The sequence below is a fragment of the Nicotiana tomentosiformis genome, chromosome 1, assembly GCF_000390325.3.
Source record: "Nicotiana tomentosiformis chromosome 1, ASM39032v3, whole genome shotgun sequence".
NCBI lineage: Eukaryota > Viridiplantae > Streptophyta > Magnoliopsida > Solanales > Solanaceae > Nicotiana > Nicotiana tomentosiformis.
In genome coordinates this window covers 130,720,109-130,792,197 of record NC_090812.1, presented here as the reverse complement: position 1 = coordinate 130,792,197, position 72,089 = coordinate 130,720,109, and the positions used below count along the sequence as shown (strand labels likewise).

The following is a 72,089-nucleotide window of genomic DNA, read 5'->3' as shown; positions in this document are numbered from 1 at the left end:
GGAGATGGGGTAGCATTGTAGTAGGAGTTATAGTAGGAGCTAAGGATGGTGGCTCAAGGATAGAAGTTGCGGCACTGGTAGAAGGCTCAACTGAGGTGGATGGAATATTAGACGAACCAGGAGCTACCACTACTGGCTCATCAGACTAGCCAGCAGTAGTAGAAGACTGAATGCTCTTCTTTGGGTTCCTCGGATCTTGTAGCTTGTACCACTCAAACGCCCCTGTCGGCTTGACCTTCATATCGAATGGCCTGGATTCCACCTTGGCATCTATGAGATACTTAGTAATAGTGTTGGGATAGGAAAACATAAATTCAATCCAAACTCGAGTCTTGAGTGAGGAAGGAATGATGAAATATTTGTGCTTTTGCTCCTCCAACTCTTCCTTAGCCTCCTTAGGTCGATTATGTGTCCAAAAGTTCAGAAAATAACGTTTTCCATATATATATATATATATATATATATATATATATATATATATATATATATATATATACCAAGTAGGGTCAGGCCTAGACGAAAGCACCTTTTCCTATGCGAAAGAGGACAATTACTCTATAAAGTTTGTATAGGCGTGCCGCATAGGGCGACGCGCCACACGGGGCATTAGTGGGGAAATCCAGAGAGTTGATTCTAACAGACAGCAGGAAAATGGGTAGTCGCGTCGCCCCACGTACTGCGGCAGTGGACTTTTCTCAAAGGACGGACTTTTCTTGATTTTTTGATATCCAGACGTGGTTCTCAAACCTCGAACGCGATCCCGGCTTTATCTGTCACGCCCCGAACCTAGGAGCGAGACAAGCACCCGGTGCCTCACCTAACCTGGCGTACCAAATTGCGACTAAGGGACTCTAAACACATAATGTCATACTTTGGCCATGGGGCCACCTTGCAAGACAATTTGCGAAGCAAAATATAAAACTGAATGAAAACTAGCACTAACTAAACATCAATATAAAGCTAGGCTGAAAAGGCCGTCATAGCTACTACAGCTGACAAACCACCAAATTATACATACCAGGCCTACAAACCCAACATACTACACTAACCAACAGGATATGTCTACAAGCCTCTACTGATAGATGTACTATGATCGGAACAGGGCCCCGACCTACCCATAACATATATACAGATATACATAAGATGTACACAACACTCTAGACCTGGCAACTCCGAAAGGCGTGGAGCTTACCGATCAGGCTGAACTCGGGAAACACCTACTGAGGAGATCTACTCGTCTGTCTATCTGAACCTGCATGCATGAAATGCAGCGTCCCCGGAAAAGGGACGTCAGTACGAAATAATGTACCGAGTATGTAAGGCAATAACATAACTGAAAATCGAAACTGAACTGATAATATAATAACTGGGAGTCAAAGATGATCTGGAGATATACTTACCTGCTGATACTGACTCAACTCCTTCAATGTAGTAAGTAAAATAATTGTACGGCCTTATAAGGCTCGGTATATATAACTGTTGTGCCATAGTAGGCTCGCTCATAGGCACTCGGCCATACTAGGCTATGTATCTCGACCATGCTGGGCTCGCTCATAGGCGCTCGGCCACAGTAGGCTCGGTATATAACTTTCCATCTGATCAGAGGTTGCCCAATAGGGGCCTGCCCATCGATTATAGCTCGATGGTAATGAAAATACTGTAATACTGTATATATAGGCTTGTTGCTCTCTTGACTGGAAGAAGACAATACTAAATTGAATATAGAATCTCGATAAGGAATAATATTGTAACTTATGAGACTAGAATAGTGTGAATAAATTCATGAATATGAACTTCTTTTTTTGTCTCATTACTAACACATGTAGCTACGAGATCATGCCAAAATGAAGGAAGGCTTAGCCTTAACATACCTTATCACAATCTTTCCAATAACCAAGTTGAACTCACCTCTTTGCACCTTAATCTACAAGAACGATAATAATACTATCGTTAAGTTACGAAAGGTACAACTATCGCACAACGAACGACAAACTTATTTTGTATTAAAACGGGCAGCATCTCCCCTATAATACTTACTTCTTCCAAATTCAAGATAACACCAACAATACAAGAACAGAACAATAACAACATATATATATCATTTTCCAGCCCTATATACACCATCAAATACTACAAAATAGCCCAACACACCCCAATTTCTTCGTACACAAAACGACCACCGTAGTAGTGTCAAACGACCCGAAAATGTTATGACGAACGACCAGCCAACCACCCTACATTTATATGGTGTTTATAAACCCCCTTCCTCCTCCAAAACTCCACAAAATAGTAGTAAAACATGCAGCCCAACAGCAACACAAAACAATCCACAAAATAGTCCGCTACAAGTGAATAACTCGAACTCACGGCTTCCGATCACCGTCCCGTGAGTTCTTACAAGTATAGAACGACTTACCATGAATTTACAGAAGAAAAATTTGATGAAAGAGAGAAGTAAACTCACCTTATTTGTTGGATAACTCAGCTCTTATCTTGGTTCTTCAAACTCTAGGTTTTACCTCCAATTGGAACTTGAAAGAGAGAGAAAATCAATTAGGGTTTGTGGGAAATTTTTGGGAGGATTCTTTGCAGAGCTTATGTCTGGTTATTATGCTCTATTTTAAGTCTAATATATGAAGAAAATAGGCCCTTAAAAGGCCTCTTTGGACGACCCGAAATGGCCCATTTTTGGGCTTTCATTTAAGCAAGTAGGTGACACACCTACTTGTCACCTAGCAGCTTGCGCAGTATCGCACAAATGCCCATATCTTTCTACTCCAATGTCGTATTGACAAACGGTTTAATGCGTTGGAAAATAGACTCATAGATCTTTAATTTGATGGGTGGAACACCCCACAACTCTAAGTATATTGGGAGAAAATCGCAGTTACATTTGACCCAAAATTTCTGTAAAACTTATGAGTGTAACTTGTGATGACTTTCATCGACTTTTGTTCCACAACTCGCTTGACATTAAAACATAACACACGGATGTCATACGACTAATATAAATCATAACATAATCTCCTTATCATGTTAATCACCCTAGTCTCACCCCAAAGGTACATGTTATAACATTCCCAACTTGTCGACTTTCGACGAAACATTATTTTATTTAATTGCTTTAGCTTCTGAACTGTCCAACCCTCTTTGTACTTGTTGTTCATGATCTTCAATATTTGTAACCTCAGAGATAACATGATTAACTTACTTTATATACTTTTAAATATTATCTCATTTTTGGTCCTACATTAGTTTGCTTACGACGCATTTTTACGTACAAAAATATAGGGTGTAACATCACTCCCCCCTTGGGAACATTCGTCCTCGAATGTTTACTCTTAGAGACTTTGGAAAATTTTGCCAAAGTATCCTTCGTACACTAGGTTAAAACCAACCTGCACGTAGCCAGAAACATACTATGCATGCCACATATGGCCAATCTTTATAAATAGCAGCAATTTGCCTCACCGACCGTAAATCATAAATATTGAAAGTGAAAAATAAAAGCTTACCTGATGACCTGCTAGCCTACATAGAGCTATGTTGTAGCGTCCCATCTCGAACCATATCTTTAGTTTGAAATAGGTGGGGGTATTTAGACTTCATTTCTTCCTCCGATTCCCACGTCATCTCTTCTACATTCTTGCTCCTCCATAAAACCTTTACGGAAGCTACCTCTTTATTTCGTAGATTGTGGATTTGTCGGTCTAGGATGGCAACTGGAATTTCCTCGTATGACAAGTCCTCTATAATCTGTACATCATCCGTGGGCACCACTCGGGTAGGATCGCCAATGCACTTCCATAGCATAGATACGTGAAAAACCGGATGGACAGACTCCAATTCTGAGGGCAACTCTAACTCATAAGCTGCTTGGCCCACTCTCCGAATGATCCTATAAGGCCCAATATACCGTGGGCTAAGCTTGCCTTTCTTGCCAAACCTCATCACGCCCTTCATAGGTGATACCTTTAAGAATACCCAGTCATTAATCCTGAACTCTAAGTCTCATCGCCGCACGTCAGAATATGACTTCTGACGACTCTGAGCTGTCAACAGTCGCTCCCGGATAAGCTTTACTTTCTCTATGACCTGTTGAACTAGGTCTGGCCCATATAACCCAGATTCCTCAACATCAAACCACCCTATAGGAGATCTGCACTTACGCCCATACAAAGCCTCATACGGAGCCATCTGAATACTGGAGTGGTAACTGTTATTATATGCAAACTCGACAAGAGGTAGATGTTCATCCCAACTTCTTTTAAAATCCAACACACATACTCGTAACATATCCTCGAGCGTCTGAATTGTGCGCTCGGCTTGTCCATTAGTCTGTGGATGAAAAGCTGTGCTGAGATTCACCTGAGTCCCTAGACCTCTCTGAAATGACCTCCAAAAATGTGCTGTAAACTGAGCCCCACGGTCAGATATAATAGAAACTGGTACTCCGTGTAGCCGCACTATCTCCTTAATATATAACTTGGCATAATCTTCTGCTGTATATGTAGATCTGACCGGTAGGAAGTGAGCTGATTTCGTGAGCCTATCGACTATCACCCATATGGAATCGAACTTACGATTAGAACGAGGTAAACCCGTGATAAAGTCCATGTTTATCGCCTCCCATTTCCATGTCGGGATCTCTATAGTCTGCATTAGCCCTCCAGGCTTCTGGTGCTCTATCTTCACTTGCTGGCAACTAGTACATTGGGCGACAAACTCAGCAATGTTCTTCTTCATATCATTCCACCAGTACACATCCTTAATGTCATGATACATCTTCGTCGACCCAGGATGGATGGAATACCATGAATAATGTGCCTCTGACATAATCCTGTCTCGTAGCCCTGCTACATCTGGAACACACAAACGACCCCTATATCTGAGAACCCCATCTCCCTTTAGCTCTAACAGTGGCTTCTTCTGCTGCGGAACTCGCTCTCTCAGCTCGACCAACTCTGGGTCCTCGTACTGCCTTTCCTTGACTTCCGCTATGAGGGATGATTTTGTAGTGTTTTGGAGTACAACTCCACCATCCTCAGAATCTACTAACCGAACCCCCAACGAAGACAATTGATGAATCTCTCTAGCTAATTGTCTTTTCTCGGGATCTACATGTGCTAAGCTACCCATAGATCGACGACTTAATGCATCTGCTACAACATTAGCTTTCCCTGGATGGTAGAGAATGTTAACATCGTAATCTTTCAATAACTCAAGCCATCGCCTCTGTCGCAAATTCAACTCTTTCTGCTTGAAGATATATTGTAGGCTTTTATGATCAGTAAATACATCAACATGAACACCATATAAATAATGCCGCCATATCTTAAGTGCATGGACAACCGCAGCTAACTCGAGGTCGTGGGTCGGATAATTCCTCTCGTGCTTCCTCAACTGCCTTGAAGCATACGCAATTACCTTCCCATGTTGCATCAGGACACATCCTAACCCGACACCTGATGCATCACAATACACGGCATAACCCTCTAGACCCTCTGGAAGTGTTAGAACTGGAGCTGAGGTCAACCTGTTCTTAAGCTCTTGGAAACTCCGCTCACAAGCCTCTGTCCATTGAAACTTAGTTTCTTTCTGTGTCAACTTCGTCAATGGTGCCGAAAGGGAAGAAAAACCCTCTACGAACCTCTGATAGTATCCTGCTAAGCCTAGAAAGCTACGAACCTCTGTCGGAGTGGTAGGTCTAGGCCAATATTTCACGGCCTCAATCTTCTGAGTGTCCACCTTTATCCCTTCATCTGATACAATATGCCCCAAGAATGCTACAGACTTCAACCAGAACTCACATTTAGAAAACTTAGCATACAACTTACGATCACGGAGGGTTTGGAGTACCGCTCGCAGGTGGTCCGCATGCTCATCCTCTGAACGGGAATAAACCAGAATATCATCAATAAATACTATCACGAACAGATCTAAAAATGGCCGGAATAGGCTATTCATCAAGTCCATAAATACAGCGGGTGCATTAGTCAACCCGAAGGACATGACAAGGAACTCGAAGTGGCCATATCGGGTCCTGAAGGCTGTCTTCGGAATATCTTTTTCCCGAACTCTGACCTGGTGGTACCCCGACCTCAAATCTATCTTTGAAAAGCATCTAGCCCCCTGCAACTGATCAAACAAGTCATCGATCCTTGGAAGTGGATACTTATTCTTAATAGTTACCTTGTTCAGCTGCCTATAATCGATACACATCCTCAGCGAGCCGTCTTTCTTCCGCACAAATAGTACTGGTGCACCCCAAGGTGAGGTACTGGGCCTGATGTAACCTTTCTCCAGCAAATCTTTTAACTGCTCCTTCAACTCCTTCAATTCGCCAGGTGCCATTCTATACGGAGGGACGGATATTGGTTGAGTTCCTGGAAGCAAATCGATGCTAAAATCAATCTCTCGCTCTGGAGGAATACCTGGAAGCTCATCTGGAAACACATCTGCATACTCTTTGACTACGGGAATAGACTGAAGTGTAGGTATCTCAGCATCTGCATCTCTAACTCGCACAATATGATAAATGCACCCTTTTGCGATCATTTTCCTCGCCTTCAGATAGGAAATAAACCTACCTCTGGGTGTTGGTGTATTACCTACCCATTCAAGGACTGGCTCACCCGGAAAATGAAATCTGGCTGCCTTTGCTCGGCAATCAACTGTGGCATAGCAAGCTGCCAACCAGTCCATGCCCATGATAGCATCAAAATCCATCATCTCTAGCTCAACTAGGTCAGCTGAGGTCTGACGACTACAAATTGTCACCGTACAACCTCGGTAAACCCGTCTAGCAATAATCGATTCTCCGACCGGTGTAGATACCGCAAAAGGATCACTTAGTATTTCAGGCACTATACCAAAATTCCTCGCGACAAATGGGGTAATATACGATAAAGTAGATCCTGGGTCTATCAAAGCATAAGCATCGTGAGAGCAAATGGTTAATATACCTGTCATAACGTCTGGTGAAGACTCCTGGTCCTGTCGACCCGCTAAAGCATAGATACGGTTCTGATTACCACTTGAACTGGAACCTCTACCTCTGCCCCGACCTCTACCAGCCGAAGACTGAGACTCGCGCCCTGAAGGATGCACTGACATAGATGATCCTGTTGCTGAACTCGCTGGTTGTGCCATTCCCCCCGAATATCTATTTGGGCAATCTCGCATCATATGCCCTAGACGCCCACATGTATAACAAGCATCAGAACTTGCTCGGCATTGGCCCAAGTGTCCTCTACCACAGATGTCACACCGTGGAGGAAATGACCATGTCTGCGCAGATCCTCGCTGTCGCTGCAAACCCGACGCCCGTGAGCTCTCACCTGGTCCTGACTTAGTATAACGGTCATACCTGTAACCCTGTAACTGAGGTAGCAGAGGCCTAGGTGGCCGTCCGAAGTACTGGGTCCTATAACTACCCCGATATTGCTCCTGAGACCTGGGAAATCTCATCCTCTTACGTTGCCCTTGCTCAGCCCTCTCTGTACCCTGCTGCCGACGCCTACCCCTTTCTATATTCTGGGCGAATGCCTGAATCCGGGAGATATCCATACTATCCTGCAATGCAGCGGTGGCACATGCCTCGGTTAACTCTGGGGCTAACCCTGCTATAAACCTGTGAATCCTGTCCCGCATAGTAGCAACTATGGATGGTGCATATCTGGCCAATGAGTCAAAACGGAGACTATACTCTCGAACACTCATATTACCCTGCTTGAGGGCTAGAAACTGATCGACTCGAGCCTGTCGGATCTCCCGTGGTAAGTACTGGTCAAGGAAGGCATCTGAAAAATTCTCCCAAATAGCTGGAGGTGCATCACGTCCCCTGGACCTCTCCCATCCCTCATACCAAAGGATGGCTATATCTCGGAGTCGAAAAGCTACTAGCTCAACTGCCTCTTTCTCCGTGGCATGCATAACACGAAAGATCCTGTGAAGCTGATCTATGAAATCCTGTGGGTCCTCCCTCTGATCTGTCCCCGTGAACTCTGGGGGACTCAAAGCAATAAACTCTCGGACCCTTGAACTCCCAGACCCCTCAGAAGTTCCTGCACTAGCTGATGCCCTAGCCTGTTGCTGGGTAGCTACCAACTGTGTCAACAAATGCACCGCACTCCTTAAGTCCCGATCTGATGGAAGTGGAGGGGGAACTGGATGTGCGGTTTCCCTAGGAATCTCCGTAGTTGGTGGAGGAGCCGGTAATGGCTGAGTAGGGGTCTCACCTTGAGCCTCAGACTGGGCCCCATCTACTGGGGGTACCCTGCTGGTCCCCTCACCTACTGCTGTATCTCTCCTCTGGCTAGCCGTAGTCTTCCTAGTCACCGTCATCTGTGCATGCAAACACCAACACATAAGTTTAATTCAAATTTCCTATAACTCAGTTCTATAGCACGATTTAGATTTCAAAGAAGGGTAACCAACTCCTAAATGCCCTGTAGTGCCCTGCTTATATAATGTGGTGCACAACACATCTATAAACAAGACTCTACTAGACACGGCTTGTAGACTCCCTAGGATAGAACTGCTCTGATACCAAGTTTGTCACGCCCCGAACCTAGGAGCGAGACAAGCACCCGGTGCCTCACCTAACCTGGCATACCAAATTGCGACTAAGGGACTCTGAACACATAATGTCATACTTTGGCCATGGGGCCACCTTGCAAGACAATTTGCGAAGCAAAATATAAAACTGAATGGAAACTAGCGCTAACTAAACATCAATATAAAGCTAGGCTAAAAAGGCCGTCATAGCTACTACAGCTGACAAACCACCAAATTATACATACCAGGCCTACAAACCCAACATACTGCACTAACCAACAGGATATGTCTACAAGCCTCTACTGATAGATGTACTATGATCGGAACAGGGCCCCGACCTACCCATAACATATATACAGATATACATAAGATGTACACAACACTCTAGACCTGGCAACTCCGAAAGGCGTGGAGCTTACCGATCAGGCTGAACTCGGGAAACACCTACTGAGGAGATCTACTCGTCTGTCTATCTGAACCTGCATGCATGAAATGCAGCGTCCCCGGAAAAGGGACGTCAGTATGAAATAATGTACCGAGTATGTAAGGCAATAACATAACTGAAAATCGAAACTGAACTGATAATATAATAACTGGAAGTAACTGGGAGTCAAAGATGATCTGGAGATATACTTACCTGCTGATACTGACTCAACTCCTTCAATGTAGTAAGTAAAATAATTGTACGGCCTTATAAGGCTCGGTATATATAACTGTTGTGCCATAGTAGGCTCGCTCATAGGCGCTCGGCCATACTAGGCTATGTATCTCGACCATGCTGGGCTCGCTCATAGGCGCTCGGCCACAGTAGGCTCGGTATATAACTTTCCATCTGATCAGAGGTTGCCCAATAGGGGCCTGCCCATCGATTATAGCTCGATGGTAATGAAAATACTGTAATACTGTATATATAGGCTTGTTGCTCTCTTGACTGGAAGAAGACAATACTAAATTGAATATAGAATCTCGATAAGGAATAATATTGTAACTTATGAGACTAGAATAGTGTGAATAAATTCATGAATATGAACTTCTTTTTTTGTCTCATTACTAACACATGTAGCTACGAGATCATGCCAAAATGAAGGAAGGCTTAGCCTTAACATACCTTATCACAATCTTTCCAATAACCAAGTTGAACTCACCTCTTTGCACCTTAATCTACAAGAACGATAATAATACTATCGTTAAGTTACGAAAGGTACAACTATCGCACAACGAACGACAAACTTATTTTGTATTAAAACGGGCAGCATCTCCCCTATAATCCTTACTTCCTCCAAATTCAAGATAACACCAACAATACAAGAACAGAACAATAACAACATATATACATCATTTTCCAGCCCTATATACACCATCAAATACTACAAAATAGCCCAACACACCCCAATCTCTTCGTACACAAAACGACCACCGTAGTAGTGTCAAACGACCCGAAAATGTTATGACGAACGACCAGCCAACCACCCTACATTTATATGGTGTTTATAAACCCCCTTCCTCCTCCAAAACTCCACAAAATAGTAGTAAAACACGCAGCCCAACAGCAACACAAAACAGTCCACAAAACAGTCCGCTACAAGTGAATAACTCGAACTCACGGCTTCCGATCACCGTCCCGTGAGTTCTTACAAGTATAGAATGACTTACCATGAATTTACAGAAGAAAAATTGGATGAAAGAGAGAAGTAAACTCACCTTATTTGTTGGATAACTCAGCTCTTATCTTGGTTCTTCAAACTCTAGGTTTTACCTCCAATTGGAACTTGAAAGAGAGAGAAAATCAATTAGGGTTTGTGGGAAATTTTTGGGAGGATTCTTTGCAGAGCTTATGTCTGGTTATTATGCTCTATTTTAAGTCTAATATATGAAGAAAATAGGCCCTTAAAAGGCCTCTTTGGACGACCCGAAATGGCCCATTTTTGGGCTTTCATTTAAGCAAGTAGGTGACACACCTACTTGTCACCTAGCAGCTTGCGCAGTATCGCACAAATGCCCATATCTTTCTACTCCAATGTCGTATTGACAAACGATTTAATGCGTTGGAAAATAGACTCATAGATCTTTAATTTGATGGGTGGAACACCCCACAACTCTAAGTATATTGGGAGAAAATCGCAGTTACATTTGACCTAAAATTTCAGTAAAACTTATGAGTGTAACTTGTGATGACTTTCATCGACTTTTGTTCCACAACTCGCTTGACATTAAAACATAACACACGGATGTCATACGACTAATATAAATCATAACATAATCTCCTTATCATGTTAATCACCCTAGTCTCACCCCAAAGGTACATGTTATAACATTCCCAACTTGTCGACTTTCGACGAAACATTGTTTTATTTAATTGCTTTAGCTTCTGAACTGTCCAACCCTCTTTGTACTTGTTGTTCATGATCTTCAATATTTGTAACCTCAGAGATAACATGATTAACTTACTTTATATACTTTTAAATATTATCTCATTTTTGGTCCTACATTAGTTTGCTTACGACGCATTTTTACGTACGAAAATATAGGGTGTAACATTATCCCTTGGGCTTTTACTCAGACTTCAAAGATCCAAATCATTATAATTCATTCCATAACATCTATATAGCTCGGAATCACTCCTACAAGGCATAAACACACAATTAGTGCAAAACACTAGCGATTAAAGCTCAAAGTACAGTAAATTAGAGTGCAAAAAGCGACTAAAACACGTAATTATAGCCTACCATCGGCCAACATCAGGGCACCCACATTGATCCGGTACCCGGCCATAAAAGAGGCAACCAATATAGCTCGAGGAATGGGTAGGTTGTTCTCATTCAAACACGGATCAAGTCGGCTGCACACGAAGGTCTGCCATCTTTTCGCCTCAAATCTCAGAGTGTTTCGGAGGATTGGCACCCCGGGAGCAATCCAAGGGGGAGTAGGTCCTGGTGCAAGAATCGCTGCAAGCCACGGCCTAACCTCTTCTTTCACTGCCAACTTCTCCAGATACTCCTTTGGCTCCACATCATCAAATCCCAAGCACGCATTTAGAGTATGCTGATCAAATTTCACCTTCAAGTTGTGCACTGTGGTGATATTTGTCCCTTTGAGAATATGCGTTATGTTGACATAGAATTCTTGGATAAGATGCTCCTTTACATCCACCAATTTTCCCGTAAATAGCATCCACCCCTTTCTTTTGGTAAACCGCTCTAGAACTGAGGGGTTGTATTTGTCTAAGTCTTTAAGGAGGAACTCCCGCTCATGAGTCAAGGACCTCTCAGTCCACCACATTCGAAAATCAGAAAATGCTCGCCGACTCAGAAATCTATCTTCCTAGATAACCTACTTCTTTGATCTAGCCAAGCTTCCCTGTGCACCTGCTACCCCTCTCCCATCATCTAGGACATTATCAGAATCAGAGCTCGTAGCTCCTTGAAGATTCTCCTCTCCCTTTGGTTGATTCACCTCGACCTCGTGATCGTTCCATTGTTTGTATATGCACAGAGAGAATTGCCAGTTGAAATCTATGCTTTAAAATAGTTAAGACTCGTATAAGTATGTGACGACAACATAGAAGCAGTAAGGTTTCAGTTGGTTAAGCATGCATTAGAAAAGGGGGAAGTGCAGTCCGCACAATGGAAGTGCTGACCGCACAATTCCAAGTGCGGCTGCACTTAAGCACGGATGTGCTAGGGGCTCAGTTGCTTCTTCTCAGATTGACAGTGTAGAGGCCATCTGCAGTCCGCACAATTTAAAGTGCGGTCCGCGATTGAGATGTTTAGAGAGAAAGTCTCTGACTATCAGTGCAGACCAATTCTGCGACCTCACAACACAATCTGCGGTCCGCACAATTTAAAGTGCGGCCGCACAAACAACATCCATCAAGTCGCCATAATTAATAGATAGGGGATCACATAATTCCAAGTGTGGCCCGCACAATTAAGAACACAAATGGGGCAGGTCTATTTAACCTAGGTCACGCAAAATGTTCATTCAATTCTACTTGGCAACATGGTATAGACATGAAATCAGTTAACCCAACCCAGTCTAGCATGCTTTATCAATTTCCCAGTGCAAAACTACCCCACATCGATTCATTTAAGGAATGTAATAACAGATGGTCTAAAAAAAGAAGTTAAAAAGGGGAAAAAATAAATTCAAAAATAAAAAATAAATTAACATGAAGTGAAGCGTACCGAATAGTGTAGATGTGCAAAGATCCAAGTGAGTGCAAATGGTGGTGTGTGATTGAAAGTTAAAATTCCTCATGCAAGTTCTCAGACTAACAGTGAAAGTGAAGAGAGTGAAAAGTGTAAAATGATGGCTCGTGTTCTATTTATACTCGGAGACTGTGGTGGGATAGAGAGACGAGTGCGGATGCACAATTTCAAAGTGCGGGCCGTACTATGCTACCTGGCCTTCAGTGGTCAATGCAATTGTGCGGTCTACACAATTTCAAGGGTGGCCGCACTTTTGACAATGTAGAACAACCTCATCTCAGATGATGTGCTTTCACGACCGCAAATTTTTTTGAAAGTCCGCACTTCTGCTTGCACTGATGGAAAAAAGGTTCAGAGGACCTTTCACTTAACACCTACGATGGGCTCCTACAAGTGCAGTCCGCCAATGAATCTGCGACCACACAAGAGCTTCTGCGGCAGCATTCCTTTTCTATGGCTGCACAAAGAAAAAGTACGGTCCGCATTTCCTACTTTGATGACACAATCGTGTCTACCATTTCTCATCTAACACTTATCCTTGCAGCACACCAAATCAAGTTAAAACAACAAACAACATCTAACTAAAAGAAAAAAAGGAAAAGTAAAGGACTTGGGTTACTTCCCAAGAAGCGCCTTATTTAACGTCGTGGCACAATGCAATGTCATAGCATCTTCAATTAAAAAAAATCACCGCCACCACGTGGCTTTCCCTAACTTTTCCCAAGTAGTGCTTCACCCGATGACCATTGACTCGGAATATTTCATTGTTCTTATTCTTCAAGTCCAATGCACCAAAAGGTTTCACACCAACAATTTCAAACGGTCCACTCCACTTTGACTTAAGCTTCCTGGGGAACATCCTCAGCCTCGACTTGAACAATAACACTAGATCATCGGCCTTGAACTCCTTGTTCCAAATGTACTTGTCATGAAGATATTTCATATTTTCTTTGTGCAAGTACGAACTCTCATATGCATGGTACCAGAACTTATCCAATTCATTCAAGTGTGTAACCCGCAAGTTAGCGGCTATATCCCATGTTCCACCGGAAGATGACAAGATTTCTCAAACACTAACCGGTATAGGGACTTTTCGGTAGGTGTTTTGTAAGCCGTCTGATATGCCCATAGTACATCATCAAGCTTCCTGGACCAATCCATCCTATTTACATTCACCATTTTGGATAAAATACTCATTATCTCCCAGTTGGAGACTTCCACTTGACCACTAGCTTATGGATGATAGGGAGTCATGACCTTGTGAGTAACACCATACTTGATAAGTAAAGTATTGAAAGCCTTGTTACAAAAATATGACCCCCCCTCCCCCCTATGATTGCATGTGGAGTACCAAATCTTGTAAAATATTCTTCTTCAAGAAAGCCACTACACTTCTAACTTCATTGTTAGGTAAGGCAACGGCCTCAACCCATTTATACCCATAATTCACCACGACCAAAGTGTAGGTGTTTCCACAATAACTCACAAATGGGCACAGAAAGTCAATACTCCAAACATCAAAAATATCAATATCCAAGATGGCTGTAAGAGGCATCTCATATTTTTTTGAAATTCCACCGGCCCGTTGACATTCATCACATCTTTTCACCAAGTCATTTGCATCTTCGTAGAGAGTAGGCCAACAGAAACCACAACTTAGAACTTTATCCGTCGTTCTTGATCCACCATGATGACCACCGTATGGCGAAGAATTACAAGCCCTAAGAAGATCACCTTGCTCTTCTTTCGGTACACACCTCCTAATCACCCCATCCGTGCAAATTCGAAAAAGGTATCATTCATCCCAATAGTTGTCTTGACAATCCCTTTTGAGCTTCTTCCTTTGGTTTGAAGAGGACTCATCCGGAATGATACAGCTCACAAAAAAATTTGCCAAGTCCGCAAACCACGGTACCTCTTTCGTTCAAAATGCCAAACATTGCTCATCAGGGAAAGAGTCATTGATTTCAAGGTCATCATGTAACCTCCCCTCCTCATCCAAACGAAAAAAGTGGCCCGCCACTTGATTTTCACTTCCCTTCTTATCTTTGATGTCAATGTCAAACTCTTGCAACAAAAGCACCCATCTCATCAACCGAGCTTTAGATTCCTTTTGCTCATAAGATAGTGAAGCGCCACATGATCCGTGTGGACAATAACTTTAGCACCCATCAAGTACGGACATACTTCTCAATAGCAAACACTTGCATCACACATGAGTTCAAACAACAAATTCCAATTTGGAGGTAATGATATAAGTAGTTGTCAACTTGAGCTTCAATTGTTCAAAATCTCTCATACAATCATCATTTAAATAGAACTTGGCATCCTTATCAAGGAGCATATACAATGGGTTCACCACTTTAGAGAAATCCTCAATAAAGCGCCGGTAGAAACCTGCATGGCCCAAGAAACTCCTCACACCCTTCGCTGAGGTGGGGGTGCAGCTTAGAAATAACTTCAATCTTAGCTTTATCAACTTCAATACCATTCTTTAAAATCTTATGGCCAAGGACAATGCCTTCCTCAACCATGAAATGACATTTCTCCCAATTGAGTACCAAATTTGTTTTCTCACATCTAGCCATCACTTTGTCCAAATTTGCAAAACAATCATCAAAAGAATCTCCAGCCACCGAAAAGTCATCCATGAAGACCTCAAGGTATTCTTCCACCATGTTCGTGAAAATATCCATTATACATCGTTAAAAAGTCGTCGATGCATTGCACAAACCAAAAGGTATTTGTTTGGAAGCAAAAGTACATAAGGAAATGTAAAATTGGTTTTCTCTTGATATTCCGAAGTAATAAGAATTTGGTTGTAGCCTGAGTACCCATCAATAAAATAATAAAAAGCACAGCCGACCAATCTATAGAGAATTTGATCCATGAAAGGAAGAGAAAAGTGATTCTTCCTTGTGACTTTGTTGAGCTTACGATAATCCATACAAACTCTCCAACTGGTGACCGTTCTTGTAGAAATCAACTTATTCTTCTCATTGGTAACCACTGTCATTCCCCCCTTATTTGGGACACATTGAACCGGAGAAGTCTATACACTATCGGAAATAGGGTAAACAACCCCGGCATCCAACCACTTCATCATCTCCTTTTTGACCACTTCTTGCACAACTTCATTAAGTCTTCTTTGATGTTCAATTGACGGTTTAGTATCATCATCCAACTTTATCTTATGTATGCAAAATGCGGAGTTTATACCCCGAATATCCGCCATAGTTCACCCAATAGCTTTCTTCCTCTTTTGCAACACTGCCAATGTGGAATCAACTTGTACGTTAGTCAAACAAGAGAAAAGAATAACCGGTTAAGTAGAACAAGGGACAAGAAACTCATACCAAAGGTGCGATGGCAATGGATTCAACTCCAAAGTAGGTGGATCTTCAATAGAAGGCTTTATAGGAGGAGTCTTCCTATACTCAAGATCCAAATATAATTTTCGGGGTGCATAGTTATACGACCCCATTCCTTGCAAAGAATTCACACATTCCATGAAATCATCCATCTTTTCATCACCCAAGTTGAGCAAAATGGTTTCCAACATATCACCAACATTGATTGTAGCACTTGTGTCATCAATAATAACATTGATCACCAAGTCCAGAAAAGAACACGTTTCATTACTATTTGGTTGCCGCATAGACTTGCACATATGAAATACCACTTGTTCATCACCAACCCCAAAAGTGAGTTCTACAGCTTCCACATCACAAAGGGCCTTACCCCTAGCAAGGAAAGGCCTCCCAAGAATAATAGGCACTTCATAATCAACCTCACAATCTAGAATAACAAAGTCCACCGGAAGAATGAACTTATAACCTCGGCCCAATACATCCTTAATCACTCCCAATGGCCTCTTCATGGTACGATCGACCATTTACAATCTCATAGATGCGGGTCTTGGTTTCTTAATCCCCAAAGTTTTGAATACCGGGTAGGGTATCAAATTGATACTCGCCCTAAGATCACAAAGAGCTTTAGTAAAATCGGCACTCCCAATAGTACAAGGAATCGTAAAAGCGCAGGGATCGTCCAACTTAGGAGCCATGGAATGAATAATTTCACTTATTTGATGAGTGACTTTGATAGTTTAAAAATTCATTGACATCTTTCATAAACTTGGCACAAACGGGCATTTGCTCCAAAGCTTCTACTAATGGCACACTAATAGAGAGACCTTTCATCATTTGAATGAACTTTTTGAATTGATTCACACCATTTTTCTTGGCAAGTCTTTGAGGATAAGTAGGTGAAGGCTTTGGAAAGGGTTCCTTAGCCTTTTTCGCTATCGGTTTCGGTATATCAATAATGTGCTCCTTGGAAGGGTTCACCTCTTCTTGGGTCTCCTCCACACTATCATCAATATTAATCTGAACCTCATCACATGCTTGAACATTGTTTCTTGGGATTTCCTCCTCTTGAATCACTTGGTCGTCATCCACAAGTTGCCTTTTATTTAAGGTGGGTGTATTCCCGCCTCTTTCACTTCTTGTGATAACCGTCATGGCATGCCCTGTGTTGTTACTACCCTTTGGGTTTACTACTGTGTCACTTGGTAGTGCACCATTAGGATGCGTATTAAGAGCTTGATAAATTTGCCCCATTTTAACTTCAAGATTACGGATTGATGTGGTATGTGAGGCAAGTTGGGCATCTGAATCCGCATTCTTCTCTATCATTTTCTTTAACATGTTCTCAATACGGTCCATTTTATTGTTTAAAGAACTTGAGCCAGGGGAAGGATAAGGAGGTAGGTTGCTAGGTTGTTGGTACATTGGGGGCCTTTGGAAACCCAATCCTCAATTTCCATGATTGTTATTGTTTCTCCAATTTCTTTAATTTGCCTCCCCAATTTCCTTGGTTGTTGTTGTTGTTGTGTGAATTCCCTTGATTGTTACAACCCCAATTGCCTTGGTTATTTTGAAAACACCATTGATTTTGATTGGAGCCTTGGAAATTGCTCTTTTATCCTTGGTAATTGTTCACAAATTGTACCTCTTCTTCTTGCTCTTGATAGGAATCATCTTGATCAAACCTACTATCATCTTATGCATAATTCTCCACTAGGGATTGAAATTATGGACCCTTGGTCCTCTTCTTGTTATCCAAAATATTTAATCCCTCCATAACATGAACTTGCTTAGGAGCTTGTACTTGAAGAAGTTGGGCCTTAGCAAGTTGAGTCATGGTTGTTGTCAATTCGGCAATAGCTTGCCCATTGTTTTGTAACTCTTTATAAAGATGGATCATGTTGGGATCACCTTGGGGAACATTAGCTCGGGATTGCCAGGCCGAAGAAGTTTCCGCCATCTCATCAAGAATCCGACATGCCTCCGCATAAGGTGTTGTCATAAAGTTGCCTCTGGCCAATTGATTGACTATACATTGGTTCATAGTATTAATACCACGGTAGAAAATTTGTTGGATATGTTATCGTCATATCATTGTTCGGGAACTCCTTACCATTGTCTGATATCACTCCCAAATTTCATGCAAAGGTTCGTTGGGCTCTTGCTTGAAAGCCAATATTTCATCCTGAAGAGTAGCCATGTGCCCGAGAGAGAAAAACTTTGAAATAAACTTCGCCGCCAAATCATCCCAAGTATGGATAGAATGATTAGGCAAATGTTCCAATTAATCAAAAGCCTTATCCCTTAGTGAGAAGGGAAAAAGCCTTAGCCTATAAGCATCTTACGAAAACCCTGAGGCTTCAAGGGTTCATCTGCGGTCACACTTCCATTTTGCGGACCATATGATCATTTGCGGTCACAGATTTAATTCTGCGGACCGCACTTCTGCTTTGCATTTCTCCTTTTAGCCTTGTTGAGCTGGAATACTCTGTTTTGAGTTAGATTTCTTTGTTGAGCTCCAATCCTCCAACATGCCTGCAATTCACACAATTTTATTAGATTTGGAAACAAAAATCACTATTTTCGGACTGAAACTAAAGCAAGAAAGTACTAATAAGTGGTTAAAATCCACACTTCTGAGTCACATGCTCAATAACACAATCTGCTCGGCGTGGTCAAGGCTACCAGTCTAGATAATATCACACAAAAAGCATATATACAAGAATACATGTACATGATCAATGCATATCAAGTTTCATACTCCTGGATTGGTATAAATGACATGCTAAAGTGTACACATGTGCAAAGTGTGCTATCATAGCTCGAATAGGCAATTCCATCACGGAAATAGAAATTATCAAGTTCAATCATGAGATTAACCTCTATGTTACCTCAAATATAGATCAAATAACTCACAATAGGGTTACAATATGAGAAACAACACATCATAAAGCTTAGAAATCAATTCAAGGCATATCATAGCCTAAGTACTACCCCGAGCATGGATAAATTCCCTGTGCACGCATATGGGCTCAACCCCCTACATATGTGCCATCCATAGCACGTAGCTATCATAAATAACTCAGGCAACTAGTGCAACAACCAAGTGTAGGTAAGATACCTACCTCAAGCAAGCCAAATCACTCCTCTAACAAGCCCTTCCCGCATAAATCAACCCCCGGACGGCTCGAATCTAGCCAAAATAACTTAATATGATCAATAAAAGTCATAGGAACCGATTCCAATTGATAAAGCTAAGATCCTTAAACAAAATCAAAAAGTCAACCCCGGGCTTGCACCTCGGAACCTGACCAAACTCACAAATTCCAAACACCCATTCCGATACGAGTCCAAGTATATGTATTTCATCCAATTCCAACCACAAATCGACCCTCAAATCGTCAAATCTCACTCTCCAATAACATGTACAAAATCCCCCAAATCCCACCTTAAATTCTCTTAAATTAGGTGTAATAATCAATGGGTAATCAATATCTAACTCCAAAAGTGAGAAAAGATCACTAACCTCTTAAATTGTGATGAAAATCTCCAAAAATCTCTCTAGACCTCCACAACTCAAAATATGTTAAAATGACTAAAACCCTCGAAAAATAGAGTACTTATGGTCTGCCCAGGCATCCCCTTCGCGATTGTGAAGCACAATCAACACTGCACCAGAAAATGGCCTATGCGAACGCGACATCATGATCGCGAATGCGATGCACTCCAACTATAAGCCTTCGCAAACACGGCCACACCCTCGCGATTGCATATGCTAAAAGCCTGGCGCCCAGCTGGACTCCCATTCTACGCGAACGCGAAACACACATGCGATCGCGATGACTTTTGCCTTTCAAAGCTTTGCGAACACGAGCTCCCTTTTGCGAAAGCGATGAACAATCACCCTGCCAACAACATACCTTCCACAATCGCGATAGCCTTTTCATGATCGTGAAGAAGGAAACAAGAAACACAGAATCAACAATCCCAAACATGATGAAAGTGGTCCGAAACCCATCCGAAACACAGCCGAGGCCCTCATGACACCGTCCAATCATACCAACCAATCCAAAAATATAACACCAACCTACTAGAGGACTCAATTCACACAAAATAACATCAAAAATATGAATCACACCCCAATTCAAGCCTAGGGAAACTAATGAACTTTCCAAATTCAAAACTTACGCCGAACAAGCCTAAACAATTCAGAATGACCTCAATTTTTGCATACAAGTCTCAAATGACACAACAGACTTATTCCAACTCCCGAAACTAAAATTCGAACCTGATATCAATAAAGTCAACTCCCGGTCAAACCTATCAACCTTTCAAGCCTTCAACTTTCCAACTTTCTCCAAAAGCACCAAATCAACTTGTGGAACTCCAAATCCAAATCTGGACATACGCCCAAGTACCAAATCATCATACGAAGCTATTGGAATCATCCAAACTATATTCCGGATTCGTCTACATAAAAGTCAAACTCTGATCAACTCTTTCAACTTAAACTTCCAACCTTGGGACTAAGTGTCCCAATTCACTCCGAAACTTTTTCGAAACCAAACCAACCACCCCCGCAAGTCACGAGACCTTAAATACACATAAGTAAAGCTTCAAACATGGGAAATAAGGAAAAAATACTCAAAACGACCAGCCAGATCATTACAAAAAATCAATATTATGTTGAACATCTCTATTAAGTGAAACGTTAAGCTCACATATAGGATGCTCCAACGGATCATCATCAAACTTTGGAGGTAAATCTTCAACTTGTAGATCCAATGCATGATCCTACTCCTTGTGCTCTTCTATAGTAATACCAATGTTTAAAGACTTTTCTCCATTGATTGGACCAATTATTTGTAATTTTCTCAAGAAAGAATCATCATTGGGCTTCAGATTTTTAGCAATTTCTTCTGGATTCAATGGTACTAAAATAATCTTACGTCCATCCTTTGTAAAAGAATAGATATTAAGGTATCTATCATGTTTAGTACACCTATCATATACCCATGGTCTTCTAAGTAATAAGTGACAAGCATCCATCTTCACTACATCACACCAAATCTGATCTATACAGATCTTACCAATAGAAAAAGATACTAGGCATTGGCGAGTTACCTCTAAACCATCATCATCTTGAACTTCGATGCTGCAAGGATATGGATGAAGTTTGGTTGACAAGCCGAGTTTAGTAACCATCTCTTCAGAGACGATATTCATATAACTCCCAAGATCAATGATCAACGAAAAAACTTTTCTATGTGAGGTACATCTAGTGTGGAAAAAAGATTCATATTGTCTCGTTTCTTCATCATCTTGAACAAAGAATCTTCTTCTTGGTTGAATCTTGGTCATGATATATTCATCAACCTAGGACCTGTAGATTTAGCTTTGATACCAAATTGATGTGATTTTTCAAGTTAACAAAGAGCCAACCGACCAGGATCAAGATCTTGAAACGAAAACGTAGTTTATGGGACGATTTCAAAAAATAGTGTATCTCAAGTTTTAGATTCGGAATATGATGATTCAAAAATAAGGTGAAAGATGACGATCTGAACTATAAGAAAGACTAGTTATTCATTCAAAACAAGTAAATATTGGTGTTGCATCGGTTCAATAAAAGTTCTGATTCTATGATATCAAAAGAACAGATTTAGATCAATAAACGTATTCTTGAATGATCAAGAGCTAAAAAGTTACCCAAGTCACCACTTGGAATCAATTAACGTGGTAAAAAAAATTCACACGCAATTGAAAATAAGATAAAGACTATCACCACCTTACTTGGAACCACAAATAAGGATAAAGAAGACAATAGAGAAAAACCTCCAGAAATGTGAATTCTATTCCATAAGGCATGAGAACTCTTTATATAGGCCTAGAGTCTCTTCTTTGATGACTACAATTCTTATTCTAATAAGGAAATAAAATAGCTAAAGACAAGAAAAGTAAAATCTATATTTTACAAGAAAAAGAAACTAAAATCCTACTAAAAGGAAAATCCTTATTCTAAAAGAAAGACAATAAAGAAAGTCTAAATATACCAATAAAAGGAAACAATAAATCCTTTTTTGTAAAGAACAATAAATTCTATTTTAAGAAGGAAAGAATCTTGGCTTCTTGAGATCAATCTTGAAATTCTTGGACTTCTTGCGCTTCTTGAAAATAAGTCCATGTGTTTGGACTTGCGCTCTCAAATATGATCTTGGCCAAAATTAATAAAATTTAACATATATTCTTTCTTTTTATCATGCGTTATCTATTATTAGACATTCAAGGAAGAGTGTTATAAATTACAAGTTAATGTAGATGTCCATTAGTCCCATTAGTCGTCTTTATGATGTAAATAACCCTCCACTATTCCTCATTATTATAGTTGCAACTTCCATTCCTCCATAACCCTTCCCATGATCTTCCCCCATGGTCTCAACAGTTAATGCTATATTTTAAGATAACTTTTTTGTAAGCCTCCATGTAATAGTATAAATAGAGGCATGAGATATGATATGCGATACACTTGGAAACACTTAAAGAAATAACAAAGTTCTATCCTCTCTACAATTCTCGTCTTGATCTTTCAATTTTAATAGTAGTTTTTTAATATAATATTATTTTTCAAAAGTTTTATCCACTGTTAACCATAAAAGAAAATAAAAGAAAAAGAAATTAATAAAAGTGGAAAGAATTTTTAAAAGGTAGTGAGGTCAAATTTTCATCTTCAAGGACAGAAACAAATTGAAAGTTTCCGGTGTTAGTTTTCAAGATCTTTTTTCAGATGAATAAATAAGCTTTAATGGGTGACAAGTATACGCACAGTACACATAATAAATATAGTAAATACTAATATTACTAGGTATTTTCCAATTCATTTTCTTGAAAAAATATACTTACTCCCTCCCAATTTATGTGAACCTATTTAATTGGGTACGAAATTTAAAAAAAAATAAAATTTTTTAAAATTTATGGTCTTAAACCAGACAAAAATGGGCCCAAGTATTTGTGTGGTTATAAAAATATTCATTAGGGGTAGAATTTAAAATTTAAACTAAATTATTTTCAAATTTAGAAATGAGCCATTTTTTTTGTCCAAAATATGCTCACGTCACTGGAACGGAGATAATACCTATTAAGTTAAATTAAATAGTTATATTTTTGAGCAACAAATATCGTAAAGAAGCACCAACACGACCAGTCTGTTTACAATTGCCAAAAAACAATAAAAATAATAATAAAAAATAATACCGTTCTAATAAAACCTTTCCCTTGCCTTATTAGCTTAACAGGGAAGCATTTATAGTTTGCCGAGGCGTATACCGCCTTTAAATTCTTCTTCCTCTGTTTCAAACGGAGGAGGAAGAGGAAAGACAAAGGGTCGTCTTGGAACTCGATCCACCATAGATGGGGTTCCTCGCATACACTGCGCTACTTCTTCCCTTACTCTCTTTGTTTCTTTCAACTCCTCCCGTTGCTGCTCTCCAAGGTTACTCAATTTCCACCTGTTATTATTACTTTCTCCTTTATACATATTCTTTTGTAGCGTGTATTTTGATTTGGGCGTCCCATTTTGCTCCTCGTATTCTCATTAATGGAGGATCAATTTGACAAATTCATATACACATCGACTACTAACATTAGTCTTTAACCTTTAAGGTTTCATTGGTGAGAAGCAAAACTACACGTAATCTCTGCTTAAAATGTAAGAACCTTCTGTCTTTTAGCAAGTTTTTAGGGCATTATGAAAAGAATAACCCTTACTCGTTTTATATCAATTTGACCTGAGTATGTCAAGAAGATTTCATGTGATATAGTTGGAAACTTATTTCCCAATTTGTATTCTTTTGTATCTTTCACTTTTTCTTTTTTGGAGTTTGAATCGTGTACAAGTATCTCTTAAGAATAGACATTTGGTTTTGGACATTCACGTGATTAACAGAAGACTGTTGCCGCATTTCATAAAAATATGTAATGACTGTAGAAGTTACTATAAATGGTATATTTTTAATGGCGGATGGTGCTTAATTTCGACCAAGGAATTATGCTAAAAATCACACCAAAAAAAAAAAAATACCCTATGTCCATGAGTGAATTTTAGATTGAAGGCCTGAGTAATCAGTACTCTAGATATAGACTCTTGTCGAAGTGTCACATTATTCATGATGTTAGTGAATAAGATAAGTCATATGTCCAATCCATATTGCTGAGTTGTCAAAGCCAATGATCCCAAGTGCATGTCAATGCGCCTTTGGTGAACTTCATTTGCTATAGCACCTAAAAGGAGGAGCATGGACCTTATTGAAAGGTTGACAGCCTTGAGAAGATATTAGCACCATTTTCTTAAAAATATTTGTTTCCTTTTAAATTGAAGATACACGTAACGAGTATTAAAGATTTTGCACATAAAATTGGTCATTCCTCGATAACACTGTTAATTATATACTTATGGCTGCAGGATTTAGTAAGGTTTTCTTACTTATTAAAAAATTTGGATGGATTTCTACTTCTGTGAGATTGATTTTCTTAGTAATGACACAACCAGAAGAGGAGTAGAGGAGACAAGGTTAGGCTTTTGGGTAGTGCAGTGCATTTGTTTCAAATTACATAGTTGACGAGGGCAGAGGCGGATCTAGGATTTCTAGTACATGGGTGCACTACAAAAAAAAAGGAGAAAAAAATGTATCAAGTGGGAATTGATTCCTATACCTCTTGCTAAATAATTCAACCTTCAACCAAGTGCACCATTCAACCTTTTTGGAACACGGGTGCCAACAGTTAATATTATACCAATTTTAGAAAATATGTTAGTAAAATATTTAGTTTTACGAAGAGACCATGGGTTCACGTGCCCCATAACTATACCTACAAATCCGGCCCTGGACGAGGGGTGCTAACCCGGCCACCCAACCTAGTAGGTCAAGGGTAGGCCACTAAGTAAATACCTACAGATCATGCTAGGATCAAGTGCGCTTTCAAAATAATTCCTTTTGCTTCTGAAAGTTGAAATAATACTCCGCAGTCCGCAAGAAATTTATTTTGTGAGAAGTTGCCTGCATACCCCATGAAAGTTCTAAACTTTAGCCTATTTCTGAAAATAAGGAGTGAGATATTGGGTTGAAAGGCTTTTAGGATGGATGCATGTAAAATGCACGGTTGTGTTCAACTTTAGCTTGTCTTTATGCATTAGGATTATGAAGGATCAACACCAAGTACTCGTGCCCATTTGACACAGCTATGCCAGGACAAATAAAGATTCCATGGAATATATATTGGAGCATAATTCCGTAAAAGATGGAGGAGAATCCTGGACTGTTTGGTGAGCTTAGTGAATGAGCAAAGATATTTTAAAGAATCAACTATCAATATAAATTGAGAAAAAGGGAAGATAGAAGTCAAGTAATTAATCATGGATCCTTGGGCCATCGTACCATTTAAATATGGTGAATTATCATGAACTACTCAACCTTTTCGATTCCAATAATCTGAAAAGCATTATGGTGACATCTATAAAGTATATGATTTGTCCTGCTCCGTAAAAGGTTAGATAAGCCAACTAAAAATATTATAGAGATACCCATGAATGCATCTTTATCTGGGACAATAAAGCACTAGAAGGTAGTTTTCCAAGGTTTAAAAATACTCGATGTTCTGACCACAATAAAAGGCTGCAAACTTGATAAATTTTAATTAAATAGCTTCTTCTTGGGACTAATATCCTTGATAGCGCAAATGAATCAGATGCCGACTCACAAAAGTGGAGAGATTACTATTTTGATGTTAGCACTCTATCTTTTATTTCTCAACTTAGCATTTTGATATGACAGGTATCAATTTGGAAAATCAGATACTGGATGTGACTCCAATTAATTCCATGAGAGACCCTTTGTCAAAAGACAATGTATTATGTGAACGCATACTAATCGGTGGTCTATCAAGATGGAAGGTTAGCAGTTATTCTAGTGCATTTCGAGTCAGCTTGGTCCCGTCAGCAGTAATCCCAGATAGAGTGCTTGGAAAGATACAAATTTGCTTTCACAAGTAAGTTGAGAGAAGACCTCTATTCTCATACATCATTTAGTCTTTTCCTTTTGGAGATTTTGACTCAGCAGGGTTTCGTGCAGGAATTTCTCTATTGGCTTGTGCCAGTGTGAACAAGATGCATGGAAGAATTTACAGAAAGGTCCATGGAGCTCTGTCATGTCCCCTTACGAGGATAGAGTTCTTGACGTGAAGTTTGTTGGTCTTTCTGATTCTGTTACTGTTACTCTTGAAGAAGGTTAGACATATGCATAGTTATGCTTGGGACTTTATGGGATCTGTTTTTTGCATGTTTCTTCGCATTTGACACAATTCTTGTCATAAGCGAAGATGCCAACGATGACGTATTATTGACACTTGATGTAGATTCTTCTTGTTTACTGTCTCCCATTTTGACACAAATATTATTTAGTAGCTGACGACACAAATCAAGATTATTTCCTTTCTGGTGTGGAAGATCAGACTAAGCTGCAACCACAGAGCATACTCAGACAGAACCTTGACTCAGTTACCAAGATAGATCTTTTCTGATGTGGAAGATCAGACTATGCTGCAACCACAGAGCATACTTAGACAGTACCTTGGCTCTGATACCAATTGTTGCGGAAGCCAAATGTATATAGTGTGAATGAGTCACAACTACTATACCAAAAATTATGACAACCACTAAATAATAAACAAGACAATAAGACAACAATAAAAGAACACCAGAATTTACGAGGTTCGGCCAATTTTGCCTACTTCCTCGGACACAATCAATATTTTATTCCACTCTAAAATTACAAGTGAAATAATACTAAAGAGAGAAGATACAAATGCCTTAAGAAGATAAAAGGCAAATGAGAGGTGTATTTAAATCCTAAACATTAGGCCTCCTTTTATAGGGTGAAATTCTCATTCAAAATTGTCATCCACCGATGTGGTACTTTTGCCAATTTCAACAAATCTCCACCTTGGCAAAATTCCACATCTTCAATTTTCTCTCAATAACAAATTTTGGTTGTGTCTTCATCTTCAATCTTTAGTGTTCAACAATGTTGATCAAATCCAAACAATGTTGAAACTTGACCGCAGTCACCACTTTTGTCAGCATATCAGCAGGGTTCTCCGTAGTATGAATTTTCTTCACCGTGACTCCACCTTCTTCTATGATTTCTCGTACGAAATGATACCGAACATCAATGTGCTTCGTCCTTGCATGATAAACTTGGTTCTTCGCTAATTGAATAGCACTTTGACTATCACAAAAAATTGTAATATTTTTTTGTTCAATACCAAGCTCTTTTAGCAACCCCTGAAGCCAAATTGCCTCCTTCACAGCCTCCGTAATAGCCATGTACTCTGCCTCTGTTGTAGACAAAGCAACTGTTGACTGCAAAGTAGACTTCCAACTAACTGGTGCCTTTGCAAAAGTAAACACATAACCAGTAGTTGACCTTCGTTTGTCCAGATCACCCGCAAAATCTGAGTCACAATATCCAACTACAGACCGATTGCCTTCCTGCTCAAAAACTAACCCAACATCTACAGTACTATGAATATACCGTAGAATCCATTTCACAGCTTGCCAATGCTCCTTTCCTGGATTATGCATATATCTGCTAATAACTCCAACGGCTTGTGAAATGTCAGGTCTCGTACAAACCATTGCATACATCAAGCTACCAACAACATTTGCGTATGGTACCCTTGACATATACTCCTGTTCAGTTTCATCCTTTGGCGACATAGTAGTACTTAGCTTAAAATGGGGAGCAAGTGGCGTACTAATTGGCTTAGTCTTCTTATCTATGCCAAAACGCTTTAGTACTCTCTTCAAATATTCTTTCTGAGATAAACAGAGTTTCTTTGTACGTCTATCTCTTATTATCTCCATGCCAAGAATTTTCTTTGCCTCACCCAGATCCTTCATCTCGAACTCCTCCTTCAGTTGAATCTTCAACTTATCAATTTCTTCCGAATTCTTGGAAGTTATCAACATATCATCAACATATAGGAGAAGATATACAAAGGAACCATCATTAAGTTTGCGCAAATACACACAATGATCGTATTTGCTTCTCTTGTACCCTTGCCGCAACATAAACTTGTCAAATCGCTTGTACCATTGTCTAGAAGATTGTTTCAATCCGTACAACGATTTTTCAAGTTTGCATACTATATTTTCTTTTCCAGCAACTTTGAATCCTTCTGGCTGAGTCATGTAGATTTCCTCCTCCAAGTTTTCATGTAAAAACGCAGTTTTTACATCCATCTGAACTAGTTCCAAATCCAACTGTGCTACCAAAGCCAACATAATTCTAATGGAGGAATGTTTTACAACTGGAGAAAATACTTCATTGTAATCAATTCCTCCTTTTGAGCATATCCTTTGGCCACCAATCTTGCTTTGTAGCGAACATCTTCTTGGTTAGGAAATCCTTCTTTCTTTGCAAATACCCATTTGCACCCAATTGCTTTCTTTCCCTTCGGGAGATTGGCCAATTTCCATGTATGATTCTGATGAAGGGACTGCATTTCTTCATTCATGGCAATCCTCCACTTATCTTCTTCTGAACTTTGGATTGCGTCTTTATAAGTGGTAGGAACACCATCAGCTACAATTGAGGTTGCACAAGCAACCGTCTCTATAAGACGAACAGGTTTCGTTATTGTCCTTTTTGGCCTGCTGGTTGCTATTGATTCAAGTTGTTGTCGAGGTTCCTGAGTTGGAATCTCCCTTTCTACTGGCTCTTCTTCCAGAGGGTAATCTTCATGAGTTTCCTCCTCTGCTTCTTGTGTAGGAAAAATAAATTTTCCCTCAAACTCCACCTGCTTTGATGCACCACCAGTTTGTTTGACATCTTCAACTGTCATCTTATTTGTTATGGTAGATTCATCAAAGGTAACATCTCTGCTGAATATAATATTCCTTGTCTCTGGACACCATAAGCGGTATCCTTTGACTCCAGAAGTAATCCCCATAAATATAGCCTTCTTTGCTCTCGGATCCAATTTTGACTCTTTCACATGATAGTATGCAATTGAGCCAAACACGTGCAAAGAATCATAATCTACAGCAGGTTTTCCATACCATTTTTCAAATGGTGTCTTGCCATCAATAGCAGCAGATGGTAGACGATTAATGAGGTGGCATGCATATGTAATTGCCTCAGCCCAAAATTCTTTGCCCAAGCCAGCATTGGACAACATACACCGTACCTTCTCCAGTAAAGTCCGGTTCATACGTTCTGCCACTCCATTCTGTTGTGGTGTATTTCTGACAGTGAAGTGTCGGACGATGCCATCATTTTCACAGACCTTATTGAAATGATCATTTTTGTATTCACCTCCATTGTCTGTGCGAATACACTTGATCCTCCTGCCTGTTTGATTCTCCACCATCGTTTTCCATTTGAGAAAAATTCCCAACACTTCATCTTTCCTCTTCATTGTATACACCCACACTCTTCGGGAAAAATCATCAACAAAGGTTACAAAATAGTGCTTCCCACCCAATGAAGGTGTTTTGGAAGCACCCCAAACATCAGAGTGTACATAATCCAAAATGCCTTTAGTATTATGGATCGCTATACCAAATTTAACCCTTGTCTGTTTCCCTTTGACACAATGCTCGCAAAACTCCAAGTTGCAAGTCTTTACGCCTTTTAACAATCCTTGATTAGATAAAGCTTTCAAGGATTTTCCTCCAGCATGTCCCAAGCGCATGTGCCATAGCCTGGTTGCTTCTGCCTCTTTGTCATCACTGGATGTCACTGTTGCTGTCCCAATAACTGTGCTACCACGATAGCAGTACATGTTATTGTTCTTCCGATTGGCCTTCATTACCACTAGTGCACCGGAGCATATTCTCATCACTCCATTTTCTGCAATGATTTTGAACCCTTTTGATTCTAGGGCTCCCACAGAGATGAGATTCTTCTTCAAACCCGGTACATATCGAACATCTGTTAATGTTCTGATCATTCCATCATGGCTCCTTAATCTTATTGAACCAATGCCATATGAGGTAAGAGGGCTGTTATCCGCTGTGTGGATGACTCCATATTCTCCTTCTTGAAAATTCACGAACCAGTCCTTGTTGGGACACATATGGTAGCTACAAGCCGAGTCCATCAACCATATGTCTGATGATGTTGATAACTCTGTTGTAACTAATGAGAAGTCTGAATCATCACAATCAGCTACATTTGAATCCATAATGGCCTTTCCATTGTTATGTCTGGCCTTATTCTTCAACTTCGGACAGTCTTTCTTCCAGTGCCCCTTTTCTCGACAAAAGGCACATTCATCTTTGCTGGGTCTAGATCTCGACTTGGATCTTCCCTTCTTAGTCCTCGTTTGATTTTGAGGACGACCCCTCACAATTAGTGCTTCTTCTTCTCCGCCCTTCTGTTTTTCTCCCTTTCTTTGTTCATAGCTGTACAAAGCCGAACAAACTTCTCTGAGAGAAATTTCGTCATTTCCATGGAGTAGAGTAGTTTCAAGGTGCTCGTACTCATTAGGAAGTGACCCCAATAACATCAAGGCCAAGTCACCATCATCAAAAGTTGCATCCATATTTTGCAAATCTGTGACCAACTTATTGAAACTGGTGATATGTTCATTCATTGTGGTACCAGGAACATAGGTAAAGCGAAACAGTCTCTTCTTCATGTACAATTTATTTTGACTGTTTTTCTTCAAAAATTTATCCTCCAGTGCTTTCCATAATTTACTTGCAGAAGTTTCCTTTGTGTATGGATATTTCTGCTCTCTAGCAAGGTAGGATCGAATGGTACCGCAAGCAACACGATTGATAATTTTCCAATCTTCTTCTCCAATAACATCTGGCTTCTTTTCTTCAATGGCAAGATCTAGCCCTTGTTGAAAAAGAACATCTAGAACCTCGCCTTGCCACATCCCAAAATGTCCTGACCCGTCAAAAATTTCTACCGCAAATTTCGCATTTGACACAATTCTTGTCATAAGCGAAGATGCCAACGATGACGTATTATTGACACTTGATGTAGATTCTTCTTGTTTACTGTCTCCCATTTTGACACAAATATTATTTAGTAGCTGACGACACAAATCAAGATTATTTCCTTTCTGGTGTGGAAGATCAGACTAAGCTGCAACCACAGAGCATACTCAGATAGAACCTTGACTCAGTTACCAAGATAGATCTTTTCTGATGTGGAAGATCAGACTATGCTGCAACCACAGAGCATACTTAGACAGTACCTTGGCTCTGATACCAATTGTTGCGGAAGCCAAATGTATATAGTGTGAATGAGTCACAACTACTATACCAAAAATTATGACAACCACTAAATAATAAACAAGACAATAAGACAACAATAAAAGAACACCAGAATTTACGAGGTTCGGCCAATTTTGCCTACTTCCTCGGACACAATCAATATTTTATTCCACTCTAAAATTACAAGTGAAATAATACTAAAGAGAGAAGATACAAATGCCTTAAGAAGATAAAAGGCAAATGAGAGGTGTATTTAAATCCTAAACATTAGGCCTCCTTTTATAGGGTGAAATTCTCATTCAAAATTGTCATCCACCGATGTGGTACTTTTGCCAATTTCAACAAATCTCCACCTTGGCAAAATTCCACATCTTCAATTTTCTCTCAATAACAAATTTTGGTTGTGTCTTCATCTTCAATCTTTAGTGTTCAACAATGTTGATCAAATCCAAACAATGTTGAAACTTGACCGCAGTCACCACTTTTGTCAGCATATCAGCAGGGTTCTCCGTAGTATGAATTTTCTTCACCGTGACTCCACCTTCTTCTATGATTTCTCGTACGAAATGATACCGAACATCAATGTGCTTCGTCCTTGCATGATAAACTTGGTTCTTCGCTAATTGAATAGCACTTTGACTATCACAAAAAATTGTAATATTTTTTTGTTCAATACCAAGCTCCTTTAGCAACCCCTGAAGCCAAATTGCCTCCTTCACAGCCTCCGTAATAGCCATGTACTCTGCCTCTGTCTGAATACTTTCCTCTATGGAAAAAAGAATGTTACTGAAGAAAAGATATCACAGAAAGATCAACCTTAGAACTCTGCCAATGAAGAGACCTTAAGTGTGCCGAACTTAACAGATATTGCAGAAAGATCAACCTTAGAACTCTGCCAAGGAAGAGACCTTAAATGTGCCAAACATGCGGTCCCTATGTTGCGTGGACTCTCCAAAAATGATGCCGCACCCGTGTCGGATCCTCCAAAAACACACTAGTTTGGGAGGATCCGACACACACCCGATGATATTTTCGGAGAGTCCGAGCAACATAGCATGCGGCATTGGCCGCTTTGGTAAGTTCAAAAACTTCAATCAATCATAAATACACTGAAAACTAACTGTTATTTTTTTTTGTTTTGCTGACAGTTCATGTCCATCATTTTCTGTTCAGATCCTTCAGGACATATGCTTTTGTAGGCTTAGGCCTACAAGTTTTTCCTAACTTTGTGATTTAAAAGAATTGTCCTTTTACTGTCTCGTTAAAGATATTAATGAGCTCTTTGGTGTTGATATATTTTTATTCCCTTTTTTATATACTATGGAGGATGTCAGGTGTCATCTAATTTGCTTGTAACCCGGTCCAATTGTGACCATTTTGGTCCATTGACCTGCAAATGACAGCCATATTAGATGACAACTGACTTCTTTTCATTGTTTGAATAATGCAGCCCCATGAGATTAATAATAAATTAGAAAACAAAAAGGACTCAAGAGGATACAAACATAGGCATAATCTGTAATTAGGAAATAACACAAGAAGTAATCCAAAATGAACAAAAAACAAAGGAGATGATGCCATTTATCTAGGATTAGTCGAGGGTATGTAAAATGAGGGGGAAAAGGAGCTGTTTAAGAAGAGACATCTACAAAGAGCTAGAAGATCTTGAAAGGACTAAAGAGCTGTATGTTTGTATCACCTAGATCTGTCATATTTACATTGAAAAGAAAATTATTTAGCTTGTACAAGTTTCTTCGCCAAAAGATAAACAATTTTTCTCATTGAGCTTCTTTTAGAGTCCTCTAATAACATGCCATTTGTTACATTTGCTTCATTGTACAGGGGATGAAATTGCTTCCAACTGGAAGGAAAAATATATTCTACTTGACTATCTATGGTTCAGTGGTTAGATATTTTGTCCAAACAATTCAGATTTCGGCTTTTATAAATTTGCTAGCTCTGATGATCTTAATGACATTCAACCTTAATCATGTTTCAGCTCGGAGCAGGATCTTTTTTGGTGCATCAATTCTCAATGCTGATAAATTCCATTGTCTCAAGCTTTGGGCTTGGTGAAGAGTTTCACAATCCTGTATGTTCTTTCTTTGTAATAAATAAGGTGTTCTTTTAATAGTTGATCAATGGATTAATCCTCGTCTGTCTTTTTTCCTTATCTCATTTTGTTACTGTGTGGCTTGTCATTATTGTGGCCAAACATTTTTTCTTTGCTTTAATGTTTTTCTGACCCTCAACCTTAAAAGTCCACGGGCAATTTACGCTTTACCTACTATTATGTCTCAGTGCAGTGCAGTTCATTTGAGTTTGAACACCTAGAGGTTTTTGCTTTGTGTTAGTTAATTCAACTTCCTAATAGTATGCTTGATCTAGAACTTGAGTTAATTCTTATGTAGACATATCATAGGAAGACAGCTAGGAACAACAGTCTTCTAAGGGCATATTGCTTTGGCCCTCCCTCCATTCATGATTTAATAAAAGATCATATGAGCTACTAGATCTACTCAGCTTTCTTAGGTTTTTTCTGTCAGTATTTGTGATACAATTCACGTTTCAGAAGTCAAGCTAATTGAAACTTAGGTTACAAATGTTTTTGTTGGTAATTCTAATTTTGAAGCTAAAACTGTCATGAGCAAATAGGACCTTAAAAAGTTTTTATTTTTTAATTTGGATAGTAATAATGTTATTGTCTGATTTCAGGCCGAAACTGGTCAAACTATTATTCAAGTTAGGCTTTGTGACCCCAAAAAAAATAAATTTTTTTTGGATGTGTATATATTATACCCTGAATGTGTTTCATCTTGATTTCAGGTGGCTGTATTTGTTCTTGTTGGAATAATCCTTGCTGGAGCTGGTCTAGGATATTGGTTGGTGCGGAAATTTGTTATATCAGAGGATGGGAGTGTGGATGTTGGTGTTGCTCAATTTGTCACATGGGCCATACGCATCGTTGGCATTACCTTTGTCTTCCAGGTTTTGAGAGCTTCTCTTTTGTGTTCAGTTACATCTACATTGATATGACGGCATTGTACATACAAATATATGTTCATCCTATGCTCAGTTGCTGGGTTATAGCAGAAATCATAATGATCTTAAGTGTTTAGCTGATTAAGAGTAAAATTGAGAAACTGAGTGAGAGCAAGAATATAATCATGCTATGATGGTTATGTAAGGTCTTTTTGGGACTTTACTGACCTTTAGCGAGAATCCTGCAATATTGCTAGGATAAAAAGCTCTTAAATTTTATACGCACTTCATTTAAGTGCTTTTGCACTGTTATTTCACGCAGCACATTTAGCGTTTAAATTACAAGTTAACATCAAGCAGTGCTCATGCAAAACTGTATTTTAAATGGTGCAATGTAAGGACACACCATTATTTCTGCAGCACTTTTGGTGTTTAGATTACAAGTTAAGCTCAAACACTTTGCTCAGGGAAACTCTATTTTGAATGGTGTCCAGTTTTTTAGGTCCAAAAGACTTCAGTAAGCTCTTAGTATGCCTTGGTTTAGATCCAAAATCACTCTGGAAAGCTCTACATTTGTGCCTTTTCCAAAAGTACCTTCTTGCCAGGTATTTTACAAATTACCGGTGCTTTATGCACGAACGTCTTCCTACATTGTTCCCTAAACTTTCAGGTTATCAACAACTTTTGACATCTCTGCCTGGACATAAGATACCTTAAGAATTTTTACTGAACGTTTGAAGCAATACTCCATGCTAATAGTTCTTATTTGTCAAAAGAGTGCACCCCCAAATTGGTCCATGGTCCCTATGAGCAGTGGTGAAGCTAGGAATTTCCCCAAGGGTGTTCAAATTTGAAAGAAGTGAAAAAACTTCCAGACAAAGGGTGTTCAATATGTGTTATATACCTCTAAAACGTAATATTTTACCTATACACACAATGTAAATTTTCGGCGAAGGATGGTCAATTGACCACTCTTATGACCATGTGGCCTCGTCCCTGCCTATGAGTTATTCTTTGGCTTAGGTTGAGCGTTAATCTTAAATGGCCACCTTTGAGCCATTTTACAAACCTCATTCATGCTTGGAATATGAGTTTGGGATAGGAGAACGAATGAACTATAGTTGACTGGATGTCTTGCAAAAGGGCATACATATGAGACGAATGGAAATATTGAGAGAAGAAGTCATTGTCTTCTCGCACCCAAGGGTGTGGTCTATTGGTCAATGAAGTGGGTGCAAATCTTGGAAACCACCAGGCTTCAAATCCTAGCAGAGACAAATAACACTAGGTGATTTCGTCGCAGCTGCCTAATCCTTGGTGGGCGGAGTTACCCGGTACCTATGCTGCCGTGTTGGTGGAGCTAGTAGGCATTCGGTGTAATATTCGAGGTTTGCGGAAATTGACCCGGACACCACCATTATCCAAGAAAAGTCATGCTTGAAGAGCAAGAAACATTAGGATGATGGCAATATTAAGGCATTGAACATAACATTTTTGTCACCTAGTTGCATATTACGATATCCTTGTCTTCTCTTCTTAACATTTTTGTCACCTAGTTGCATATTACTTTATCCGTGTCTTCTCTTCCTTTATTTCTTATGAAATTTTTTTATTTCTGCATATTTTATATATGTAGGTTTTTTCTAATATTCCACCATTGGGAACCTACAATTGGTCACCTACTGAAAACATTGTCGTTCAATGATACACATCAATTATAGTAGCACTTAGCATTAATGGCAGATAAACCTTAATAAGTCACATAGTAATGATGGTAGTTTTAGTTGGTCGGAGTGGCACTGGCCTATCAACTCAATTAACCATGATTTCCGTGGGGGGCGGGGGGGAGCCACTGCCCTGTTTTATCTTTACTTTATGATATTCTTACTCAAAAAGATCAACATACTCCTTTGCATTCTTAGGTAAACCGTGTGGGTTATGTATACCTCTCGGATAGTTTTGACATATCTATTATAAACCCAAGCTTGACAATATTGGTGACAGGTACTAAGAAAGACATTCAAACTATTATATTTTTAGAGTTTACTCATGGAATAGCTTGAGAATAACAAAAATAAAAACTAGAATAACTTTTTTAGGTGAACCTTAGGATGATTTTGCCACACTATCATGGTACTTGTCCAATGAAGTGATTGCTTTCAACTCGTTAATTACTCTTGGATTTGAAGAGCATGTCATACATCTGAAATCACTCTCAAAAGCCAGAATTGCTTAGATGTTTACACTTGAACGCGGAGAAGGTTTCCAGCAGCCATTTAGAAATGTACTCCTAGAAGACAATTCTACTGAATTGTGGAATAGCTTTTCTATTTTGAAAAATTGAGATCATGAATGAGCTTTTCACTTTGGTTTTGACTTCGTTTTAACAGATGTAGTATAGTTTTTTATGCATCCTTGTAGAGCTCAATAGTTTTTCGACAAGTAATTTAAACTTGGAATGGAATTTAAGAATTTAAAGGAGACTTGTGACATGTAAGTCAAATATATGCAAAGTACTTATTCTTTTAAATGAGCGGTGGTGGTGAGAGTTCCACATGTCTTTTCATTTTCTCTTTCTTTACAGAAGAGTGAACGTTTATATCAAGTAGTCCAAAAATGTCATGTCGCTAAGGGTAAAACGGGATACTAAGATTAAGTACTTTCCAAATAGAGAAAGGTGTATTCGTTTCGGGACAGGCTAAAAAGAAAAGTATGTCACATAAAATGGGACAGAAGGAGCAATACGTTTTTACAGTATGCCTCCTCTTGCCTTACTCTGACCTCATCATCTCAATGAGTTACTAACATACACAAAACCATAAAGCCTTACAATAGTTTTTTGTTTTTTTGAAGGTAACATACTGTATATTAATATATAATGACACAAAAACTGTGGAGTCACCCATAGTTATAGTAGCTTTAACAACTAAGTAATTCTCTCGAATTTATTAGTTCCTCTTGGATATTATCTCCTTCCCTTGATTTTAACTTATATTGAGCCAAAGTTACTTTCGTATCGTGCACAAAACTAAAGGAATCAGTGAAGGATCTTTTTTTTTTTTTTGAAACTAGTAACTTTTCTATATTTCATATGTAGCAAAACAGTACGTAGGTAGTACTGAAACCATATATACAAGAGTCTCTAACTATCACTACCACTCTCTATATTGACTCTAAAACATCAATAATGGTGTCAATATCATTTGTGTAGATCTGATTACACCAAAAACACAACAGCAAAATAAAGTTTAACTTGATCTTCTGCACTCCATTCTCCACGTTCTCAAAACATCTGGAGTTTCTCTCTTTCCAAATTGTCCACCAAATGCAAGCAGGTATAATTCTCCATCTGGTCCTGTCCTTTGCATGTAGTCCTGTTTCCTCCCAACTTTTAAGAGTATCTATAACCTTCCCAGGCATGGTCCAGGAAATGCCTTTGAGATTAAGAATAATTCTCCATAGATGAGATGTTATCATACAGTGAAGGAAGAGATGGTTAATTGCCTCTGCTGTTTCCCCACACAAAAAGCATCTAAAACATAAACTGAAGCCTCTTTTCATCAAATTATCTTGTGTAAGGACTGCTTCCTTAGCCAGTAGCCACACAAAACAAGCAACTTTGTGAGGAATTTTTGTTTTCCAGATGTGTTTCCAAGGCCAATTGGCTATCTGCTGATTGGAGTAATTCATCCTCTTGTAAGCTGCATTAACTTTGAATAAACCCTTACCGCTGCCTTGCCACCATAGTACATCTTCACCTGCTTGTAATCCACTAATCTGCTCTAGTGCACACAAGAATTCAACCACTCTTTGTGCTTCCCAATCGTTGATATGTCTTCTAAAAATGATGTTCCATCCTTGAGGTGTCCACATCTCTGCTATAGTCCTTTGCTGATGTAGAGCTAAACTGAAGACTTCTGGAAAAGCCACATCCGATCTGCCAACTTAATGCCAATTGTCCTTCCAAAAGCTAGTCTTATTCCCATTATACACTTTGATCTTGGAATCATCCCTCAACTCACTCCACAGTGATCTAATGGATCTCCATAGACTAACCCCATATGGTGTAGTGACCTCCTTAGTCATCCATTTGTCTTCCTGTCCATATTTTACTTTAATAATGTTTCCCCAAAGGAGTTGATTCTCCTTGTTGAGCCTCCACAACCATTTCATTCTAAGAGCTTTACTATGAATCTTCAAGTTCTTGATCCCTAACCTTCCGAGGTTCTTGCCAAACATGAGTGCTTTCCATTTCACCAAGTGGTAGCCCTTTCTTTCTTTGTTCCCATTCCATAAAAAATTCCTCCTGATGCTATCCAGCCTATTGATGACCCCTGCTGGAATGGGGAACAAGGACATCATATATGTTGGAAGTGCATTAAGAACTGAGTTGATAAGAGTCACTCTGCCACCTAGAGATAGATACTGGATTTTTCACCTGGCCAATTTCTTTTCACACTTCTCTATAACATTGTTCCAAATCCCTATTGACTTAGATTTAACTCCCAAAGACATTCCAAGATATATTGTTGGTAAAGCCCCTACTTCACTACCCAGAACAACAGCTAACATATCCATGTTTGTGACTTCATTGATAGGGTAAAGAAAACTCTTCCTCCAGTTGATATGCAAACTAGAGATTACTTCGAAAAGAACAAAAATCACCCTGAGATATTTCAGTTGATCTTCTTCAGCATCACAGAATATGAGGGTATCATCAGCATATTGTAAATGAGTCACTTCTAAACTATCATTGCTCCTTCTAGCTACATCAAAACCTTTAATCCACCCATACTGATTGGCTGTTTTAATCATATTGTTAAGACCTTCCATAACAATCACAAACAAAAAAGGTGATAAAGGATCACCTTGCCTTAGTCCTCTTTCTGCTTTGAAAAAACCTGTTGGGGATCCATTTATAAGAACTGAAAATCTGGCTGTTGACATGCAGAATTTAATCCAATTTGCACAAGATACCAGGCTTCTTTTGTTTTAACCTAGAATCAACTGCTTCATTGGCTACCATTACAGCATCCATGATCTGTCTACCATTACTCCCCACAATTTCCCTAATATGTTTCTATTCTCAGATTCTATGTGATATAGAAACAACGCTAGTGTACCACTTGAGGAGTAAGCTTATGATAATAAAGGAATTTCTTCCAAACTACGCTAGTGTACCACTTGAGGAGTAAGCTTATGATAATAAAGGAATTTCTTCCTAACTATATGTCCATAATCACTTGAGGAGTAAGCTTATGATAAAAAAGGAATTTCTAAATTCCTGATCCCCAATCCTCCCTCTTTCTTACCCTTTGTGCTTAAGATATTGATGGGATTCAAGAAGAGAATTGTTTGCCATTTAGTTAATACACCTGTATCTAGGTGGGAATTTCCATACATGTGGGGGCTAAAGTATGGAGATATTCGATTTTGCCAGTCAAACATCTCTTTAAGAGCTCCAACACTCCTTTAAGAACTCCTTCCTGGACTTCAGTGAGCCTTTTTCCACCCCCCAGTGCATAAAGTGAGTTTCCACCTTCCATGCTCAAATGCAGCCTTGCCTCTGGCCATCTCATTATGCTTGCAACTTGATTAATTGTTCCTTACTGATACAAGTTCTTTTTCAATAAATATTTCATACTTTGTGCAGTGTCTTCTCTTACTCCATGTGGAATGCTTTCCCGAATATGAATGGTTCTCCTATGAAAGCTTTGTCTTATGACAATTCTTATATGTCTGCCATATAATTTTGGAAGATACAGTATTTATGCAGCTGCTCTTTCTTTCCCATTTGCTACCTGCTTCACCTGATCTCTCTGAAAATGAACTACATAAGACTTGACAGATGCAAACCATAACATTTCTATTTGCTGATGTCCTGCAAACATAGTTACTTTCTTTCAACTCATTTATACCAGGTATCAGTTTTAGAGAAATTTTTCCCGAGTTCTTAGGTCTTGTTTCAGGCTAAAAAGGATGTCCATTCAAACTCGTGCACCTCATTTTAGTTTGATCACCCTTCGCCTCACCATATCTTACTCTTAGATTACTCGGTGATCAAAACAGAACTAGAGTTTCTTTCCTCGCATTAGGAGTTGCATATAGATAACGGTCGTATAATTATTTTCTTTTCGTCCTTGTTAAAAAATTTTACTTTCATTTTGACTTGTCCAAGAACAAAAAGGAGAACCAGTGGGACAGAACTTAGTCGAAGATGTTTGAAAGAGGGAGATGTGTTGGAGAGTTTTAGGTAGTTGGGGAAGAAGCATGCTCTCGAAGTTTCGATATTTTCTGATGACTGGAGTTCAGAGACGAGGAGCTTCTCTTTCTGGACTCAATGTATAACGGTCTATTAGGGTCTTAGACGTCATATTTTTTTTTTGCTTATAAAAAGTCCTGAAAAAATGAAATATATATGCATGCTGCATTTTTCATAGTTCTCAATCGACAAATGTTGGATTATTTTACTTTTAATACAAGTTTGCTTTGTTAACAAACGATGAAGCAACATGCCCGTACATAGAGATCTCAGCTTCTTTTTGAAGGAGGTTTGGATATTTATGTGTGAGAGAGAGAGAGAGATTAAGGACGGTAGAGTATTGATGGGAGAGGCCAGATTAAGCGGAGATGGCGGACTTACTTTCATATACTTCTGAATGAAGAAGGGGATCGGGATATTGTGCTAGGCGAGTTGGGGCATTCCGAGAGTCACCGTGACTTTGGGTACTGTAGGCGCATCAAGGTTGAGGAGGTCGTTGGTGCTATGCGTAAGATGAGCAGGGGCAGAGCTACCGGGCCTAACGAGATTTCGGTAGAATTTTGGAGGTGTGTGGGTAGAGCAGGTTTGGAGTGGCTGATTGGGATGTTTAATATTATTTTCAGGACGAAGAGGATGCCGGATGAGTGGAGGTGGAGTACGGTGGTTCCGTTGTACAAGAACAAAGAAAGGTGATATCCAAAGTTGCAACAATTATAGGGGTATCAAATTACTGAGTCATACCATGAAAGTTTGGGAGAGGGTGGTAGAAGCAAGGTTGAGGAGGACGGTGTCTATATATGACAACCAGTTCTGGTTCATGCCGGGTCGCTCTACTACGGAAGCTACCCACCTTATTAAGAGGTTGGTGGAACAATACAGGGATAGGAAGAATGATCTGCATGTGGTGTTTATTGATATGGATGAAGCGTATGATAAGGTTCCTAGAGGTTCTTTGGAGATGCCTAGAGGCTAAAGGTGTGTCGGTTGCCTACATTAGGGCGATTAAGGACATATATGATGGAGCTAAGACTCGGGTTAGGACAGTGGGATGCGACTCTGAGCATTTTCCGGTTGTTATAGGGTTATACTAAGGATCTGCGCTCAGCCCATTCTTATTTGCCCTGGTCTCACTGACACACCATATTCAAGGGGAGGTGCTGGTGTATGTTATTCGTTGACGACATAGTTCTGATAGACGAGACGCGAAGCGGCATTCACGAGAGGCTGGAGGTTTAGAGACATGCCTTTGAGTCTAAGGGTTTCAAGTTGAGCAGGACTAAGACGGAATATCTTGAGTGTAAGTTCAGTGCCGAGCCGAGGGAAGCGGGCATGGACGTGAGGCTTGGATCGCAGGTCATTCCCAAGAGAAGCAGTTTCAAGTATCTTGGGTCGGTTATCCAGGGGGATGGGGAGATCGGCGAGGATGTCACACACCATATAGAGGTGGGGTGGATGAAATGGAGGTTAGCATCTGCAGTCTTGTGTGACAAGAAAGTGCCACCGCTACTCAAAGGTAAGTTTTATAGAGCGGTGGTTAGACCGGCCATGTTGTATGGGGCTGAGTGTTGGTCAGTTAAGAACTCACATATCCAGAAGATGAAAGTAGAACAAATGAAGATGTTGAGGTTGATGTGCGGACACACTAGGATGGATAAGATTAGGAATGAAAATATTCGGGAGAAGGTGGGCGTGGCTCCCATGGATGACGAGATGGGGAAGCGAGACTCAGATGGTTCGGGCATGTACAGAGGAGAAGCCCAGATGCCCCGGTAAGGAGGTGCGAGCGGTTGGCGTCGGTGGGTACGAGGAGTGGTAGATGGCGGCCTAAGAAGTATTGGGGAGAGGTGATCAGACGGGATATGGCGAGGCTTCAGTTTATGCTTTTGACATCTAGATGTGCTGTGTATTTTTCGCATTATGATGTAGTCAGATTTCTCAAAAACACACACAGATATGCATGAAACTGTTATTAACTTTGTATTTAGTGTATTAATTTTTGTTTTTCTCATTGCTAGAGCTCGCTTGATTATCCTTTGGTGGTCTTAGTGCTCAGTTCCTGGTGCCCTATTTGCTTTGCTGTTACTTCCATGCAGTGGCGAGTACCGAGGTAATTTTTTCTAGTATTTTAAGTTTTCTTTTGAATTGTTTATTCATGATCTTATTTGTTATGCAATAATCATGGTCTTATTCTTTTTTTTTTCCTTTTTTTTATAAATAATAAATTCTTTCATTGTTTTTCCTACCAAGATGATGTCTTATACGAAGTGTACGGCTGAGCTTTAACAAATATAACTAATATCCGTTCAAAAAGTATATTATGCTTACACCAAAATATTAAATGACTGAAAGATATCCTTTGATTCCCATGCTGGTCTCTTCTATCCCTTGAAAATTCTTTTTGCTTTTTTCCCACCAAGTTGTCCCAAGTGCGCATAAAGCAATTATCTTTCATGTCTTTTTCTTCCTAGCCTCCATCATCTCCACTATCACACTTGCACAACATCTAGCACCATTTAAAGTGAAGCCACACTATATAAAATTGGAGGATATTAATGTCCATGTACTTTGATGCTTGGTATGATGTGATCCATGCTCTCTTATGTGTGTTAACATGGGCTACTGGCTTATTACGGTTCACTTTCTCTTCCTAAGATTGGTGACAGCATCCCACATAGCAAAGCTTGTGAAGAAGACCACTTCTATCAAAGGCTATGTTGCTCGTACTCTCCGAAAATATCATCGGGTGTGTGTCGGATCCTCCAAAAGTAGTGTGTTTTTGGAGGTTCCGACACGGATGCCGCATCATTTTGGAGAGTCCACGCAACATATATCAAAGGAAAGGGTCACTTAAGAAGGCATTTCCAACCGAAAGTTTACTTGTTGTAGAACCGTAACCCATCAATTGGCCTCTCCATCTATGTTGCGCGGACTCTCCAAAATGTAGCCGTACCCGTGTCGGATCCTTCAAAAATGCACTACTTTTGGAAGATCCGACACGTATTCGGCCACATTTTCGGAGAGTCCGAGCAACATAGCTCTCCATGAGTGTGCATGCCTTGATCTTCGTCATTCTCTTCCACCAAAAGCAAGAATGGCATAATCAATCGTATCTGCATCCGAAACGCAAGCTAGCGAATAAGAAAGTGATAGGTCTTTTTTAATTTTTTTTGGTGCTTTGGTCTTCCATACTGACTTCCTAACTTACCTCAGATCCTCTCTATTGAGCAAGCATTATTATATGACTTCAATCGTAAAATATTGACTGAGCGGCCCTTTTCATGTCGTTTATCATCTGCTCAAACTGTATGTAGACGTAGATCTTTTTTAGGAACTCGTTGACCGTATCTCATTCACAAGTCTTTTAAAAGATACTTCATAAGACACCGTATGTAGACACCGTGGTATGCCTATTAATCGTGACATAAGAGTAGATTGGGGAACTTATTAAGGTTAAGCCTTCACTATACATTGAGCCAAAATCCGATGTGAATGCTATTCCTTACTATGTAAAAGGTTGTCTGATTCCCTCAATATTCCTTCCCCACAGTTATCCTGTATAATGTTGCAAGATCATTCAAGAATCACCATCCTTTTGGAATCTATATTTGGCAAAAATCACTCTCCTCTGTAAGGCCTCGCATTCGTCAGCTAACCACTATACATTGAGCCAAAATCCGATGTGAATGCTATTCCTTACTATGTAAAAGGTTGTCTGATTCCCTCAATATTCCTTCCCCACAGTTATCCTGTATAATGTTGCAAGATCATTCAAGAATCACCATCCTTTTGGAATCTATATTTGGCAAAAATCACTCTCCTCTGTAAGGCCTCGCATTCGTCAGCTAACCTGCATAACATTTTTGCTGTAGAGCTCGGTTGAAGGTTGACCACTTGCAAATACTTGGGGCTTTTGTGACCTCTGGTGTTGTTACGCTCTCCCAAAGTCCCACCAATTAAGACATGCTGCTTATCCCCTTAGCTCTGTCGTCTGTCCTTTAAGCATCAATCATAAGTTCACAAGTTTGTTGCTAACGAAGTAAAGGATTGTGAATACAGGCAGGAGAAATATCAGAATGCTTGATTAGGTCAATTTTATGAGAGTGACCTTAGCTTTGGTAGTGTTTCGTCCAGTACTAGCCCTACAATCTTTTCTGGGCTTTCTTGATTAGTTGCTAGTCTCCATCTCTAAATTTTCCTCCAAGTGAAAGTCTCCTGAGCTTTGTTAAGTAGAGTGGTCACTTCATGGTATCCAGTTAGCCAACTGAAGCGGGACTTCTACCTCCAATTGATCTCCTGTGCTACCACGACCAGGCTCACCATTGACCTCTCCTCCCCGAATCTCCGCATTGTAGATCAATTAGTTTGTCTCTTCACTTTTCTCCAGTGTACTTAGCTCCAAGAAGAGACTCACCCTCTGCTCTGTCAACTGCTTCCCGGTGAAACTCTTTTGATTCATTTTTAGTAATCCAATTATTTTATTAGTCTTAACCCTACCTCGTCCTTGATAGATGAGTTCCGCCGTCATGCCTTGACCATCTCCTTGAAGTCATCATATCAAATATACAGTTTTTTTAAGGTATGAAAGGTTTGAAAAGTGATATTCCACTATTCATTCCTCTGCGGTCCAAAATAATTGAATCAGCTATTGGTTGGCAATGCTTGTAGAATAAGATTTTAGCCCTCCACATTCAAAAATAAAATTTTAACTTACATATTAATCACTTACTAAAGCTGTGGTACCTACTCATCCAACTCTTTTGACAATCAGCTCTTCCCATCATTATTTATTGAAGAGATCAGGCTACTAAGTTCCAATGCCGTCTTCCTTTCTAGTTGTCTTGTGATTTGGCCAGCAACTTTGCCCTTCCCCTCCTTTTTACCGCTTCTCACTTTTTCACACATAATTCATCATTTCCGTCTCAAAAAGAATTTGTTGAAGCTGTGCAATTCGTGTTGGCCCGAACACCGTTAGACTCGTTTATTCCACTGGAATACTCATCAATATATCATTCCCATCCTTAAGAAGCTTCAAATTTGACCTATTCTTGTTCCACCCAAAGGTAGCTCTCTGCATTGTGATGACACTTTGACTCGCCTACTTCTAAGGTAATTGAAGAGCCTTCCTGTTCTGCGTCCTCCTTTCTCTCTACTTGGAACATGAGTGTTTAGACTCCACTTTGACTCGCTTGCTTCTAAGGTAATTGAAGAGCCTTCCTGTTTTGCCTCCTCCTTTGTCTCCTCCTACATCCTTCCGATACCAATTGCAGACTTGGAGTAGCGCGGACCATACTTGTGGTTGCCGCTTGCATGTTTGCTTCGGCTCAGAAAGTGTCATATTTCCTTCCTTAGGTTCTTTCTCCTTCTCAAACTTCTTTTGACGACAAAAGTTGGCTTCGAGCTGCGGAGACAATGATAGGTGGTCTGGCTCTTGCTCCATCACCATCGGGTTTTTTGATCTTGCGCTACTGCTTTGCACCAAAGGTTGTTCTTAACCAAATAGACCCTTTTAGTTGGCTTTTGGTTCATGTGGGCCTTTCTGACGAGTGGTGATGACATCTTTCTTTATTTGGAGGTGATTTAGTTCCCCAACCACTCCCCTGCCATAAACCTACTTCACCCTTCTCACAATGTTTGGACTTGTAATAATAATTTGTTTGAGGCTTTTTTGGGGAACACCTGAGGGTGAATGAATGCGTAGCTCTAACTGTTAGTAGGATCACTATAGATCAGATTTTTGGTGTTCTCCTTTTCTTCTTTTCAGATATTTCTATTTACCTTTTCCTCGTATTAGTTTTCTATAAGGATAACTTTTCTAACTTCTAGTGCTTGATTTACTTTTGCTTGCTGAACACTTTGGTCAATTGCCAAAGTTTGATTTTATTAAATGACTTTTGATCTCTCATTTCTTTTGCTAATGATTTGACATTTAGTTTAGTGGCCTTCGTCTGATTTTCATTTTCCTGTGGTAAAGTGAACATATGTGAGCCAATCTTCCTACTTTAGATAGAATCTTATTGTCAGCCTAACCTCCAACGCTTTCCATTTTAAGGAGCTTCTCTTTCTTTTCTTTTCTTTTGTCCCCTTCCTGGTGGGGGGAGGCAGAGTTAGATTTTCCTCTCTCGTATCATGTAACATGATGCTAGAAATGTTTCTTGGTGTTGAAAGGTGTGATGCTCTTAGTTCATACTTCTATGCTTTGCGTGCAGTGATTTGTCATATTCTGGAATTGGAGGTGCTTGGGCAAAGAATAGCAGGCAGATGAACATGAATAAAAAACGTGCTGAGTTCTTTAGCAAATCCAGGAAGTTTGGTTCTGTTGGAGTTCCATATAGTATCCCAAAGAGCTCATTTGCATGGTCTGATTCTCTTGTCAAAGGTATTAGCTCTAATTTATCATTATCAAGGTACCACGTTTAATACTTGTAACTTGCAATGGAGCTAAAGATTATGTAAATCATTTTGAAAGCTATTATCCAACTGTGTAGTATTTAACATGCGCATAATAATTGGATCCTACCCAATTCTTGTTACACCTGATGTTGCGCCACCGTATTATCTTGTCCAAGCTCTAGTTGCCATGTCTAGGTTGGGGTGGGGGGGGGGAGGGGGGTAGTAGTCCTACATCGGTTGGGTGGGAGGCAATTTATATCCTTATATGGTCTTGGACAATTCTCACCTCTAGAGCTAGCTTTGAGGTTGAGTTAGGCCCCAGGTCCATTTACTTATCAATCTTAATAGCAAGTAGTTTGCTTCATGTCTCTTCAAAAGGCAATGAAGAAATAAGGGAGTTAAGGATTTGTGGGCCTTTGCAACTATAACAAGATAGTACCAAGTAAATGCACAGTTTGTCTTATACTGGAGCTTTAATATAAGAAAGGCTAAAGGGACATTTATTGAGGTTTTACATGAATAAGGAATGATAAAAAAGGTTTGAGGTTGACAATTTTTCTTGAGCGTAAATCGTTCTCGAGTCAAGACATTTTTATGGTTATAAAAGCATGTTAGTAAAGATAAATTGGAAGTTTCAAGTTACAGAGCTTTCAAATATAAAATGGTGTCATTTTTTCTTAGTGTACAGATTATAAAGGATAGAATGCTATATAAAATTTGGAGCAGAAGGAGTAACGAATGTTCTTAGAAAGGGAGTTGTTCCAATGACAAGAAGAATAGAGGAAATATGTTTTGAAGCTGGGCAGTCGAAGTAAAGTTGTAGGCATTAGGTGCATCTTAGAGAAAGGGACCTTCTTAAAGTTCTAAACACTGAATTTAGGCTGTTCTTCATTCCCCCCTCCCAAAAATAAAAGGAATAATTGAGGCTATTGTCTGTTGTAGCTGTTTCTTTCATTGTATGCTTTAGACAGTTGAATATTTTTACTGATCTTCTCAAAGGTAACGTGTCATGGACGGCAAATTACCTAGACCGGACCTACTTTCCTCCATAGGGAATTCCAGGAAGTTCCAATGAGAAGATTATGTTGCACATTTTTTATATCTCATAGCGGTGAGAGTTGCTCATCCTTGGTGCAATTTATCAGGCTGCATCTATTCATGGCTTTTATGAGAAATCTCAAAAGGTTCACTTAAGTTGACTGTCCCCGGGTTGGTAGCCATGTCTGTTTCAGGTGGTTGTGGATCGTGTGTAGAATCAATTTTTGGCTGTCCAAATAATTTTCATGGAGCTGTATAGAATTGCTCAACCTCACAATTGAAGAGGTCAATGTTGGACCATTTGCAAGTGGAGCACTGCCTAAGTGACATAAGTGTTTGTTAGCTTGTGAGTTATGACCTTCATGTTAGGTTGTTAGCTAAGTTAAAGGCAGAATTGCTAGACTGAAATTCAAAGGTGAGCATTCTAAAAGTAGTCACAGCTGTTCACACAGGTTCAAAGCATTTCTTTCACAGTTTTCAAGCCTCATCCACTATCTTATCATAAAACCTGTTGCTGTGTGATTGAGACTAGAATTTATCAGTGCTTGTGGTTGTTCATATTTTGGATAATTATATTGATTATGTAACTTCTAGCTATTCTTGATGCAAAATATCCAACATCTTGATCTTGGTATTCCATATTTATGGAAGTGTTTTGGGTTCCTTAATTCTGGTTATGTCTATTATTTGATGATTGCAGGTTTTTCAGATGGAAAAGGGAAAAAAGTGCACGAATACTATTCAACTTTTCACAAGACGCCTAACAGAAAGAGATTTTCAAAAAAAGAGTGGGAAGATTTCACACAAGTGTCTACCAAGGAGGCTGTAGCTGAATTAGCTTCATCTCCCGAATTCACTGATTGGATCATCAATCATGCTGATAGAATACATCTTCTTCCAGAGGATGGTTCAGATGAATCAGTTGGAAGCGGGTCAGACTCAACAGACGAGAATGCTGCAGAGAGTTGTAGTGGGCTTAGCTTGTTTAAGTGGCATCGTCGCTTGTAGCACCTTCCTCTTAAGCTGATCATGGGAGTTTCACCTTTAAACACCAGATGGGAGTTCCACTCTCTTCTGATTAGACCCAAGCTCTTACCATTCTTCAGTTTTCCCGTATGCTTGGCAACAGAGTAACTATAGTCTATAGGTATCGGTAGCTGGTAGTAGTTACAAGTTTTGAGTTGTAGCGTTGGAACTAGCATTTAAAGCAATAGTGGTAGCTCCTTGTATGTTGATAAAGACTGCATATTCAAGCTTTATCAATTTTCTTTTGTATTTCAGTGTTTCATCTTCAAGATATCTTTTCTCCATATTCGATTGCTTGACTCTTTCTTTGTTCACTCATGCTTTTTGTAGATGTTTGCATGAGTCGTTAAATTTTACGCCCCGTCTTTAAAGTTGGGAACGTTAAAGATGGTTTAGTCCTTAAGAGCTCTTTTCTGATGGCCTAGGCGCCCATGAGATTCGAGAAATTTGGATGGTAAAATCGCACAAACCAAAAGACAATACATGAAAGTGATGAAAGCAATTGAAGCGTAGGAAGGATAATATATCAATTATTGTAGTAATAACACAAATTAAGTAATTGCGCGTTTGATCTCCTCTTGTAGACACTAACAACAAATACATCTTGAAACAAAGAAAGGCGAATCAAGTAAGTGAAGCAATTAGATGAATGCTTGCCGCGTCGGCATTTAACTGGCTTGACATTAATTTTTGGAAAGATCCTTCGTTGTGGACAATGGATTACAGATCAACTAATTAAGAACAACTTTCCATTTATGGAAAATAAAAAGCAACCAAGTACAAACAACCTTTTTGAGAAGAATCATTGCTTCTCCGCGTTGATAGGAAACTAACGATTGTTTTTAGATCCTTATCATGTGTCGAGGCTTGTGGAATTTCTATAAATACTTAAATGTTACGCTAACGACAATACTCAAGACGTGATTTATTGCATATATCAAGGCAGGTCTTCAAGAAGCTAATATTGGAACGGTATGTTTTGGAGAAGATTTTATTATTGCTTAAATATTACATCCACCTTTCTTGACTCTACCGTCTTCTGTTCTAATTTGAGAAGGTCTGTGAAGAGTAAGGATGGAAAAAGGAAATCTGGAATCCATTTTTTGTTTGCCATTTCCTTTAGCCTCTCTCAAGTAAACATGTTTAAAGAGAAGCTATATAGACAATGTAAGAGATACACTTCTCCAATACACATGGATTCTTGTTATTGTTCTTGTTGTTTTCTTCCGATTAGAAAGGAACAAGTAGGGATTTTGTGGTCCCACAAGACAAAGGCTAATTTCTTATAAGGAGGAACCTGTTGTCCCGTAAGGCAACATGGCAGAGAAAGGCTTTGGACCTCTCTTTTGATCTAAACTAGTAAATATGCCGCGGTTCGCGCCATTATAAAAGACATCATAAATTTGTCGAATATTATCTTATAAATATAGTTGGCATATAATAGATAAAAAATTCGTATCGGTATGTATTTACAAAAAATAATTTTCTAAAAAAAGGAAGGTATTTAGAAAAAAGGGAAAAGGAGCCAGACTACTTGCTTAGCGCCTTCTTAACCCTAAATTAAAGAGATATATACCTTCTTAAAATAAAAATACATTAGCAGTATCTTTTTGAAGCATTTGTTTCAAAGTATCCAAATAACTTCTAATACTACAAACATGAACTTTTAGCTTTCAAAGTATCCACGCTCTTACATATATTAATGATTCTACTATAGTTAGTATATAACATAACAAACTCACTAAAAAGCAAATTCTAGTAGACTATGGAAAAGCATGCAAAGCACTATATTATATAATCATTCCCAATCTTCAAACCGCAAAACAGACTATATATTTTCAATTCATTAAAATACATAATGAAATAGTAAAGAAACTTAAATAATCCTATTAGATATTTATTATAATATGTATAGGTGAAAATCATAAAATGGAAATAATAAAGGTTTATGCTTTCTTACTTCTATAGATGTATTTTACTTGGTGTTGTGTCAGTCTAGCATGAAAATGGTGTAGTAGTTTACATGAAAATAATTGTCACGACCCCAAATCTCCCTCCGTAGGATGTCGTGATGGCACCTAGTCTCTAAGGCTAGGTAAGCCTAGCAAGCATGCGGAATATAAATGAAATACGACCAACTCCCAGATACTCAATATTTAACTAAGAAACTCTGCACCCAGTGTATACAATTCCCAAAACCTGGCGATATCGAGTCATAAGCTCTACAATAGTATCAAAGCCATCCCTATACAACTGTATCTAGTAAAGAAGGAATAATATAAAAATGGATAGAAGGCGATGCCGAGGCCTGCGAACACGGGCATGTGTACCTTGAAGTCTCCAAATGCGAACTCAGCTCACTAGTGCCGGGACTGATAGGAGGTACCTGGATCTGCACAAGAAGATGTACAGAAGAGTAGCATGAGTACACCATAACGGTACCCAGTAAGTGCCAAGCCTAACCTCGGTAGAGTAGTGACGAGGTCAGGTCAGGGCCCTATTCGAATAAATAAAGAAGACTGAACAAGTGTAAGGTAGTATAGTAATGATAACAATGAAATTGAAGCAACAAATAACATATCAAGATTAGCTACACAGATCTAAGCAATTAGTGCAACACAGAGAAAATAATTAATAATATGCTAAGGAAAACAACAACCAAAGACAAGCGCAACAATGGAGAAATGCCAATAAGAATCACTACCGAGATACCGCCTCGTAGTCTCAAATCACAAGAATAAGTCACAATCTTTTCTTATATCACCGCGGAAGCCTTTACATTTAGTTTTGAAAATTATTTTTCCGAAATAGCATCCCGCGTTTTAGTCCACCTTGTCACACCGCATGACTTCTAGTAATTCTCCTACTAGCCACACGTATCAAGCCCACTTTATCTCACCGCATGTGTTTCAACTCCAAAATCTTATATCACCGCATGCGTATCAATATCACAATGTATCACAAATCACACCTCAAGTGCCCAATATCACAACTTACCAGAGAAATCAAACAATAACAATATTTTCATAGTAAAGAGCCCATGACTCAACCACAATAAACACAAGAGTCTCAATAATAACAACCAGAATGAACAACTCAACAGAATGGTATTTCACAACTTAACACTTTGCCTCAATGTGAATCACGACCTTTATATCTCAATACCAATTTCAACAACAAGATATATATCCACGATTTAACAACTTCAAGTAAAGAGTTCAACGATTAGATAATGAATACGGAATAAAGGAAACGGGACCTTTAATTAAACATGTAGGGCAATTAGCATGTAAGAGAATAAGACAAGTAGACATATAAAAATAGACTAGAAATGATGACTATAACATGTTATGGTAACTCAATTACGGCATGAAAGGAATCTACATAGCTAAAATCAAAATTTTTCACATTTAGCCCGTGTACACACTCGTCACCTTGCGTACACGGCTTTCACATATCACAATTATCACAACCAACACAAATCCTAAGGGGTAATTTCCCCACACAAGTTTAGAAAAGTTACTTACCTCAAATCATGCTAACTTAATCAACTAGTAGGCCTTTCCCTCGATTATCCAACTCCGAACGGCTCGAATCTAGCCAAAACAACTTCGTATTATAAATATAAACTATAGGAAACTAATTCAAACAATAAAATTACGATCTTTACGAAGAAATAAATAGTCAACTCAAAGTCAACCCGGGCCCGCGCCTCCGAATCCGACCAAAATTATAAAATCTGAACACCCATTCAGTAACGAGTCCAACCATATAAGAATTACTCAAATCCGACCTCAAATCGCCTTTCAAAACTCAAAAAATTAGCCTAGGAAGTTTCTACCATTTTTTCCAACTCAAACCACTAATTAAATGATGAAATTAACAATATATTCATGCAAAATAACCAAAACTGAGTTAGGATTCCTTACCCCAGTGATCTCTCTGAAAAATCCTCGAAAAATCTCCTCTCACCGAGCTTTCTAAGTCCAAAAATGGATTATGAATCAAACCCTCAAAAATTCCTCTTTTCTGCCCAGCAAAACTGCTTTTGTGGCCTTTGTGTCGCTTCTGCGACACAACACCTGCGGAAATACCATCACAGGTGCGGATTCTACTTAAGCTCAGGGGATTCCTCTTCTGAGGATAAAATCTCGCACCTGCGACCCTAGGCTTGGCCAGCCACTTCCGCTTCTGCGCTTCCTCGCTCGCTTCTGCGAGTCCGCTTTTACGAGACTCTGTCTGCATCTGCTATCCCAGCTGGGCAGGCCACCATTCGCTTCTACGATCAAGCCGTCACATTTGCGAGCCTGCTTATGCGTCCAATAGTGCACATATGCGATTGCACCAGAACAAACTAGCTTCAGCAGTGAGATTAAGTCCAATTTGTTCCGGATTCGATCTGAATCATATCGGGTCCCCCGGGACCCCGTCCGAAAATACCAACAAGTCCCAAAATATATAACGAACCTACTCGAGGCCAAAAATCATGTCAAACAACATCGATTCTACGAATCGCAACCCAAATTCAAGCCTATGAACTATGAACTTCCGAATTCCAAAACCAATGTGGATTCATACCAAAACAACTCCGATTAACTTTAAATTTTGCACACAAGTCATAAATGACATTACAGACCTATTTCAACTTCCGAAATCGGGATCCGACCCCGATATTATTAAAGTCAACTTCCGGTCAAATTTTCCAAATCTTTCAAACCTTAATATTATTTTAACTTTCTCCAATTCATGCCGAAATGGCCCACGGACCTCCAAACCAACATCGGACACGCTTTTGAGTCTAAAATCACCATACAGAGCAATTGGAACCATCAAAAATCCATTCCGGAGTCGTCTACACAAAAGTCAAACTACGGTCAACTCTTACAAATTAAACCTCCAACTTAGGGATTATGTGTCCCAGCCCGAAACCAAAATCAAATACCCCGATAAGTCGCATAACCAAAATATAACACAGAGAATGTAATAAATAGGGGATCGAGGCTAAAATACTCAAAACGACCGACCGAGTCATTACAATAATAGATCGGGTAAAAATAATTCTGAAATATTCTGAAAAAAAAAATTATATATGATAAAGTGATGGAAAAAAAAATGAAGGGACATAGGAAATGTATTAAAAGTAAATCTATTGTAAGATAATATGTGTTCTCGTATCAAAATAAGTGTATGATTACTTCAAGCATTATTTTATGAAATTGCTTATTGATTTAAAACTTCTTCGAAACACATAAAATACAAAAATAAAAGTATATGAAGAAAATTGAAATGTACAAGAAAAAAATTATGTATGAAGAATAAAACAGATAAATATGTGAAATTGAATTGCATTTTCGTTATATATTTCTTTTCCTATTTTTTTTTTCCGTTTCAAACTTTTTCTTTCCAATCATATTCCTTAACCCACTTTCTATTCATCCTCTAAATAAGGTTCTCATTCCAGCAAAAATGATACTACTTGTATCGTCTATTATATTTTATTTTTTTCCTTTTTTTACAGCTTCTTTATTTTTCTGTCCTTTTTCTCTCCTCTTTTCTACCGTTACTGAAAAACACAGAAACTTTGGCCCCTCCCTTCTCCCTCTTCATGCCTATGAAATTTCATTTTCTTCTAATTCATTAAGAAAAACTTTCAAATTTGCTTCTTTTGTTTCAAGATTATTTCTTTTTTGTTTCACATATCAGCAAGGAGGAAAAAGTGTCTAACCGAACTCTTTTGAGTTCTTGTTTCTTTCTGTTCCACTAATACTTCAAAATTATTTTATCCTTTCACATAATTAGTACGAACTTAAAAAAATATCTAACGAAATACTTCAAAGTTATGATGTTACCATGTAAATTGTAAATCATGGCAACTCCATATAATCATATTTATATTGCTTGCTCAGTTGTAGTAATCTAAATAGAAATAAAGAAAATGTTTGAGGGGTAATATAATAATCAGAAAATGTGAGAATACTTATAAAAGAGTTTACTTTAATTCTTCGACGTTAATCATAGTATCACGAAATTTATCTATATGCAATAAAATCTGATCTTTAACATGAAGAAAATAAAAAAAAGGTTAGTCTGATCGTAATACTAATTACCAAAAATCTTGTTCTTGCCGGTCTTCCCATGTGCATCATCATGCCTCCAGGCTCCAATTTCTCATTTTTTCTGCAAATCCTCTCATGAATTGTATCATTCAAAAAAAAAAGGACTCAATCTATATATAAATATAAAGCAGGGCCCTTAGAAAGTGATGTGTCATCTCTTATTGATTAGGAAATATATTTATCTATTTTCTTAGAATTTTAGGGATTTTTATTCTCTTTTCACACAATAAACTCAATTAATAAATCTAAAAGATTAATTTCTTGAAACGGTGCATTAATTTTCTTATTTTGCACCTATTACGTCGCCTCTCTTTCCTCATTATTATGTATCATTACAACTTTTTGTTGAAACTTTTCCTTTTTTCCCAACCTCCTTCTTTGTTTCGATTTCCTTCCTTGAAACATATGCATTTACTTTCTACCTTTACTCACTTTTATGACTGCCTTTAATTATAGATTATCTTTATTCCTTTCTTCCCAGCCTCCAAATCTTCTTCTACACATTTTTTTGGTCAGGTTTAATTATATCTCACTTTTTGTTAACACCTATAACATTTTTAAGTGGTAAGATCTTTTTCCTACAGGCTTCTCACCTCTTCCCTAAGTTTTACAACCGGTGTAAAGTTTTAAACTTATGCACCAATCGCTAATTACTTGGGCATTTTATGCCGTTCAAACTCCGTTTTACTTCAAATTTGAAAAACGAGAAGGAACATAAATAGGCAGTAAAATCATCAAACAAAAAATGGAAACGGAGGGAGTAGATACTATCGTCGAAGGCGTGAGTTTAGTAGAAAAAGAAAGAAGAGGATTAAGAGGCATGACTTTTGATATATGGAGTAAAAAGATGTTGTGTCTTTTAACGGAAGAGACAGACTAAGCTTGCTAACTCATTTATTGATACTGAGTTTAAGATAATCATTTGAATCATACAAGATGTATTATTATGAAAGACTTGACACAGAGAAGGGTGAAGTTTTTGTTAACATCATTCATTATGAATAGGACGAGAATAGAGAAGAAGAAGAAGGGGAAATGGAGACGTATATTGAATGAATGCGTGTATTTGTATAGAATAGTGCAACAGATTTATTATTTTATTATAAAGGCAAATTTGGAAGAAATTTTTCTTAGGGATGGAGGAATTAGCATGTTAATTAGGGGGAGAGAAAGAAGAAAAGAAATGAAAGAGCCGATAAATCCAAGGGGAAAAGAAAAGAACGAGAAATGAAAGGGAAAAAGACAAGAAGAAAGTACGTACATTTCTTTTTCCATTTTTACCTAATGTTAAACTTTTCGATTTTTATCTTCTTCGTTTTTATTCAACTTTTAAATTTTTCCCTTTTTCTTATTTTGTTTTGTGGGTTTATTTTCTATTCTCTTTTCTTTATCGTAAATATAAGAAATTTTCAAAAAGTAAAAGGTGTAGAGTGTAGATTTTACATATATATTCCTATGGCCAAAGAACACGCATATATTTTCTCTTTTTTTTTTCTAATTAGCTTTGTTCTTTTTACCTCCCCTTATTTGAAGAATCCCGCTTGGTGAAGACTAAGGATCAGACAATCGTATTTAATTTAGAGTAGGTAACTGATATAAGAGAAATGACTTTCTTGAAAAATTTTTTCTCTTCCTTTTTAAAGAAAATCTAAGAATAATAGAAGTAGTTAAATCGCCCTTTGACTGAAAAAGCATTAAGTTTTCAGGAAAAAATAGATAACAAAGATAACTATTTCCAACCATTACTTGAAATGTAGAGACAGTGAGTGAAGTTGAACACTAGGAATCTAGGATTGCCTTGATCATATATCTTCTACCATAAATATCTTTAAATCCTCCATATATAGAGACAAATCACATCTCATGCATGTAAACAGTGAATAAAGTAAATAAAATATAATTTCCTTTTTTCCCTTTTAGTAATGAAGAAGTAAAAGAGATTTTTTGTTGGAGAAATCTACTACTTCAATGGAGAAGTATAATGTCACAATGAATATAGAAATTTCTATTATGGTTTATAGATTACTTAATTTACAAAAGAAAAAAAATTTCTAATGACAACACAATTTTACTAATTATGAATGACGAAAAAGTTAAATCATATACTATGTGTTTTTATTACTAATTATTATTTTTTTTACCACAATTTTTTTTTTTTTACGATATATGAAGTTATTAAGCATATATCATTGTAGTTTTAATATCATTCTTTTTGTTGACTTCAAATTATTTTTTGTAAAACTGAGCTAACTGTTAAAAATATAAATATGTTCTACCTATTCAACTTATAGAATTAAAAGTATAAAGAAAATTTTTAAATCTCAATTATTTATTTTATGAAATTCACTAGTTATAATTAATTCATGAAACCGTCTTTACTAACTCTTGTTGTGCTCTGTTTTTTCGATCCTTCTTCCACTGATGCTATGTAACGCATCTGTATTTTCTAAGATACAAATGTAATGTATGTGAAATTGTGTATGAGAAAGAAGACAATGTAAGAAACGTAACTAAGACGATTAATGGGAAGAAGATGAAGTGAAGGTTTTTTGGTTTTCTTAGGAAAAGCAAACGTTTAATTGAAAAGGTAGAGGGAATCTTTCAAACGGTGCTTTAATTGTGACTCAATAAGTGAATGACGTTCAATGAAATGTTTGGCTAAGTGATTAACTAATGAGGTAAACGGCTAAAATAAAAATAAAAATCCAAAAAAATATGGGAAAAGATAAATAGAATTTCTAGCTTTTCAGAAGTACCACATCAACACTCTTTGCCCCTCCTTTATATATATATATATATATATATATATATATATATATATATATATATATATATATATATATATATTCTACTCGGTGCCATAAAGGAGATTTATCTCTATCTAAAATTTAAAGTCTATTTTATTTGTTAAGTTAATCCATTCCTACTAGATTAATTTTTAATATATTATGTGCTTTGGTTGTTTACCCGTAAAACGGCACAGTTAAATTTGTACGTAGTTTATAGACAAGCGAATCGATTTGATCCCAAAAATGATAAATAAATAAAATAAAATACAAGACTTAGCATTGAAATCAAGATAAGACAACAAATAGCTTGGTTTCGGGAGCAGAGCTTCCGAAGGCAGCAATAAGCATATCAATAGACGAGAAATAAAGTATTATTGAGCTTAGAATAATATGTAGCATAAGTTTGTCAGAAAAATCGTGTCCTTACAATGGCTATTGAAGTTACTATTTATAGCTGCACCTAGGGAACAAGGTCCTAGGATCAATCCCATCTTAAATGACAATTACGGGAGCCATTGATGAATGTGTAACGGCAGGCTATGGATTTCAAAATTCTCTATAATGGATTACATATTTAATACTGAAGAATATTCCTCATTGAATGTCATCGGGTGGCAAATATTCATTTGTCTTCATCAACAACATTCCCTTCGGGATCTTCTCGATGCCAACCGAAGATGCTGTCCCCGGTCTTGGTTTCTACTTGCTTCACTTTTTATCTGTCTCCGATTCTACGTGTCACTCTACTATTTGAGTATTTAATACAAACCGATTTTACCCTATACAGATAGTCCTCCTGCTTTCCGGTGGCACATCTTTGTGTCAACGGGAAGTTGGTGAAGATACCTTCCTTGGCGGAAAATTTTATGATCCCCTCTGAAAAGTTTCTAACGCTTGATTAGACACATGTCTCTCCGCATTTAATGCCCCGAACACGCGTCACTCTACGATTTAGCAACCTTTTGCCGGTTCTCGAGGTAATCATGGCCACAATTTTAGCTGTCTATTCCTTTACTTATACGTCTCATTCTTCTTTTTTTACACTTCACAGCTTTTCAAACTCTCTCAACTTCTCTGCACTCAACTCTTTCTTGCTTTCACTCTTCTTTAATCTTCTTATTCAAAGAATTCTTACTTCCTTTTGTTAACCATGGCCTCCTCCTCCAAGAACTCAAGTTCTTCAAAGAACAAAGAAAGCAACAATGATGCTTCCCCTCATACGGTGAGCATCATCATTCCCAGAAGGCTCAGTACAACCAAGAATTTTGACGAGAAGTTTCCTTCTACAAACTCTCATACATGGGCTGCTGGCGTGTATCGTTCTTCCATCCGTCCTTTTAGCATTCCTGCTGTGAAGGAGGATTGTGGTTGCCATGATTTGAACATTATCGCTTCCGATCTGGTGAAGCGAGTGACCTTCCCTAAGAAGGGTTTTACGTATGTTTACACATACCCCTTCACTTTGGACCCATTCTTATTGAGTGGGGGACTTCACCTCGTAATTTTGGAATTCTGCTTCTGGTATCAAGTCTGCTTGGCACAGGTGGCCCTTCTGTGTGGCGCACGGTGGCCTATCTTCGGCGGCTATGCCAGGAGAGGGGGGAAGAGCTCTCCTTGGCTCGTATGATGAAACCTTACTCCCCCAAGATTTTTCGTGGGGGAGTAATAAACTTCAGCAAACGTGGCCACCATGCTTTACTCACCAGCATGGATGATGACAACGACTGTGGATGGATGGAGCGGTTCGTTATAGTTTCCACCAGGGATAACATCTCGGCCACAACGCCATCTTTCCTTGAGTCATGGACTCGTACACGTAAGTTCAACGTCTGTCTTTTTTCTGATTAAAGGTTGTTTCGCTGTTGCTGTTCCTTCTCTTTTCATTATTTCAGCAACTCGGTGGACACCACCAAGAGTTGAAGGCTTGGACCAGTGGGTCCAGAAGATTTTGGATATTACCACACCTGAGACCTGTCGGTGGAAAGAACTGGCCCTCAAATACGGGTGGAGGGCCAAAAATCATGGTAAGTTTATTCTCTAAACTAATCTTGTTTTTACCTCATGCATAAGAAAATTGGCTTACTTCTTTTTCTGTTGAATTCAGGTATTCCTCAGGGCTCTGTTACCATCCGCGATAAGGACATTTTGGCTGATCCCGTATAGGTTGCGAGGTTACTGAATGAGGCCTTTACCCGAACAAGTGCCATCGGATCCACTTTCGATGGAGGTGCTTCCTCTCAGAGTCCACGACCGGAGAGCAAGCAACCAAAAAGGCGGCGCTCCTCATCGGCTGAGGGAAAAAGTAAAAAGTTTAAGAGCACCGCGCTCGAGCCATCCGCAGCCACTATGGTGATTGATGATGATGGGGAAGCCAGTGATGAAGGGGCTTCCCTATAGAGGAGACGACGACCTTCATAAGCTCAACATAATGCTCAATCTGACGAGCTAATAACACCAACTGAGGACAATGTCCAAGTGCTCTAGGGAGAGTGTGATATAGTGGAGGATGACAATTCTCACTTTCGAGCCCCAGATTTTGCTCCCCGTACTATGAGGCTGAGTACCGGGCCTCTTCCGTCTTCGGTTGAGCAACCAACAACCAGCACTGCCTTTACCGTAGTTGCTTCTCAACCCATAACACCATCATCTTTATCTCCTTCCACACTGGTCATACCTTCACCACCAGTAACTGCTACATCGCCCCCACCGGCCGCAAATACCCGAGAGGAGGATGTACCCCCTCCCTAGTCCCCAGACCATGGAAATTTGGGGAATAACTATTTTCCCCCTCTGCGGATCCCTACAGGAGGAGGAATGTCTCCCTCTCAGTTTCTACAAAGTGCCATTTGCTATCCCGGCCGGTGGAACTGACCAATTACTTAAAGCCGCTAGCTTCAGAGAAAGATAAGAAGAAAATACACTCTCTTTTAGATAATACACAACAATGTCATGCACAACGCAGCAACGATATGATATTTGTTCCTTTTATTGTTTCTTCTTGTCTTGTTATGATTGGATTTCTGATTTGAGGTTTTACTTTGCAGGCTAACTTCCTTGCTTCCGAGGGCCTTCAAAAGTTGATCCTTGATAAAGAAAAACTCACATCCGAGCGGGATAAACTGTTGGCCGAGCAGGATCAAATTGCTGCTCGCTTCCCGGCACTGGAAGCACAAGCAGCCAAAGCCGGTGAGTTAGAGGTTCAGTTTCAGCAGAGCGAGCAGGAGGTGATGGCCCTTAGCCAAGAGGCCGCCCTGTTAAATGTACAATTTCAAGAGGCCAAGGCTAAATGGTCTGAGGTCCAAAATGTTGTTCTTGTTATTGCCGAGCGCGAGGCTACCTATACTAAGAGGTTGAATAATTTGGAGGCAGCCTTGAACTCCAAAGCTGAAGAGGCTGCTGCTGCTGAGGAGAAGCGTGCCTAGATGGAAGAGAAGTATAAAAGGATCATGGAGCACAATAAGGTCTATATCTCCACTATCCGTGACCTAGATCTCAACCTTCAGGCCACAAGATCAGAGCGGAATAGCCTTTTGACCAAGGTTGATCAGCTTAAGTCAGAGCTCCAGCGCTAAGTGAATTCCCTCACTGTTGAAAAAACATATTCTATGTATAGCATGAGGAGAAAAACCTTGGAAGAGGCCAAAACGGGAGTCATTGATTTTGATGCCGAGATCGCCAAGGCCCGTAAGCTGGAGTCAACTTCCCGAAGGTACCTCCCGGTTTGACCTGATGCAACTGACTCTTCTGGTTCTAGTTCCGAGTTCTCGGGAACTGAGGAAGAACTTGAAGGGGATGGTGATGAAGGGCAAGATTCCGAGCCGGCGACAGATCCGCCTACTTCTCCTGGGGACGCAGTAGCTTAGTTTTGTGCTTTCTTTTCCCTTTGTTTCTCTTTTCGTACTTCTGTACTTGTGCTACTTGGCACATTTTTTATATAAAAGTGCTTTTCGTTCATGCATAGTGCAGAGTTTACTTTTTTGCGTCAAATTATGCAAGGCTTCGAGTGTATTTTCCCCCGAGAGCATTTGGGTTTCGGGTATAAATTCTTCCGGAACTAACCCTTTACCGTGAGGGTTTCATAAGAGAGGCCCCTCTTATGTTTACGGTGCTCTTGAAGAGTACATCTCCTGTTCATTTCGGCACTAGCATTTGAAGTTTTCCATGCTCAAGATAGTCTATGATTTCATTTCTCCAGTTCCAGACCAATTTGGTTGCATTTACTTCATAATAACCGTCCACATCCAATACCGAATGCATGAGCTGTACGACCGAACCAGAGTCTGATCCCTTTATTTTTGTGGACGAGCCCAAATTATCCAGTGTGTCTGCTTTCACATTTTCTTCTTTCGGGATGTGGATGATTGACCATTCCCGAAACCGTGCGAGTAGAGTCTGGACTTTCACAACATACTGTTGCATGAGGTCCTCTTTGGTGTCGAAGATCCTGTATACCTGATTTGCTAAAAGTTGGGAATTACATTTGATTTCGATGACCTCGGAGTCTAGTCCCCGAGCCATTTCAAGTCCTGCAATAAAAGCCTCATACCGACTTCATTGTTAGTCAAGAGAACAGTCCTTATGTCCCGTCTCAGGGTTTCTCCCAAGGGCGTAATTAGTGCTACCCCGAGCCCAGACCCCTTCACATTGGAAGCTTTGTCCGTGAACAAGGTCCAGATTCCTGATGTCCTTTCCGACACCATCACTGCTTCTTTGGTGACCAAAGGTAGCAGTCCGAGACTGAAATCGACCGCGAAATCGGCCAAAACTTGTGATTTGATCGTAGTCCTAGGTTTATTCTCTATGTCAAATTCACTCATTTTGACTGCCCACTTGGACAGTCGACTTGACAATTCAGGTTTGTGAAGGATATTCTACAAGGGAAAGGTTGTCACCACGACTATCGAGTGGCATTGAAAATAAGGCCTTAGCTTTCGAGTGGCGACAACGAGACCTAAGGACAATTTTTTGAGGTCTAGGAAGCGAGTTTCCGCTCCCGTAAAAATTTACTAACATAATAAGTAGGAGATTGCGTACCTTCGTCTTCACGGACTTAAACGACATTTACCGCTACCTCGGAACCGCTAAGTAAATTAGCAATTGTTCGCCTTCCTCATGTTTAGATAGTAATGGAAGGACCGATAAATACCTTTTCAAATCTTTCAAGGCCTGCTGGTATTCCTGAGTCCATTCGAAGTTGTTCTTCTTTTTCAGAAGTGAGAAGAAGTGAAGGCATTTTTCTGAAGATTGGGAAATAAACCTTCTTAAAGCAACCAGTTTTCCAATTAACCTCTGAACCTCTTTCACATTTGATAGCTGGTCGGGAATGTCCTCGATGGCTTTGATTTTATCGGGATTGATTTCGATCCCCCTTTGTGACACTATGAAACCCAAAAACTTACCGGAGCTGACTCCGAATGCACACTTTTCGGGGTTAGGCTTCATGTTAAGCTTCCTTATAATGTCAAAGGTTTCTTGGAGTTGCTTCAGATGATCACCTGCATTCAAAGACTTAACCAGCATATCATCTATGTAAACTTCCATTGTTTTCCCTATTTGCTTTTCAAACATTTTGTTCACAAGCCTCTGGTAAGTGGCTCCGGCGTTCTTAAGCCCAAAAGGCATCACATTGTAGCAATATGTGCCAAAGTTCATTATGAACGAAGCCTTTTCCTGATTCTCCAAATTTATTTTGATTGGTTGTACCTGGAACAGGCATCAAGAAAACTCATCAACTCATGCCCGACTGTCGCATCAATCATTTGATCAATGTTTGGAAATGGAAACGAGTCTTTTGGGCATGGCTTATTCAGATCCTTATAATCTACACACATGCAAAATTTATTATTCTTTTTTGGAACTACTACAACGTTAGCTAGACACTCGGGATACTTTACCTCCCGGATTGAACCGATATCAAGCAATCGAGTTACCTATTCTTTGACAAACCTGATTCTGACCTCGGCAATATGGTATTTCTTTTGCCTTACCGGAAGGATGTTGGGGTCCAGGCTTAACTTGTGCACAACCACCTCTGGCGGAATACCTGTCATATCCGCATATGACCACGTAAAATAATCAACATTAAATTTGAGAAATTTTATAAATCCTGACATGAGCTCGGGTTTTAATCCTGTCCCCAATGAATTTTCTTTCTAAGAACTTCTCGAACAATATGACTTGTTTGGGTTATTCCGTTGTGGATATGGTTGCGTCCATTTCTTTTGTACCTAGAAATATCTTGGTACCTGATAGGATTCCGACGACTCCTCCCCCTTGTCGGCTTCGCTCGGCTCAGGAGAAAGCGTCGGTTCCTATAATGGCGATGCTGCATGTTCCTTCTCTTTACTACTGAAAATCGAGATCATGTTCATTCCTCTTGACACCGGTTGATCTCCTCTTATTTGTTTAATTCCCTCTAGAGTTGGGAATTTCAGAAGTTGATGGTATGTTGATAGCACATCCTTCATCTCGTGCAGCCATGGATTACCAAGAATAATGTTATAGCCCATGTAGCCATCTACTATTTAAAACAAGGTCGTCTTCATGACCCCTTAGGTGTTTGTGGACAACAGGATCTCCCCTCGGGTTGTCACACTTGCTAAGTTGAACTGGTGAGGCGCTTTGTGGCTGGAATGATCCTTTCGATTAGCTTGGCTTGATCTAGCACTCTCCATTGGATAATATTGGCTGAACTTCCTGGGTCCACCACAACACGTTTAATTTTAAAATCTAAAACAGTAAGGGAAATTACCAGGGCATCGTTGTGCGGTAGTAGAAGTCCATCAGCATCCTCCTCCGGGAAGGTGATATCGTCCTCAGCGACTTCCCGGAGTCTCTTGCTATGGGTCACCGATACCTTTATCTTTTTTGCTGCCGAAAAGGTTACACCATTAATCTAGTTCGCCCCAAAAATTATGTTGATCGTTAGACGAGGAGAATCTTCCCCCATCTTTGAGGGCTCCACGTTATCTCAGTTACGGCCATTATTATTTTTAGCCCGGTCGCTTAAGAACTCTCTGAGATGGCCGTTTTTCAGCAATGTGGCCACCTACTCGCAGATGTCGGCAGTCCCTAGTCCGGTGGCTGTTAATTCCATGATACTCATACCATAGATTAGGATCCCTTTGACTGGGGTCAGATCTCATTGGCCTCGAGAACCGTGCTGCCTCAATGTTCCTCATTGTCGATACTAGTTCCACTACACAGGCATTGAAATTATACTCAGACAATCTGGGGTAGGTGGAATCCCGGGATCCTGATATCTCTTTGTCCTGCAACAATCTGTTATTCTGTCCACGGTCAACTCACCTATCGGTAGCGAACCTGTCCGCCGATCAGAAACCTCGGCCGCGTCCTTCAGCCTTTTCGTATAGCAAAAGCTGACCTTTAGAAGACCGTCGATCTGCGTCGAAATCATCCTTTAACCTTTCCTTATTCTTCTCTCAGTCTCGACCCTTGGTTGATGCCAGGAAACCGAGCTAGTCATCCTCTATTCTTATCTTCGATTCGTAGAGGTTGTGGACATCTGCATATGTTGTTTCCTGGAACTCGAGCAAAATTTGCTGTGATTTTTGGGAAGCATCAGAGCTCCTCGGGTTCAGCCCTTAGTAAATGCCTCAGCGCCCATTCATCTAGCACGACCGGTAGTAGCATTATTTCCTTCTAAAATCTGTTCACGAACTCTCGCAGCAATTCGAGCTCTCCTTGAGTAATTCTGAATATATCAGCCTTTCGGGCTTGCACATTCCTGGACTCAGCATGGGCCTTGATAAAATAATACGCAAGAATATCGAAGGAATCTATTGAGTGCTCAGGCAGAAGTGAATACCATGTCACGGCCCCCTTCGCGAGGGTCTCCTCGCACTTCTTCAGCAAGACTGACTCAATTTTGTGAGGAGCTAAGTCATTTCCTTTCACCGCTGTTGTGTAGGTGGTGATGTGCTCCTGAGATCTGAAGTCCCATCATATTTTGGCACGTTTGGCATTTTAAACCACTTCAGGATTAACTCCGGTTCCGCGCTTGGTTTGAACGGCAATTGGGTGTACTTCTTTGAGTCAGGTCCTTTCAACACTAGCAGTGTGCCTGGGATTTTATCCATTCGGGCATTTATTTCCCTCATAAACCGTATGAATTCGGTTTTAAAGGGATAATTCCCATTATTTTTTCCAGATCCGCTGTACAGAAGCTTTGTTATATGGAATTGATTCCTATAGTTTTGTTTGGCGTTATTGAGTTATTTTTGGCTAGATTTTACCCGTTCAGAGGCCAAATTGAGAGGCAAGGATTTATGGAGTATTGATTCTCGTGCTTTGAGGTAAGTAACTTGCTTGAGCTTGGTTTGTGGGTAATGTTTTCATTTGCTATGATATTTGATATATGTTGGGGGTGACACACACGTGAGGTGACGAGTGTATATGCGTGCACCATGGTTATTCATGATCCAGGTAGACTTTGGGCCATTATGTTCCTTGTTTTGCTATCATGCCTTTTTGTTATCGGGTTTTCTCCACGTCTATGACTACATGAGGTATTTTTCATGCTAGGAATCATGTCTAGGCTATGTGCTTATCTATTTGAGACATGATAGAGCTATTTTTGTTATGTGCGTTGTTTGCCTTAATTGTAGTCATGTTCTTAGTCATGATATTATATCACGTATTATATCTCTATCTTTGTGCACTCTTTATATATTATCTTAAATGTTGTTGGTGTCCTTATATGTGTGACATGGGTTGAGCTGAGTATTGTGACATGTGAGCATTTTGAGACTTGAGTGGTTTGATGATTGATCTTGGGCCATAAAGCTGAGTTGATATTGATAGTGCGGTGATACGTGCGCCAAGCCCCATATTGGGCTGAGTGGTATTGACAGTGAGGTAATGTATGCACCAGGCCTCATATTGGCTAAGTGATATCGATCGTTTACTTAGATAAGATCAACACTTGTGCTAGGATCCGCCCCTCCAGAGTCAAGTATTAACCTGTGGGTGCAGGCACACGAGACATGCTTGGTGAGGGACTTACATCAGGAACCTGTACAATGTTGAGTGTAGGTGTGTGATGATTGCGAGGTACTCGTTCCAAGCACTATACATGTGCTCAAATTTGGTATACTTGATGATAAAATTAAGATATCATTGAATTTGGCATGTAAACCTGTCATGGAGGCATATGGTTGTATCTTTCTCATGCTATCTGGTACTTGATGTCTCTATATGATATTTAAAGCTTGAAAATCGTAGTTTAATTGAAAAACCCATGTTTAGATGATTTTCGTGGTATAATTGATGCCTTGATTGATATATTCGAAAAGCATGCTTATTGCTCCTCTCATTGTGATAAAGTTGTACCTGATTGTTCTTGAACTGCTTTTCATTTTGTCGTTATTATGATTTTATCAGTGTGTTTGGCTATTGAGAATGGGCATTGGATCTTGCCAAGTTCATCACTGCTTTTCAGCCCGAGGTTAGGCTTGTTACTTAGTGAGTACACGGGGTCGGTTGTACTTACACTACACTCTGTATTTTAGGTGCAGATCCAAGTACTGTCGAGAAAGGTGATTGCTAGAAAGTGGCATCTGTACCCGTTGGAGATTTCGAGGTAGTTGCTATTCCATTTGCAGGCCTTGAAGTCCCTTTCTTTCTTAGTTCATGTTATTATTGTCAATCTTTCAGACAGTACTATATTTTGGTTTGGACTCTGTATTTTATTTTTGTAGAGCTCATGTATTTAATGACACTGGATCGTGGGATGGTTTTTAGTTGTATTTTTGCTATTGACTTCAGTTATTTAGGTTATTTTTGTTGTTGAGACTATTTTATACTATTGTTGAAGTTTATTTCTGCTTATTAGTTGTTGGCTTGCCTAGCAAGCGGTGTTAGGCTCTATCATAACTCTAATGGGATTTTGGATCCTAACAAGTTGGTATCAGAGCACTAAGTTGCTTAGGTCTCACGAGTCATGAGCAAGTCTAGTAGAGTCTAGCGTATAGGTACGAAAACGTGTATACTTATCTTTGAGAGGCTACAGAGCTGTAAGGAAAACTTCTCTATCCTTTATTCTCTGTCGTGCGAATGTGTTTATCTCTAAGTATGAATCTTTGCCATTCTATTCTCTCACAGATGGTGAGGACACGATCGACTCGTGCAGCAGAGTAGACGCGAGTACCCCAGGCCAGGGCCGCTGGAGGCCGAGGTAGGGGCAAGGGTGGAGTATGCATTGTTGTAGTTAGGGGCCTCGCTCGAGTAGTTACCGTAGAGCCACCAGTAGATCCTCTTGAGGAGCAGGTTCATGACTATGTTGAGTGGGAGGTACCAGCTCAGATTCCCCATGGTTTATTTATTTCACTAGCTGTTTAGGATGTCTTGGTCCTTATACTTGGGTTGTTTGAGAGTTTGGCTTATGCCAGGGCATTTTCTACTGTACCAAGTACTTTCCAAGTAGGGGGAACAGTTTCGACTTTAGCTACTCGTACCCTAGAGCAGGTGGCCTATGGCTATTAAACCCTTGGAGTGTTACCAGTTGGGGGAGTTCAACCTATGTTGCCGCGCATCCTGAGAAGAGGCCTGCGATGTCAAGCGATGAGCTAAAGAGACTGGATAAGTTCACGAAGTTGCATCCTCCTCACTTCAGTGGTACACCTTCAGAGGATGCCCATGGGTTTTTGGATCTTTATCATGAGATTCTATGCAATTTGGCAGACCAGTGGGATTTCCTCTTACTTGGGCTCAGTTCTCCAAGGTCTTTTTGGAGCAGTTTTTGCCCCGCACTAGGAGGGAGGAGCTGAGGAGGCAGTTTGAGCACCTTCAGCAAGGTCGGATGTAAGTTATTGAGTATTAGATGAGGGTTATAGAGGTGTTCCGTCATGATACTATTTTGATTCCCTTTGAGGATGAGCGAGGAGATTCATTGACGGTCTTCACCCTAGTTTTCGCCATGCTATGGCTAGAGAGATCGAGGATGGGACTTCTTTCCTCTCAATGTGGATTGAGCATATCCAAAGTGATACTAGGAAGATGATGCAGGGTAGGGACAAGAGGTCCCGACATTCAGGTAGCTTCAGTGGTGCCTCGTATGGAGGTCGAGGTTGATTTGGGATAGGCCATTCTAGTAGGACAACTTATTATATGCCATCATTAGTCAATGAGCTTTTGTACAGTCTTCATTCAGTGCACTTCCAGTGCAGAGTTCTCATCATATCAATCCGTTTAGGGTTCATCGGTACCAGGTTGTTCTAGTGGGTATTCTGGTTCACCAGGTCCAACTCAGGCCCCATAGTCATTTTCAGTCAAAGGTTGCTGTAAGTGTGGAGATTTGGGGCACGTTAGGAAATAATGCCCCGATCTTCGCTGAGGTCCAGGGCAACAGGGAGGACATGCTATGATTCCTGCACCAGTTGCTATACCACCAACTCAGCCAACTCGTGGTGGAGGTCATCCAGGATATGGACGTCCTAGAATGTCCTCCCTGTTGCCCTTGAGATTGGGATATCGCCAGTTGAAGATTAGGGCTTCGGACATCCCTAAGCTGGCTTTTAGGACTCGTTATGGGCATTATGAGTTTTTGGTGATGCCTTTTGGTTTGATTAATGCCACATCAACCTTTATGCATTTGATGAACAATTTATTCTTGCCTTATTTGGATTATTTTGTCATTGTGTTCATTGATGATATATTGGTGTATATCCGTAGTAGAGAGGAGCATGAGCATCATTTAAGGATTGTGCTTCAGACTTTGCGGGAGAAGAAGCTGCATGCTAAGTTCTCCAAGTGGGAGCTTCGGTTGGATTTAGTAGCATTTTTGGGTCATGTGGTATCTAGTTGTAATAATCCAACCGATCGTTTTGAGATTTAGAATTTTGTTTGGCGGTTCGAGACCTTAAGTAGTTTCATATTATGCATTATGACTTGCGTGTATAGTTGATTTTTACTTTTGAGAGGTTTGAAGTTGATTTGGAAGAGTAATTCTCAATTCTGAAGCTTTAAGTTAGAAGAGTTAACCAATGTTTGACTTTTGAGTAAATAACCTCGGAATCAGGATTTGATGGTTTCAATAGGTTGGACTTGGGCGTATGTTCGGATTTGAATTTGGATATTCCTAGAAGGTTTTGGCTCTATTTGTTGAAAGTTGGGAAATTGAAAAATTGGAGAGTTCACAAAGTTTAATTGTGAGTTGACTTTGAGTCTATCGGGGTCGGATTGTTGTTCTGGGAACTGGAATAGGCCTGTTTTGTTATTTGGGACTTGTGTGCAACTTTTGGGTTCATTCCAGATTGATTAGACTTGAGTTGGATGCTTTGTTTGAAGTTGAAAGTGCATGAACTTGAGAGATTGATTTTGATCAATAATTTTTGATTTTAATGTTAATTATTGTGTTTTGAGCCTTTGGATAAGTTTAGATATTGTATTGGGACTTTTTGGTATGATTGGATGGGGTCTCAAGGGGCTCGAGTGTGATCCGAGGTGGTTTCAGACCATTTTGGTTGTGTTGCATTACTGAGTTTTGCTGCTGTTCTGATGTGCTTCGCATTCGCGAATAGTGTATTGCATTCGCGTAGAGAGTTCTAGGCTGCTGGTAATTTGTTTATCACATTGTGGATGATAGCTATCGCGTTCGCATGGGTAACTTCATGTCCGCAAAGTATTGGATAAGGCAAGTCAATAGCCTTTCACGTTCGCGCTTGGACTCTTGCATTCACGTAGTTGAGAGGCCAGTTGGCCTTCGCGTTTTCATGGTGCATGTCGCGTTCATGTAGTTGAGAGGCCAGTTGGCCTTTGCATTTTCAAGGTGCATGTCGCGTTCACGATGAAGGCTTTTAGGCGCTGGGTTGTTTTGTTCTTCACGAACGCGGGCCTGAGGTCATGTTCTCGTAGTGTACAGTTGGGGCATACTGTTTAAGTTGATATTTCAGGACTTTGCACATTATTTCATATTTTGAGCCCTAGACTTAGAGAAGATGAGATTTTGAAGAACAATTTCACAACTACATTGGAGGCAAGCAATTTTTACTTGGATTTGGCTTTATATCTTGATTTCCCATAGATTTCTATACCTAAAACTTGGAATTTTGAAAGGAAATTTGGGGTTTTTGCCTACACTTGATGAAAGTATATTTAGGAATTTGAGTACCTATTTGGACCCAGTTTTGGAAACTAATTACATATTTGAACTCGACATGTTATGGGTTATCGGATTTTAATATTTGTTTTGGATTTCGGCCACGTGGGCTCGAGTTGACTTTTGAGAATTTTTCAAATATCAAGGCTTTATGGATGGGGATCGCTTCTTATGTCATTGTTGACTTTCTTGGATGATGTTTGGCTTGGATTTGCGCGATTGGAGAGCTAGATCGTGGTTTTGACACCATTCGAGGTTGAAGACTAGCCCGAATGAGTAAGAATCTTGCCTAAGCTTGGTTTGAGGGTAATTTTTCCGTCAGCTGTGATATTTGTTATATGTTGGGGGTAACATATATGTGAGGTGACGAGCATATATGCGTGCATCCTGGTTATTCATGATACGGGTATATCTTAGGATATTATATGCATTATTTTGCTATCATGATTCTTTGATATCGTGTTTTCTCAACTTCTATGACTTTGTGAGCTATGCTAGAAATCATGTCTAGGCTATTTGCTTATTTGTTGAGACATGATATGACCATTTTTGCTATGTTGAGCTATTTGCCTTAGCCGTAATCGTATTCCTTAGTCATGATATTAAATCCGTGCATTATATCTCTGTCCCCATGTAATTGTTACATGTTATCTCACATGTTGTTGGTGCCCTGTGTGTGATACGAGTTTGAGAAAAATCGGGCCATGTTGGTATATTCTGTGCGGTATTTTGATTGTTGTTACTCTGAAATGTTTGCATTTTGAGACTTGAGCGGGTTGATGACTGATCTTAGGCCATATAGCCTTGTTGGTATTGATATTGAGGTGACACGTGCGCCAGGCTCCATGTTGGGCTGAGTGGTATTGATATTGCGGTGACACGTGCGCCAGGCCCCATGATGGTCTAGAAGATATTGATTGTTGACTTAGATCCGATCAGCACTTGGGC

At 39.5% G+C, this 72,089-nt stretch overlaps 2 protein-coding genes and 2 long non-coding RNA genes across 5 annotated transcripts; 3 read left to right on the top strand and 1 right to left on the bottom strand.

Annotated features, from left to right (window-relative positions):
- The first annotated feature begins 23,413 nt into the window (after positions 1-23,413).
- Positions 23,414-26,493, top strand: LOC138903468 (uncharacterized). Its single transcript, XM_070191524.1, has 3 exons — positions 23,414-23,624; positions 25,963-26,176; positions 26,260-26,493. The coding sequence occupies exons 1-3, from the start codon at positions 23,543-23,545 to the stop codon at positions 26,417-26,419; spliced, it is 456 nt and encodes a 151-aa protein (XP_070047625.1). The 5' UTR covers positions 23,414-23,542; the 3' UTR covers positions 26,420-26,493.
- A 6,681-nt stretch (positions 26,494-33,174) lies between these two features.
- Positions 33,175-49,403, top strand: LOC104121304 (uncharacterized). Its single transcript, XM_070191521.1, has 6 exons — positions 33,175-33,326; positions 33,421-33,513; positions 34,248-34,409; positions 42,681-42,772; positions 46,872-47,041; positions 48,794-49,403. The coding sequence occupies exons 1-6, from the start codon at positions 33,267-33,269 to the stop codon at positions 49,099-49,101; spliced, it is 885 nt and encodes a 294-aa protein (XP_070047622.1). The 5' UTR covers positions 33,175-33,266; the 3' UTR covers positions 49,102-49,403.
- A 548-nt stretch (positions 49,404-49,951) lies between these two features.
- On the top strand, positions 49,952-61,978 carry LOC138903470 (uncharacterized). Its single transcript, XR_011412574.1, has 2 exons — positions 49,952-50,091; positions 61,069-61,978. It is a non-coding gene; the product is annotated as an uncharacterized lncRNA (long non-coding RNA).
- Positions 51,275-55,339, bottom strand: LOC117273665 (uncharacterized). Of its 2 annotated transcripts, XR_011412572.1 has the most exons (3): positions 55,227-55,339; positions 52,647-52,715; positions 51,275-51,511 (listed from the first exon to the last, which is right to left on the bottom strand). It is a non-coding gene; the product is annotated as an uncharacterized lncRNA (long non-coding RNA). The 2 variants fall into 2 exon arrangements; XR_004503670.2 differs by lacking the exon at positions 52,647-52,715.
- Positions 61,979-72,089: the final 10,111 nt, after the last annotated feature.

Bases quoted from the DNA above. Each gene is read 5' to 3' on its own strand.
- LOC138903468 (XM_070191524.1), top strand. From the start codon at position 23,543: ATGGGGTTCCTCGCATACACTGCGCTACTTCTTCCCTTACTCTCTTTG. The intron at 23,625-25,962 runs GTTACTCAATTT...TTGATATGACAG, and splicing joins TCCCGTTGCTGCTCTCCAAG to GTATCAATTTGGAAAATCAG. The intron at 26,177-26,259 runs GTAAGTTGAGAG...GGTTTCGTGCAG, and splicing joins ATACAAATTTGCTTTCACAA to GAATTTCTCTATTGGCTTGT.
- LOC104121304 (XM_070191521.1), top strand. From the start codon at position 33,267: ATGAAATTGCTTCCAACTGGAAGGAAAAATATATTCTACTTGACTATC. The intron at 34,410-42,680 runs GTTTTGAGAGCT...TCTCATTGCTAG, and splicing joins GCATTACCTTTGTCTTCCAG to AGCTCGCTTGATTATCCTTT. The intron at 42,773-46,871 runs GTAATTTTTTCT...CTTTGCGTGCAG, and splicing joins ATGCAGTGGCGAGTACCGAG to TGATTTGTCATATTCTGGAA.